At 39.3% G+C, this 65,191-nt stretch overlaps 1 protein-coding gene and 1 pseudogene across 1 annotated transcript; both read left to right on the forward strand.

Annotated features, from left to right (window-relative positions):
* The first annotated feature begins 21,029 nt into the window (after positions 1 to 21,029).
* Positions 21,030 to 35,240, forward strand: LOC106846833 (aldo-keto reductase family 1 member C15-like). Its single transcript, XM_014865857.3, has 9 exons — positions 21,030 to 21,947; positions 24,628 to 24,795; positions 25,689 to 25,805; positions 26,717 to 26,794; positions 27,598 to 27,720; positions 29,359 to 29,468; positions 30,986 to 31,151; positions 32,047 to 32,129; positions 33,985 to 35,240. Exons 1-9 carry the CDS (start codon positions 21,861 to 21,863, stop codon positions 34,025 to 34,027), a joined length of 975 nt encoding a protein of 324 aa, XP_014721343.1. The 5' UTR covers positions 21,030 to 21,860; the 3' UTR covers positions 34,028 to 35,240.
* A 210-nt stretch (positions 35,241 to 35,450) lies between these two features.
* Positions 35,451 to 53,759, forward strand: LOC106846840 (aldo-keto reductase family 1 member C23-like protein; annotated as a pseudogene).
* The last annotated feature ends 11,432 nt before the right edge of the window (positions 53,760 to 65,191 follow it).

Consider the following 65,191-nt stretch of genomic DNA (forward strand, 5'->3'; position numbering starts at 1 on the left):
AGCCTTCTAATATATTGGGTATATGGTAAAAGGAGTCAAAGTTGACTCCAGACATTTTGAGATAAGGACCTGGAAGGAAGGAGTTGCCATTTACTGAGATGGAGATGATGTGGAGGAGCCAATTTTTGTGGGAAGAAGATGAGTTTAATTTTAGACATGAATATTTCAGATGCCTGTTAAATATCCATGTGAAGATACTGTGTAGCCAATGGGGCATACAACTCTAGGGGGAGAGGAGAGGTTTAAAACAAAGATACATATTTGGGATTTGTCAGAATATGGTTGTCATTGTAAAGCTACCAAAGCAGATGATCAGAGATTAGATTACATGAGTGAGCATGGACAGAGAAGAGAAGAGCCATGAGGGATCCCATCATTAAGAAGTCATTAAAAAGTGGAGGAACCAGCAAAGGAGGCCGAGAAGGAGGGGTAGTGAGGTCTGAGGGAAAGTGAGAGATTGTTCTGTCTCTGAAAGACAATAAAGGAACCGTTTCAAGGAGAAGAGTCACATGCTGCTAATAGGACAAATAAGGTGAGGACTGAAATGGACCCGTGCATTTGGCAATTGGTCTTCACAAGGTCAAGACCAGTTTTGACAGAAGGCTGGAGACAAAAGCCTGAATGGAGTGGGTTCAAGAATGTTTGAGAAGAGTGCATTAGAGAGAGGACATAGACAGTTTTGGAAGAATTTTCTATAAAGAGGACAATAGAATTGGGCAGTTGCTGAGGAAGAAAATGCAGTCAAGGGAGGATTGTCTGTGATAGGTGAAATAACGGCACACCACTATGCTCTTAGAACATTCTAGTAAAGAGAGGAAAATCAAGGATGCAGGAGTGGGAAGAATTCCTGGAATCATGTCTGTATTAGTTTCCTGTTGCTGCTATAATAGTTTACCACAAACTTTGTGTCTTGAAACCACACCAATTTATTATACTTCTGGAGATCAGACGTTCAAACTCAGGTTCAATGGGCTAAAATCAAAGGGTCAGCAGGCTTGCATTCCTTGAACCTCTAGGGGAAAATCCATTTCCTTGCCTTTTCCAGCTTCTAGAGAACACTTTCATTCCTTGTCTTGTGGACTTTTCCTCGATCTCCAAAGTCAGTTGCACAGCATCTTTGCATCCCTTACATATGCTTCTGTTGTCACATCTCCTCTCTGACTGAAACCCACCTAAGTCCTCCTTATAAGGAGTTTGTGATTCTACTAGGCCTGCTTAGATAATCTAGGAAAATCCTGCCATCTCTTGGTCCTTAATCACCTCTACAAAGCCCTTTTTGCCATGCAAGGGGACATATACACAGGTTTCAGGGATTAGGGCAAGGACATCTTTGGGGCCATTATTCAGTCTGCTACACTAGCTCTGTGGTTAATTTGGGGCAACTAAGCCTCAGTTTCCTAATCTTTCTAGTATGCATAATTATATCACCAGGTGTTAAGTATTGAAGCTCTAAATGTTCATCAAATATCAAGTGGAAGGCCACATTAATAAAAACGTGTCCTTCCAAGGCTGATATCAGTTTGACCCTACCATCTTACTCTCTGCTTGTTTCACTATTTTCATGGTTTCAGTTTATAACTCATTCCAAGGATGTGTTGACATCATCCTTGTTCACGGAGACAGCTCAAGCTTCTCAGTGTTTTGACGTCCTCAGTTCCTGAGAGTTTCTACTTGTACCTACATTACATGGGGTAATGACTTCCACATTTACTTCTTAGAACTGCTTCATCTCTGATCTTAACTTTAACACACTCTACCCTGATCAATTATCTTATTCTGTGGTTTCTACTACACTTCAATCCACCAAGTTATTGATTGATCAAGAATTGTCATCAGTGAAACTATTTTTCTCTTTTTCATCCTTTCACTTACCATAGAAGTTTGTACATTCAAATTAAGTTAAGTAATAAGTAAAATTAAAGTTAAATCAGACTCCACTCATTCTCTACATTTCTCGTTTAAACAGATGGGTGCAGGATGAGGCCTCCTAGGTTTTCACCTTTTAATCTGTCCTTGTACCGATCATACAGGACAAATGTCTCTAAAACAAAGACAATTGCTCTGGTTTTATTTATGTGGACCCTTTATCTGAAGCAGAGACCCCTACCTACTGGAGATTCACATTCTTTCTAGTGTAGTAAAGCCTAGTTATCCCTATGTTTTAAAAGCTCACCAAGCAGTTCTAAGTGTGGCCAAGGTATGAAATGTCTAATATAATGTCCATCAAGTTCTGATTATGATTTCAGTGGTCAAGGTATTTGCCTTTCTGAACTAATTGTACTCTGCAGGGTTTGTTTAGGTCACTCATGTTAACACCATTGCCCTTGATATGTTAATGACTTGGGAAGAGGACTGTGACCCAATCCTAGGCAATGACACACGAGAAGAACTGTGCCAGAGAGCTTCTAAGAGAGTTTCCCTCACTTCTTAACACAGGTGGCCCCTCTCTTTTGACTGGATATTTCCTGTTGAGATGTGATGTCTGAAATTACTGTTTTGTCTTCACCCAGCCCAAGGATGATGTCAATACACACAAGGTGGAAGAGCCAAGACAATATCGGAGAACATATTGAACTCCACTGGCCAACTCAGAGTTGACCCTTTCTCTAGACTTCTTGATATGAGGGTAACACATTTGTGAAGCTTAAGCCAAAGGGGGGAATTGCAGGGAGGGAGGCTGAGCCAAGGAAGCAGTCTGCATCAAAAGCCACAAAATACCAACAGGTATTTCATAATCATACAATCCTTGGTGTGACCTGGGGAGCAAAGAGGGTGTTCCAGTTGCTGAGCTGGTTTTGCAAACTCAAAGGTCTCAGAAGAAATTCTAAACTCAGCAAGACAGAGATGGAAGCATTTCTAGGCAGTGGGGCTAAGAGGAGATATAAAGTGCAAGAACAGGGAGAGGTTTGAACAGAGGAGGCCAAGGAATTTGAGAAGGAGGCATTCTAGGACTCTAAATGTATGGAGGTTGGCACATGCTGGGAACTTCATTGTGATGAAGGGGAGCAGAATATGCCATCCCGAATTATGCCATGTTGGCTTATTGATTATTTTAATTAAAGTTACTTAAAAAGTAGGCAGTGCAAGAAGGACACTGACTCTCCTTTGTCCATCTGAAAGCAGGAAATACATCTTCCATGTGAAATTGCCCTCCATATACTAGGAGAGTAGAAGGCATCCTTATCTTCAGAGATAGGTAATTTGGGGCCAAGAAGCCTCTATGAACAAACCTTGTTATTTCCTCACTAATTTTCTACCCCAAGCCCAAACCCTTTTGTCTTGTCAATTCTTCTCAAATTTATTGTTTCGTGTCTAAAAGGTATAAAAGGTGCCTGCTTTGGTGACTTCTTTGAGTCTCATATCATTACATGCTCCTGTATGTATGAAATTAAATTTGGTTTTCTGCTGTTAATCTTTCATGTCAATTTAATTGTTAGATCAGCCAAAGAACCTAGAAGAGAAGAAGGGAAAAGTTACCCACTCCTATAGCGAGCAATTGTTCAATAAAATCTATAAACCCATGGAATTTATAAACAAATTTTAATCTGTGTCTTTAAAAATAATATTCTCAGTTAGAAATCTTAAATATTGGTATTATAGATAAAAGAACAAAATCACAATAAAATAATAAATCATGTCCAAAGTCATGGACACCAAGCAAAGGAAAACAGGTACCTTTTACATTGGAAGGGGAATGAATATTAAAGGGAAGTTTCATCATCACACATAGAGGTGGGTATCCACTCTCACAGGTGCAGCTTGAAAACAGACTTCAACATGCATTGCATGTTGTGGTAATGACAAATAGAAATGGCAAGCAATAGGATATATTGGAGTATATGAGGAAGCCATTTGGTGTAAACCTAATTCGGCCTGACTTTGTTTTTCCAAAAGGGCCTGACCGTGGCTGTTGAGCATGCATTGTATGTCTACTTTAGACATTCCCTATGGCAAGAACAAAGGCCCTTGAGATAAAGGTGCAACTTCCCTCCCCATCCCAACGTTGGTATCTCCTTAAGGATTAAGCAGCTTTCCTTAGGCTAGGAATTGATTGCTGAGCTCACCTGTGACCACCCAGCTCGAGACAATAGACTTGCTTCCTGCTGCTCCCCCCCAGATAGCAGACCCACTACCTGCTGTGTCCATCAAACGCTGTGCCGACAGGGCGATCTTGTGACTATTGTGGGAGGGACATTTCAATCATATATAAAGCATCCTCTTTGGGGGTATATAACCACTCTGTATACATCACTTCTTTGGCGCCCTTTCTTCCTTTGGGAAGAAAGGCCCTGGGCCATGGTCCTCAGATTTTAGCTCAGAATAAACTCTCCCAAATTTTCATTTATAGATTGGTTATGGATTATTTTCATCCACAGTAATAAGGCCTTAGCTCCTCCTGGGGCAGAGATCTTCACATTAAAATGAAGCAAAGGTAACCCTTCAGCACTTCTTGGCCAGTCTGTGCAGGTGTCGCTCTTGAGGTGGGTTTGGACTCGTTCAGGGTGGTTGGTGATTGCATCTCTTAACACAATTGAAGAAGTGCTTTGGAAACCTCCTTTGAGTTGCTCAGAGCAGTTAGTCTGTGACACTTGATTAAATGGCAATAACTCCTTAAGGACAGGGCCAAATTCTGGGAGGATGTCTTCCCCTATGTTCAGCCCCTCACCTGTGACCATGGGGGAGGTGGAAGTCCTCCCTCTACCTGTCTCCTTGGCAAAACTGAGAGCCTCTTGGGACAATGGCAGTGACACCATTATACAGAATGGAACTCATGGGTGAGTGGCAACATTCCACCTGCTTCTAGCACATCCCTGACCAGGGTGGGTCAGAGGGAACTGCTCAGTTGGCAGGGTTGAATCCTGTCCATTTGGCCCTTTCAAGATGCACTGAAGAGAGACATACCTGAGGTCAGAGTTTTTTCTTATTCATGAGTAGCTGCTAATGGTCTCGTGACATGGCCTGGAAAATGGAAAAAGCATAATTTTTTATTAGAAGGGAAACTGGCTTTGAGCAGTCCACATTTGGCAAGGGTTGATGCATTTTCTCCTCCCATTTGGGTTAGCCATATCTCAGCTGTCACACTGTGCGATTGGCACAAAGACAGACTACGAGGTGAAAGACCCTGGAGGCCTCCCCCAGCAGCAAATCTGTTTAAAGGAGAAATGTGGGACAAATCTACATTTGTTTTACAGAAATGTAAACAAATGTAAACAGAAACATAAACCAATCTGTTTAAAGGAGAATGAGTGGATTCTGATTTCACTCCATTTAATTTATTGCTTAACCTTATTTGAATATGTAAATTTCTATGAGAACTGAAAGGACAAAAAGAAGAAGAAATGAGTCAGTGATTACAATTTTTGATGAATCAATAACTGAGGTGTAGTAGAAACCACAGAATAAGAGAATTGATCAGAGCGGAATGTGTTAAGGTTGTGATTTCAGATATGAAGCAATTCTGAGAAATAAACATGCGGGTAATTACCTCGTATTGTGTATGTACAAGTAGCAACTCTCAGGAGTTGAAGATGTCAAAACACTGAGAAGCTGGAGTTGTCTGCATGAGCAAGGATGGTGTCTACATATCCTGGGAAGGAATTATAAACTTCATAAGCATATAAACATTATAAAGTCCGTGAGGGGAGTGTTCTGAGAACTGGATAAGATAGTAAGGTCAAGATGATGTCACCGTTAAAAGAACAGTAAGTGCTTCTCTCTTTCTAAGGAATTTAACGTCCTTGATGCAATGGGCTATTTTCTGACCATTCCCTGATCTAATCTTTGCTCCAGTCACATTGCATTCTGAATATTAGCTCCTGAATAAATAGAGGAAGGAAGCAGTGGTTGCTAATAGGTCCTAATCTTACCAATTCAGAACAGGGTTCCCTGAAACTGTGGTGTAGGAACGGGTGGGGGTGCTTTGCTTAGTTGGTGTAAACTGTGTGTCTCCAACCTTGGCACTGACAATGGGAATGGCAGAGCATCTTCCCACTACTCCCCCTCAAGCCACATCTGTTCTCTTTCAGAATTGTAGTTCAGGGAATTGAACTTATTTCTTCATTTTCATTAAAGCTGCAATCAGAAATTCTACTTATTATATTTTATTAGAAATTATTTCTAACACTACCTTATCTAACACTTGCAAATAGTTAACTGATGTTCATTATTTAGAGGGCAGTCCTAACATATCCTCTTGTCTATATTTAATGTTGCGAAACTATTCATTGATATTGCTGACTAAGATCAAATCAACTCTGCCCGGACTATAATTCCACAGAAAATAAAGAGAGTAAAAATTTTGATCTTTCTTTTTTTTCGGAAATTAATCAAAAGCACAACCACTGTCCCTTCCCAAAGCGTGGAATACTGACCATGACTCAGGTTTGTGAAGAGTCGAGAAAAATAGAAATAAATTTAATATTAATCCAGACACATTCATTATACACATTTCAATACTGTAATAAGTACAGTGTTCATCACATTAGGACCTCATGCCAACCAATGCTTCCTTCCTATGTTTATTCAGAAACTCATACTCAGAATGCAGTGTGACAGGAGCAGAGGTTAGAACAGGGTTATGGTTATACATTAGCCCTTTGTGTCAGGGGATGTTGAATTCCTTAAAAAGGAGAAACAGGTAACCCCAAACTGCTAGTAGTAGCACTATAATCCCCTTGAGTGTGTCTGTTATTAAAATTTAACAACGTTCTGACAGGACGCCTGATGTTGAAATGAGTGACTTCAGTGGGACATATGGCAGGGGAGTTGAATAATCAGAGGGCTGATTAGGGAAGAAAATTCAGCAGGCGAAATTCAGATAATATCCATAATCAGAGAGGGCACTAGGGAAGGTCAGGCTGTGGAATATCAGCTAGTGTCTTCTTGATCTCAGTTTCACCAATTTGTTGTCTCTATAATTGAGATAATGGGGCAAATCCTGAATATCCCCAATTTATAGTAGTTACTGAGTCCACCCAATTCTGGACAACCTCCTCAATGATGGTGAATGATCCTTGGAATTTCCAGCCTGGTGGCTCTCAGTAGTGTCATTACATGTTTCTGCAAGAGATCTACTGTGAGAAGAGAGGAGCTACACTTGGCTGTTGGGATAAATATAAAGAATCCACTGAATGTGTAAATCACTTTCATTTGTATTGCCATCCTAATATTCTAATTTTGATTGTAAAAGTATTTTGACTCCTTAGCTAACTTGTTCCTAAGTCTTTTATCTTTTTTCATGCCATTATAAATGGAATAGTTTTTTTAAATTTCCTTCTCAGATTGTTCACTGTTAGTGTATAAAAATGTAATGGATTTCTCCGTGTCGATTTTCTATCCTGCAACTTTGCTGAAATTCTTTATTAGTTCCAACAATTTGTTGTTTGACTTTTAGGGTTTTCTACATGTAAGATCATGTCATCTTGGAACAGAGATAATTTGGCTTTTTCCTTACCATTTTGGATGCATTTGATTTCTTTTTACTCATTGTCTTTTTACTGGAACTGGAACTTCCAATACTATGCTGACTTTGGCAAAAGCAGGCAAATTTTTCATTTTATTGATCTTAAGGGGAAATACTTTCAGTCTTTCACCATGGAGTATGATGTTAGTTGTGGGTTTTTCATATATTGTCTTCCTTGTGTTGAGGAAAATTCATTCTCTTTCTAGTTTGTTGAGTGTTTTCTATCATGAAAGGGTGTTGAGCTCTGTGAAGTGCTTTTTCCACCTCAATTGAGATGATCGTGTGGTTTTGTCTTCATCCTGTTAATGTAGTGTATTGCATTTACTAAATTTTGTATGTTGAACAGTCATTGCTTTCCAGGAACAAAATCCACCTTGTCATGGTATAAAATTTTTCTTATGCTGCTGAATTCAGTTTTCTAGTACTTTTTGAGAATTTTTAGTTCTCCAATCTTTCTGATCAAATATAACATTTTTATTTAGTTTATTTTTTTGTAATATTTTTGTCTGCCTTTATATCAGAGTAATGCTGACTTCCTAGAATGAGTTAGAAAGTGTTCTCAACTCTCCAGTGCTTTGCAAGAGTTAAAAATGATGGTTGTTAATTCTGCTTTAAAGGCTTGGTGGCATCCACTACTGAAGCAATCTGGTCCTGGGCTTTTCTTTGTTGGGAGCTTTTAAATTACTGATTTCATCTCCTTAGTAGTTATAGGCCTACTCAGGTTTTCTCTGCCTTTTTGATTCAGTGTTTGTAGGTTATGAGTTCTTAGGAATTTTCCATTTCATCAGGATTTCCCAATTTGTTGGAATACAATTGTTCATAGTACTCTCTTTTCTATTTTCTTAACGATCTTCTGTCTGGTTGTTTTATCCATTACTGAAAGTGGGGTATTTAAGTTTCCAACTAGTCTTGGAGTGGTATCCATTTCTCCCTTCAATTCTGTCAATGTTGCAGCTCTGATTTTTGGTACATATATGTTTATAATTGTTCTATATTCTTGGTGGACTGATCTTTTTATCAACATAACATTTTTTGTCTCTTGTCACAACTTTTTCTGAAAATTCTTTTTTATCTGTTGCTCGTATAGCCATGCCTGCTCTCTTTTGGTCACTAGATAGATGAAACATCTTTTTCCATCTTTCCCTTTAAAACTATTTGTGTCCTTAGGTCTAAAGTTAGTCTCTTAAAGGGTACATGTACTTTATCCTGTTTTTTGTTAATCCATTCTACCAATCTATACCTTTTGGTTGGAGGAGTTTATTTACATGTAAAGTAATTACTGATAGGGAAGGACTTAATTTTTTTCTAGATGACTAAGTTCCTTATATCCTCCATCACGTGTGTATGTGATTTTTGGTAATGACGTGTTGATTCCCTTCTAATTTTCAATTTTGTGTATTCCATCATTATTTTCTGTGTGTTTACCATGGGGATTACAGATAACATTGTAAAGTTATAACAACCTATATTGAATTGATACCAATGTAACTGTGATACCACACAAGAACTCTACTTCTATAGAGCTCCATTCCCCTCTCCCAACTAATGTTATTAATGTCACCAATTTCATCTTTATACATTGTGCACATATTAAGATAAATGTATAACTAATTTTATGCATTTATCTTTTAAATTTTGTAGAAATGAAAAAGTAGAATTACAAATCAAAATGACAAAAGTATATGATTTTATATTTGCCCATATATTTACTTTTCCCAGAGTTCTTTAAGTGGCTTTAAGCTACTGTCTAGAGTCCTTTCATCAGAGCCAAAATGATGCCCTTTACATTTCTTGCAGGACAGTTCTAATGGTGATGAACTCTTTCAGTTTTTTTCTTGTATAATATTGTCTTCATTACTCCCTCATTTTTGAAGGAAATTTTTGCCTAATATAGAATTCTTGGTTGAGAGGTTCTTTTTTCTTTTAGGACTTTAAATATATCATTACACTGCCTTATGTCCTGTAAAGTTTCTGATGAGAAACTTGTTGATAATCTTATCCAGGATCCCTTTACCTAGTGAGTCATGTTTCCTTTCCTGCTTTCAACATAGTTCCTTGAATTTGTTTTTCAACAATTTGAACATAATGTATGTGGGTGTGGATATCTTTGAGTTTATCCTACCTGTAATTCTTTAACTTGTTCTTTTTGGATTTGTTGGTTATTCATGTCTTACATTCAGCTTGGAGAGTTTGCGTTCATTATTTCTTCAAATAATCTCTCTGTTCCATTTTTCTTTTCACATTTCTTCATCTTTTTTTTCCTTCTGTTCCTTAGGCTCCACAATTTCTATATCTTCTTGATATTATCATATTATTCATATTTGATTTATCTGGTTTCCTGTACTTCTTTGTCCAAGTTTCGCTTTGTCAATTTCAGCATATATAAGACAGTTGTTTTAAAAATCTTTGTCTACTAAGTCCAATACCTGTGCTTGTTCAGGAACAGTTTCTGTCAATTTTCTTTTTTACTGGCTCATGGTTTTGTTTTGTTTTTATATTTTTTTGTGTGTGCTTAATTAGGTGTTAGAAAAAACAACCACCTTTCCCACTCTTTGCATATTTGTTCTGTATCCTGACAATGCTTCACTTAACAGCTTGGCGTGCTCCTAGTCTTGGGATCAGCCCAACGTGACAGCTGAAGGTCTATTCAGTTCTTTTCTGAGCCTGGATCATGCCTGGCCTGTGTGTGTCTTTTTCAATTCCCCTGAATGGATAGCTGAATAGATGGCTCCCACAAATTTGCATCCCAGCTTCTTCTCAGGGCTTTATATGGTATATTCTATGTCTCCACTCTTAATCTCCTGCCCTTAGCATCTGTGCATCTGTAGTCCCCCTGCAGCTGTAATGAGCCATTCCAGCTGCTTTTCAGTTCAAGCTTAGAGTTAGGTGAAACAGACAGCACTTTCAGGCAGCCACCAAATAGCTTAGAACATTGCAAACCAGATTCTGATCACTCTGGTTTGAGGGAGGTAACTGGGAACTGGGCTGATGCCTCTTACAGACCAAGCCTGCACTGTGCCAGGCAGGGGGATGGGCATGGGTGAGTAAAAACATGATGAAATTTCCTACCACTTTGAATCTGGCATTTTCCTAACTGATGTTCACTTTCTTTTTTTTTAAAGATTTTATTTTTTCCTTTTTCTCCCCAAAGCCCCCCGGTACATAGTTGTGTATTCTTCGTTGTGGGTTCCTCTAGTTTGTGGCATGTGGGACGCTGCCTCAGCGTGGTCTGACGAGCAGTGCCATGTCCGCGCCCAGGATTCGAACCGACGAAACACTGGGCCGCCTGCAGCGGAGCGCGCGAACTTAACCACTCGGCCACGGGGCCAGCCCCTGATGTTCACTTTCTTGCTGTAGATCTTTGATTGTTTTCCAGAGCTGCTACAAGGTTATTTCAGCCAGTTTCTACTTGTTTCCTTATGTTTCCATGGGAGAACTCAGAGCTTCCTAGTCCATGATTTTGTTGACATCACTCTGTGTGTTGTTTTAAATGGCTTCATAATATTGCATTGTATCAATCCACCCTAATTTCCCCACCTCTTCATAAGTTTATTGTAATTTAAGTTGTTTCCAGTTGTTTCTTTCATGAATACTGTTGAGCAAGACAATAAATTTTATAAAATAATTCATCAGTTTTTTTGGTGGTTACATCAGGAGAGTTTTCTTAAAGTTATATAATTGGTTGAAAGATATAAACACTCTAAGATTCTGTTTGCATACTGCAAATGATACCCAAAAACTGTTAATAATTAACTCCAATAATGACTTTGCCAAAATGTCTTTATTGAACAGGCTTTTCAGGATTGCGCTATCATTCCCTTTTATAATGGTATATTCTTTTTATAAAGCAAAGGAAAAAGAAACAAAAATAATTTTGCCAATGGGAAAGATAAAAAGGGAAATTTTCTTTCAATCTGAAGCTTTAATTCTTCATTGAGGGCCAACTTTTTGAAAAACGTTCATTAACATTCCTCTAAATTGTGTGTGTATATATTTATGTATGTTTATGTGTGTGTGTGTGTGTGTGCTGTAAAATAGTTTCTTGTTTCAAATGATGTACGATCGTGAATGTGCTTCATAATGGCAAAAACCAAAAAAGAGATTGGTATCTGGAGGTCTCTAGTCTAACATGCGGTCAATAATTGTTCAGTAAATCTGTTGTAATGATTTACTAAGGAATTTGGATCCTGAATTAAATATTTACTTGTGCAAGAAATTAATCATTTCTTTATTACTATATAATAGCTCATTTACAGTCCTCTTTGTTAAAACCTAACCAACAAGTTAACTGGTTCTAATTGTCTTCTCACTCCTTGTGTTACTGCTTTAACCTTGCTCCTCCTACAGCGTTCTAGGGCAAGGTGTCAATTCTTCATCCTTGTTATTACTTTTGAATGACGTAAAGAGGTAGAATTGGACCTTGAACAGAAGTGGGAGCAACATGGACAAGTCACTAGGCTGAAAACCAAAAGTTTGCCTTCAAATTTTGTCTTTAGACTGGTTGTACGACAATTGACTAGTGCTTAAGATTTGTCCCACTTTCCCATTTATAAAACAGAAGGAAATATTCAAAGAGATGTTTTGGAGACAGATGACAGGACTTGTTTACTTTGTGGTGCAAGCTTGGATGAAGAGGATGGGAGAGTCAAGGATGCCACTGAAGCCTCGGCTTTGGTAAAAATCTTCATGCCTGTACACCTATGGAAAGAGCATAACCAGCAGAGGACAGTTAGACCAATTATCTATCTCCTAATAACATCATTGAATAAAGGAAGCTTCTGAAATACTTAAGAAGAAATGGAATATTATTCAGCCTTAAAAGAGAAGGAAATCCTGCCATTTGCAACCACACGGATGAGTCTTGAGGACATTGTGCTAAGTCAAATATACCAGACACAGAAAGACACATACTGCATGATCTCACTTATATTTGGAATCTAAAAAGGTCAAACTCATAGAAGCAGAGAGTAGAGGAGTGGCAACCAGGGGCTGTGGGAGGGGGCAGTGGGACAAAAGGGAAGATGTTGGTCAAAGAGTACAAACTGTCAGTTATAAGATGAATAAGTTCTAGAGAACTAATGTACAACATGATAACTACAGTTAATAGTAATGTATTTTATTCTTGAGATGAAAAGGAGGATTGGCTATCGGAAGCAAAGTTGCAGACTGGCACTGTGAAGAGAGAAGACGTATTCTATACTTCAAGGGTGCTGTGTCTAAGGTGTGTGTGTGTGTGTGCACATGTGTGAATGTGATTGTGTGGAGATGACAATTATATCCTGAGACCAGTAGTTGTTTGGTGAGTTATGCTTATTTGTACAAATTTCTTCACACATATTCATGTATTAAATCTAGTCTCAGAAAAAGATGATGGTTTTCTCATCATTACATTGCACAAATTTTATGATTTTAAAGTCAAGTCACTTCACTTTTCTGAGCCTCAGACCACATCAGTGTGATTTACCTTGGACTACTGAATCAGACAGAAGTGTGATTGGATTATAGCCTTCTTTATCATTCCAGTGACCTACTAAAATTTCTTAACATTCTGCATCTCAATTCTCACCTCCATCAGTAAGAGAGAGCAATATACGAGGCGCTCTGTGTGTGAAACAAGATGTTGCTAAAGTGTCTTGAATTGTGTCTAGCACATATCACTATGTTCAAAGTACTTTTTCCCTACGATTATCTAAACCAAAATGATACTAATTTTTCACCAGAGGGATGCACGTTTGATAGAATTAGGCAATGTTTGTGAACTCCTTTACTGTAAATTCCATCAAATAGAATTCAGATAATGGGCATGGATATTATTTGAAACAGGTTTTATCTTTTGGATCAATTACTTCCATTGTTAGTAGATGTATTGATGATATATCCAAATAGATAATAGAGTTTCTATGGATGAGTCAGATCAAAAGGGGATGCACAAAGGAAAAAAGCATTTTTTCTTTTGGTCTTCAGTTTCCAACCAGTAGAAAAATGTCTAATTCTTAGGTGAAACAAGAAAAATAAAATGGATTGACATATTAATGCAAGACAACTTCCATTCTTTAATCTGTGCAGCTTTGGGCCACTTTCCTTTGACTAGAGTTGCTCCAACTAGCCTTAGTAAAGCCTCTGAAAAATCTTCAACTGGACTATGTTGATCTGTGTATTATTCATTATCCAAAGGCTTTGAAGGTTGGCAATTTGCATGGTCACAGCTATTCTACTTCTTGTGTCAGAATGTCTATCTACTTGCATGGATGGTTGCGTTAAGATTGTCCTTAGAAGGTGTGGAGATCATTACACTAGAGAAGAACCCCCAAAATAATTCCTGATTAGCTTTTTATGTACTTTTTTTTAATCTTTATTTTCCTTTGCATGTATCCAAGAGAGAAGAGTTCAACAATCTGAAATCCTCTGCTCCCAGAGCTTGAGAAAATAAAAATAGGCATGTTCAACACACACTCCTGAATATCACTCCTGATCTCTTGTGGATTTCATAAACACAGAGTTTCTTGCAGCTCTAGTGAGCAATGAAACTTCCTTACATTTGAGCTTAATGTGTTGATCTCCTCTCTGGCCTCTTAAGTTGAAGGCAGATATAATGATGCTCCACCTAGGTGGGTCTAAAGCTAGCAGCCTTCACAGGGACTTGTGAGACCTTATCTTCACTCTTGGCTATCTTCACAATCGAATTTTGTAGACTTCACTTAGCCATTAGCATTTGTGTTAGATAGAATTCTTGATTTTAAGTTGTAGAAAGCTACTCAAGCTATCCTATGCAAAAGAACTTATTAGACTATGTAAATGGGAAGTCCAGATAATAGATAGATTAAAGGATTTGGAATAGTTTTCAGAAATATCTCTTTTTCCTTTAACTTTGCATTACTCTTGGCTTGCTTTAGTTTTGTCACATTTTTCCATTGGTGGCAAATATGGCCTTGGGAGAATTCAAGGCTCATGGTCATTAAAACTTGAGAGTGTCTCTAGATCTTCTAGCATACATATTAATCCTTAAGAGAAACTCTGTTGACCCTGTTTGGTTCACGTGCCTGCCCTCAGATCAACAGATGTTCGATGTGATAAGGAACTCTGATTGTCTAGGCTGGGTCAAGATTATAATAGTCATTCTGGGTATAAGGCCGTGTAACTTACTGTCATTGCCAGTGAAAGGGAGGTCTTTTGCAAGAGGAATTTATAAGGGGAAGAGAGGGGTAACATAAGACACTATGAGTCCCCTTTCAACATCGGAAAATGGTATTTATTAAAACATGTAAAGAGTGTAAGAGATTTGAGGAAATTTTTCTCCTACAGACATTCCTTACAACTCCATATGCAAGTCAGTTTGCAAATATTAGTATCTAGAATGTTATACCACCTACCTCACGGAGGTTTAGTATCCTGGCCCTAGATGTACCTGGCAGCCTGGCTAAGTGTGGAGAAATCATTTTGTGACACCACTAAAATGATGACTTGTATTCCAGCAAGGGGATTAACTTTTTCCAGAAAGTGAACATGAAAAAGTAGTATTTCACACAGTTGATCTCTGTGCCACGTGGGAGGTGAGTGGTTGAAGGAGAGAGCACAGAGGAGGAAGACAGAAAAAGGGGATTCTGGTTCATTTCTTCCACTTATGAGAATGGGCTCTGCATCTTCCAATTTAGCAATTCCTAAACTTTGAAAAAATGAGCATGCTGTAGTGGTGTGGAGGAAATCATTACCAAAATGTTTATAGAGAGGAACAGAGGTGAAGTATTTGAGTCAACGAGGATAGGCATCTCTTTCTTCAATGTGTAAGACTCTCTCCAGTTTTTCTAAGGAGAAGAGAGTAGTTCTTATTTTTGCTGTCACTACGTTGTTTCCCTGTTTAATTTACTATTTTTTCTCTTCTTGATAATCATGCTAATTGACTCCATCATCATATCTTTTTTTTTCAGGAAAAGTTTTGCTCTGTGCTCGCACCTCTTGCTAATCTTCTTTTTTTTTTTTTCTTCCCCAAAGTCCCAGTGAAGAGTTGTATATCATAGTTGTAAATCCTTGTAGTTCTTCAATGTAAGCTGCCACCCCAGCACGGCTACTGACACACGAGTGGTGTGGTTCTCCAATCTCAGGAACCAAACCCTGCTGCTGAAGCTGTGAGAGTGCAGAACATAAACCACTAGGTCATCAGGGCTGGCTCCATTTTCGGTTCTTAACAGTTTTCCTTTTGATAGATTTTTCTTGCATTTATTCTGGATCTATAGCCAATTACACAAATGATTCTCCACCACCTCGTCCACCCCAGGCCGTGGAGATGACAGCTGGAGAGGATCCTGAAAAAGTCAAGGCTCAAGTACATACTTCAAAACTCTTAGAATTGTTCATATGGGCACGAACTCAAATTAAAAAAAAAATGGAAGAGAGTTTGGCATGTAAGAGAGACTCATTAACTATTTACTGAGCTGAATTCTGGTTAGGATATGTTATGTAGCCCCACCTGTGCTAATCCCAACTTTTGGCTAAGGTGACTTGAATCCTGTGAGTGCTGAAGAATTTTAGCCATTCTCCAAGAGTAAGTTATAACATATTGTAGCTACCCTCCGCAGTTCACACTCTAACACTTACATAATCCAGTGTTCTGGCCCCGTCTGCATGGAGTAAAAAATGAAGGGGCCCAGAATGAGCCTCTCAGAAATATGCCACTTTGGCATGTGAATTACTTTGAGCTGAGGTCAATCAAGGCCCCAAACTCAGAAAGAGCTTTTTACTTCCCACTTTAACTACTTAAATAATTTAGATAGAGGGCCTGGTCCAGGAACGGAACTATCAGCACAGATAAATACAGAGCTGTGGGCTAGCTGTGGGAAGCTGGAGGGGAGCCTGACAGAGCCTCTTTGTTCCAAGTCTTCTCTGTGTGGATTGTCTTTGCATGCATGACACACATTTGTTTACCTACCATTTGCTTTTATCTTCCTGTGAATTGTCTTTTTTCCCTTTGTAGCTCCAGATCGCTAAACCCTATTCCTTATCTCAGAGTGGCATATAAGCCTCAATTGTCTGACTGTCAGAGAGCCTCTCATGTCTTTATGGGAACCCTTATGTACATAACTAAAATTTGTTTTTCTCCTGTTAATCTGCCTTATGTTAATTTAATTAATAAATCAGCCAAATGAACCTAGAATGGTAGAGGAAAATGTTTCTCTCCTACAGAAAGGAGGCCATATTTCATCAATACCCAGTTTAGGATGATAGGTCAGGGTCAGCTTGGTTGATTGATGCTAAATCACCAGCTCTCGGAGCTCTTCCTTACCCTTTTCCGGAAGCCATGACCAGGAGGGCTGATCTCTGCAGGCTGGGGCCTGGCTTCCCTGTCTCCTGGTTTCCAGCTGGGTTCGGGTATTAGGAGGCACTGATGAGAGACTAGAAATGGAGGGAGATGTTGGGGTGATATCCCTCCTTTCTGAGGGAGGCAACAGCAGCTTCCATCCTTCCAGTAGTTCTATTCCCACCTATTGGGAAAGTGGGAGATTGTTATGTCTTGGAAGGCAAATGAAGAATCTGTTTCATGGAGAAGAGTCAAATGCTACTAATAACATAAGCACAAGCAAGATGAAGACTGAAACTGACCATTGGTTTGGAATCTAATACTCAGAATGCAATGTGACCGGATCAAAGTTACAACAGGGGAATGGTGGCACAATAGCCCCTTGCATCAGGATGTAAAATTCCTTAGAAAGAGAGAAGAATGTAATTGTCCTGTTAAGGCTGGTATCAGGCTGTAGATAAACCGTAGACACTGTAGAGTTAAACTGTAGAGTTTAACAGTACAATCTTACCCACTTCTCAGTACAGTACCTTCACGGTCTTAGTTTATAATTCTTTCTCAGCATATGTTGACATCATCCTTGTTCACGCAGACAACTCAAGCTTCTCAGTGATTTGACATTGTCAGTTACCGAGAGTTTCTACTTGGACCTACATGACACGAGCTAGCTACTTCCACCTTTAACTCTTAGAACTGCTTCATCTCTGAAATCTTATGTTTAACACATTGTGCCCTGATCAGTTCTCTCACTCTGTGGTTTCTACTACACCTCAATCTATCAAGTTATTGATTCATCAAGAATTGTATTTGCTGAGTCTATTTTTCCCCCTTTTCATCCTTTTGGTTCCCATAGACGTTTACACGTTCAAATTAGGTTATGTATTAAATTAAACTGAAGTAAAACCAGACTCTACTCATCCTCTACATTTCTCTTTTAAACAGATTGGTGCAGGGTGAGGCCTTCTTTCACCTCCTAGTCTGTCCATGTACCAATAATACAGGACACATATTTCTAAAACCGAGACAACTGCTCTGCTTTTATTTATGTGGACCCTTTTATCTGAAGCTGAGGCTCCCTACCCACTGGAGATTTCCATTCCTTTCACTGTAGCAAAGCCTAGGTATCACTATGTTTTAAACACTCATCAAGGAGTTCTAAGTGTGTCCAAAGTTACAGACATCTAATCTAAACACAATCAGATTCTGACTACCATTTCAGTGGTCAAGGTGTTTGCCTTCCCAACACCCATTGTGCTCCAAATAGTTTGTTTAGATGGCTCATGTTAACTCCACTGCCTTTGACATGTAATTGCCTTGGGAAGAGGACTGTGATCCAATCCTAGTCAGTGACACATGAGAGGAGCTGCACTGGGGGGCTTCCAAGAGAATTTCCCTCACTTCTTAACATAGCCAGCCCCTCTCCTTTGACTGGATATGTCCTGTTGAAATGTGATGTCTGAAATTGCTATGCTGTTATCACCCAGCCAAAGGATGATACCAGGACACAGAGGAAGGAAGAACCAAGAGAATATTGGAGAACATCTGGACCTCCTGTGACTGACCCAGAGCTGGCCCTTCCTCTTGACTTCTTGTTATGGGGGTAACACATTTCTATGGGGTTTAAACCAACTTGTGATAGGCTTTCTTGACCTGGTTGTAGGCTAACTGAAACAGTCATTGAAGCTATCAATTTTCTCCTTACCACTCCCTGCACTGTGGGCCCAGCCAGGAGTTTCACAATCTTGAAAACTGCAGAGTCATCCTCTGAGAACAGGAGCCCCAGTGGATTCTAAGGCTTTGATGATAGTATGGGGTGATTTTATTAAAATAAAAAAAGATGCGGTAGAGGCAGGGATCCCGCAAAGAGGCTCAGATTCCCTTTATTCATCTTGAAGCCACCTTCAGGGCTTGTTTTGTTCTTCAGACAAAACCCACCCCATGACTCAATAGTGAGTCAAGCAGATTGTACTTCACATTCCATGGGTTAGGAATTTCATCACCCAGCATAATTCAAACTTTATAGATATTCCTTAAACTTCTCTGTTTATTCCCCGAAATTTCTCCCAAGGCAAAAACAATGCCTCATATCCTCTCTCCACCCTGTCTTCCTTCTATCCCTGCTCCCTTACAGCCTCTTCCACCCCTGCCTTTTCCAAAGCTATGTTCTCTGACCTTTGGCCTGGACAGCCCCTCAGCCCCACATGCCATACACATAAGCCTCTCTCAAGTTCAAGTGTACTCTACTTTTGTTCCCACAGAACACCACATGACCCAGTTCTCCTGCCAGAGAATCATTAAATGAAACAGACCACTTCCTAGGGATGAGCACTGCCGGCAACATAATTTTATTTTTTTAAACCATGTCCAGATATCTTTTCCTGAGAAAATGTATGGTATTCTCTATACAGTGACAATTCTTCTGTAGGGAACGGGTGAGGAGAAAATAAAGCAATTATTTACTGGTGGCACGTGAGCATTACTTATTTATAACTCGAGGATGCCAACCTCTCCCTCTTCTCCAGGACTGGGAAATCCTGAGGTCTCTGGACATAGAGTTTTCTTGTTCAACTTGATTGTACAAATGAGGGAAAGTTTGAATCCTTGCCAACTTCATTAAGCCGGGCTGGTCAAATGCAAGCCCCAGTGGACAAGCAACTTTCTCCAGTGAACCTTGGGAGCCTGGAAGATTCTGTCTGGTCATTGTATTAATAAGGGAATGTCCAGCCTGGGCCCTCTGTGATACACAGTGTATCCTACCAGTCAGAGCCTGGCCTAGGATCCCCAAAGGAGCAGCATGCTGTGGATGCAAAATGGCCATAAACATTCTGTAGATAAGAGAGATAAAGTGAGTTTTTCTTGAGCCAAGCTGAGCATTATAACCTGAGAAGATAGCTTCCACAAAGGAAGAAAGTGTTCTGGAGAGCATGGTGTCCAGTACACTTTCATATCTTTTTAGAACACAGAACATACATTAAACATGCCAAGGATACATATTCAAAGTTTCATACAGGTATTTAGTTAAAAATCAGCAGGTCAACATGACCCTGATGTGTGGGAAAAGGAACTTATCTTCAGGAATACTGGTGGGTATGTGAAGGGAGGTATGGATTCCTACCTTAAAAGAGTGAGTTCTTTTACTTTGCGATAATGTTTAATGCACTCTTTCCTTAATGGTTAGAGCAAATGTACAATATATGTTTGATAAGCCATAAGTCAGGCTTCTTTACTTCAAGCCAGAAAGGTTTGAGCCAGAATAGATACCACATATATCTCCATATGTGAAAATCTTTTGGCACCACCAGGACTCAGGTCCCTTCTGTCCTTCCCTCCAAGTGTCCGTGTCCAGTGAAGGCAGAAGTTGCTAAGTGTCCCAGGCTTTTCCTGCTGCTTCCAGTCTCCATGAGACACCTATCCATACCAAAACCCACACAGCTTCACATAGTCCTTGTCGTCCCTACTCATTCTTTGTCTGCACAAGTGGGACAGCACATTATAGAAGGGGTGACATTAGTGCCTGATAGCCACAGGCATATTGATTGTAAAGTAATCTTCCAGATTGGAGATGAACTAGAGTAGCTGCTGACCACAGTCCTGGCTTGCTGGAGGAGTCCTCTGTGGTGTTGAACTTGGTTCTCCTGGTATCTCTGTAAACCTGCATCTCTTCTGGTCCACGCCCTCCCGGAGGACACATCAAAAACAGCTCCTGTTAGCTACAGGTAGCCAGGGTGAACTCCCTGGTTGTTGTCTCCTAAATCCCTAGGTGGGCCCAGAAATATGAACTTTCATCAAAGGTTTAGAGATGAATGTGGTTATTTTGGGTATTCTAATATTTGGGAAATCTTTTTTATTTTTTTGGTGAAGAAGAATGGCTCTGAGCTAACATCTGTTGCCAATCTTCCATTTTGCTTGAGGAAGATTGTTGCTGAGCTAACATCTGTGCCAGTAGTTTTCCATTTTGTATGTGGGATGCTACCAAGGCATGGCTTGATGAGTGGTGTGTAGGTCTGTGTCCAGGATCTGAACCCGTGAAGCCTGGTATGCCAAAGTGGAGGGCACAAAAGTAACCACTACATGATGGGGCCAGCCTCTGGGAAGTCTTTTTCAAAGACTTTGAGTAGTTTGTGGTTTTTGTTTAGAACCATCCAAGAATGCCTACCAGAAATATTTCATAAAGCATTCCTGGCTTCTCATCTTTAAGGAATTGTACTGGTGCAATGGGCTGTTGTGTGACCAGTCCCTGTTCTAACGCTTGCCCCCGTCACACTGCATTCTAACAATTAGATTCTGAATAAGCATAGGAAGGAAGCACTGAAAGGAGTAATAAAGGACAGGAGCAGAACACATGCTGTTAGAATAAGTAACAGTTGATATGGCTGGTGGGAACAAGGGGGAATAGAGGAGGCTATGCCAGGAGGAGGCAGTAGCTGAAACTAAGGCACAACTGCAGAAATTCATCCTTGATCTCAGACCAGTTTTTTCTTGTAAAAAAGATTCAAAGAAGCAAGATACAGAAATCAGAAGGGGAAATGAGTTCTTGAAACAGGGAAAAAGATAATGGAATCAGGGATGGCAGCTCTTAAGGCATTTTGTTCCATGTGTGCTTGGGACCATGTGTTGGTCTTTGTTCAAGACATTCTGAAGAAGTCTTTTTGATGGGATTGTTAACAAAATGGAGGATGAAGTATTTAACTAAAGTACTATGATGGAATTAGTGTTTAGAAATGACAAGTCTACCGATTATTTTGCATCTTGTAAAGTAAGTCTGATGTAATTATCAAGCAGAAATTGACACGGTTAAATTTGTTTTTTAACTTAGGAGTCATGGATGAGCAAGGCTGAAGAGAAAATTCAAACTCCCATAACATGCATGACATTTCTGCACGTTATTTCTGTAAGATATGCCTGCAGAGACCTGAAAGAAGTATAGGGCAGTCAGTGGCCTGATTCTAGTTTCCTTTTGAGATCATTGGCCTCTGCAATCCCAGCCCCGCCTATCTTATTGTGCTTAGTAGAAATAAAGAATGCTGGAGCCTTGTCTTCTACTCAGCTCCCAGTAAGGGAAAGGAAAGAAAGACAGAACCAAGTCAGCCAGGACTGTGGACGGTGATGGCCCTCAACCATAGTCGCTCTGTGAAACTGAATGATGGGCACTTTATGCCTGTGCTTGGATTTGGCACTTTTGCTTCAGATGAAGTAAGTGGAGCCCAGGGGACTAGAGGGTTGAAGCAACCCTGGAAACAACCTGGAAGGGTGGTCAGTAGACTTGCAACCCCATGCCTGGTACACTGTGGGTGATTTGGACTGACTCTTTGAGCCTCCGTTTCACCATCTCTAACTTTGCACTAAGTAGGATGACAAGCAGTTGACTCTGGGGATTCAGAGGCTGGGAATTTTGAGGGTGGATTATCATTATTATTGATGTGGTGACTTAGCATATGTTGAATGTTTACTATGTATTTTGAGTACTTTCCACGCACTGTCTTGAATTCCTCAACTACTGTCCTAGGTAAATTATTATTATTCTTGTTTCTTACACATGTGAAATCTAAGCTCAGGCAGCTCTTCTTGCATTCACTGCTGCCTCAGTCAGAGTCATTCAGCTCTTTATTACAGCTCCCTCACGGGCAGTGGGCACAGAAGGAAAGTACAAGTAACATGACTACTTTGTAGCAGCTTTGCTTTCGGTTCTTCGGGGCTGGAAATATTTGCCAATGGTTTCCTTATTTCATTTCAGAAGGCATTCTTATTCCAAGTGTTAGGTATTAGAAAGGAAGACTTAAGAGGCACAAACTAACAATGGAGACAGAATTGTGCTTTTCACCAAATGTATTCTTTATACATCCACATGGTGAAGCTGCAATGCACTCTAAGTGTTACTGTCTGGTCACGGTGAGGTAGGGGACGCTTTGGGGTTGCTTGGGAGGGTTGCCCCCATAAATAATGGAGATTGATATGCTCCATCTTTCTATGAAATATGACATGAAATATCAATAGCTAATAGCTGTCAGACAGGGACAATTTGTTTGCAATGACATAATTATCATTGTATCCACTAGTATAGCTTAAGCATAGCATATGTCTTACCTATGTTATATCCAAATTCTATTACTGTTTTAAAGACAGATATGGACCACAGAGAAAAGAACATATAGACAATGTTACATGGGATCCTAGATTGGTAAATCCAACTCTCTGTAGCCCCTCCATAGTAATACTGTCAGAAGGACTGTGAAAAGAGATGGCAAACACATTCATAGAATGTTACCAGCTTCACTAAAGATGAATTGCTTGCTTCCATCCCCAGTAACATGGAGAGTTTAATATTGTCAACTCGCCACCCAGGGGCTGGCTTGTCTCCTAGAGGAACTGTACTTTACCAAGACTTAGTGTCAGTCTTTGTTGCTGCTGACAGGTCACTCATCTCAAAATAGTGGTAGCTCAAACAGCCTTGGTAAGAAGTAGCTTGTGCAGTTGGCCCATGCATAGTCTTAATCCCTTTAACCATGGCCATTTCATTCATGGGCCCAGGGTGTAAGTACTGGAGTGGTCATGTATACAGGCTAAGTAGCATCCATTGGACAAGATCCCCTCTTTACCTAATTATTGGTGGTCTCTTCTAAAGACTCTGGTGGTCATAGAATTCCCCCAGACAGAGTCATAGGTGTTCGCAGTTGGAAGCCTGTATCACAGTACACAGATATGTTGAGTCCCAGGCAGATATAGGTAGAGTGATGACTGTGTCTGTTACAGGATAATACATTTCTCACTTAATCCTCTCCACAATCCCCTCAAAGTCAACTATTATTCTCCCTTTAATCCAATTGGTACACTTTATTTTTTTTTAATTCTTTTTAGTTTTATTGAGGTAAAACTGACAAATAAAATTCTAAGGTGATTAAAGTGTATGGCAAGATGATTTGGTACATGTAGACATGGTGAAAAGATTCCCTTCATCAAGTTTAACACTTCCATCACTTCATATTTTTTTTTTCTTGGTGAGGCTATTTAATTTCTATTCTCTTAGTAAACTTCAATTATACCATATAGTGTTATTAACTATGATTACCATGTTATAGATTAGTCCTAAAATCTGATTTTTATAATGTCTGAAAGTTTTTATCTCTTTACCACCCTCTCCTCTTTCCCCCCAACCTTCAGCCCCTGGCCTTTCTCCTCTCTGTTTCTTAGAACTGGAATTTTTTTTTCAGATTCCACCACGTGGTATTTATCTTTCTCTGTCTGGCTTATTTCACTTAGTATAATAGCCTCCAGCTTGATACAGGTTGTTGCTAATGACAAGCTTTCCTTCTTGTACAAAGCTGAATAATATTCCATTGTGTGTCAGGCACACAGATGGCCTGTAATAAAGGCTTGTTGCATAAGTGTTAAATGAGAGCATTGGGGAATGAAGGATAAAAAAATCATAAATGACTTTAAGAGCTCATTTTGGTGGAAACTGGATGGAAGAGGTGCCAGTATTATGGACTCTTTTCCAGTTCTACACTAAAAATAGATATTGACATATGTATCTTTAGAATCTATATCTATATCTCTCTCCATCTATATATGTCGAAGTTTCATCCCAGAATCAGAAGATTTCCTATGAGTTACTTCCTTACAACTAATTCTTTATTGACTGAGACTTGACTTTTTGTGTTCTATGGTGAAGCCCATTTCCTGAATTCATTTCAACTTAGAGGTCACATTGGAGTTTGGTCTTTGCCCCCGGAAGACAGGTTTGTTACTAAGGCTTGCATCATCAAACAGGGGAACAGGAGACATGGAGAAACAGCTGGTGAAACTCTATCAAGGAAATAGATTGCTTCTCTCTAAGTCAGGTGGATTACCAACCCTCCTGATTCATATTTCATAGGTTCCTAAGAGCAAAGCTTGGGAGGCCACCAAAGTGGCTATTGATGTGGGTTTCCGTCACATCGATGCGGCATTCTTCTATCAAAATGAAGAGGAGGTCGGCAAGGCCCTCCGAGAGAAGATGGAGAATGGCACTGTGAAGAGAGAGGACATATTCTACACGACCAAGGTGCTGTGGGTGGAGTGACTAGAGGCTGCTGTCAAGATCAGATATTTTATTTTTTTTAAAAACCCCACAACTTGATGTTTATCGGAATAATTTATTTACCTTCTAAGATTGCAGAGACTCCTTGCAGAAAAGCATAAAATGGAAAAAAGCTTGCTTTGCCCTGAAATGTGTTAAAGGTGGGGCTCAGTTGTTCAGCCTCTCTGAATATCAGTCAGCATGCATATCTGGAACATCAATGATGATACTTTTCTTCTAGAGCTGGTGTATGAATTGACTGAGCCACTATGGAGTGAGTGTACACCTTTTATCTTTCAGCAGATCCTCTCAGCACATATCCAAGTCATGCTGACGTATTATTCAGAAAAGGGAATCAGACTAGGAAATACTTTTTTCAAGTCAGCATTGAGTTTGCTGAAATGTGTACAGTTTTCTTAGGTGGAAAATCCTGTTTCCAATGTCAAGAGAGCTGAAGTCTCTACAGAATGATCCTATGTATGTCAACATCAGTGATAAAATTGTTCTTAGAGCGCAGGCCTCTCAGCAGAACTGTTTCCTGGCATTTATTATAAAGGACTGTAAATTCCACTTCCCTTTGCCTGGCATTTCTTGGCTCCCCTTCCAGAGATGTCTTTTCTAATCCTTGAAACACACAGGTCACTTTTCCTGGGCCATCCAAGTATTATTCACAGTTTTCTTACAGCCACTCAGGCAAATCCCAGGTCCCAGTAAGGAGCTCATTTATACTAGGTCACATAATTTTAGCCCCAGAATTTCTTATTTTTAGACCACTACAGTGGTTTGTGTGCACTTCTCAGTCTGAACTACGAGGTTTACTTTGGGTCCCCAAATGTGGGAAATCATAAGACATTTAGTATTTCTTTTGGTCACTGCAGCTTTGGAGTACTTTCCTTCGACCAGAATTCGTTCAGCCAGCCCTGGAAAAATCACTGACGAAACTTGGACTGGACTATGTAGATCTCTTCATCATTCATTGGCCAGTTGCTATGAAGGTCAGCTTTTGCTTTCCTTGTCACACCCAAGAGTATTTCATCATTGCCTTTGTACCTCCGTTCTCTTATTCCGGCTGGGTTTTCTCGGTTTTTACTGAGAGAGGTAGGTTTGAGTTTGGCTGATAGAATTGCTAAATGATTTATGTCTCTCCTTAATAGCTGTGCCACTTCCCCACCAAGATTTTTTTATCCTCATCCCGTAGGCTTCAGAAAGATTGAAGTTCAGTATTCTCACTGCATCCACCTCAAAGAGTTGAGGACGTCACCTTACTTGTCTAAGTGATTTGCTATGTCTGTAGTCAGTTAGTGATTAGGGTCCTCAAGAAAGTTGAGTTACAATAGACTGCAGAGATGCAGTGGGAAACTCCCACCTCTTTAAGGGAAAGTCTCTCCAATTTGGACCTCTCAGCCCTAACGAAGAGTGAGGTACTCTGTGATGGTCCATGTTGTATAGTTAGGTTCGTTTGGGCTTCACTGATTCAACCTCACATCGTAGTGGATGTTCACTGCGCAGACCTGTGATCCTCACTATCTCTGAGTCGGGTAATCATAAAGCGGAGCTAAAACGCATTGCTCGGTAGTAAAGATAAGTCGAGTCATCCAGACCAGCCTGTCCTAGGGAAGTAAAATCTATTACAGCCCTAGGAGAATTCATTCTTAGGTGAAGTTCAGTGGTGGATGTGGATAGGAGGGCAATGTCATTGGGAAAGAGGTGCTTCACTGTTGTGTCTCAACTGCTGATAATCTTCCTTTCCCGCATCTCTTCTCTTACGCAGCATACACACACACACACACGCAAACACTCGGGTTAGCCTCTTGAAGGTTTTGGGACCCAGCTCCTTGGGCACCTGGAAGTTAATTTTTTTAAAAAAAATACCTCTTCTTCATCCTTTTCCCTGTCTGTATTCCAGCCTGGGGATGACCTTCTGCCAAAGGATGCCAGTGGGAAAATTATCTTCGACACAGTGGACCTTCGGGACACATGGGAGGTAAGTACTGCCACTGACACCTAAGAGGCACTGGGTGACAAGATAGAAATCACTGGTTGGGAGTCAGAAGAAATGGGTTCTGGCCCCATCAGTTGTCTAACCTTGACCACATCACTGTACTTCTCTGTACCATGATTTTCTCATCTGTTAAGGAAGGGAACTGAATGAGATGACCTGTAAGGATTGTTCTTCATCTGAATTTCTATGTTTATAAGTAGGGGTTCTTTGCCCCACTGATTAGGTTGACCATGGGAGTGCTGTAAGGGGATTGTCAGAGGAAACTCAAGAGGAGTTAGAGCGCCTTCCAAAGATGGCTAAACAGGCCCACCAGGGATGGAAGGCTATGTCTGACTTAGCAGAAGGGTGGACTGAGGGAGAGTGAAGCCTGCCCTTATGTAGCCTTTCCCACCATGTTTTTCACCACTCTAGGAAAGAGGAAGCAGCCAAACCCTCTACTAGGAAAACCTGAGAGTTTCTCTTTGCTCTTGACTCTGACACCATTTGCTAAAGAACAGTTAGATGCCTAACAGGAAAATAGGCACATGGAAGAGGGCAGGGAGGGGAACTGAGAAACATCTTCATGTCTATTTATCATCCTGGGTGTGCATGTAATAGAAGCAAGGAGACAAAGTAGACATGCATAGCAATAAAGTATATTAGGAGGTAATGTATTCAAGCAATAAAATGGGTTCAGTCAAGTTGTGATAAATATGATGACAGATTTCCTGTTTTTAAAATGTTCACTAGAAAATGAAAGGGCCAAACTACATGAAAAGTTTACCACACCTTTTCCTCCTCTGCAGGCCCTGGAGAAGTGTAAAGATGCGGGTTTAACCAAGTCCATTGGGGTGTCCAATTTCAATCACAAACAGCTGGAGATGATCCTGAACAAACCAGGGCTCAAATACAAGCCCGTCTGCAACCAGGCAAGCCCAGAGTCCACCAGAGTTTCCTTGCTTTCCACCCTTCACATGTTCCTCCTTAGCTAACAATCCTCAAGTTCCCAGCTTGATGTCAATTGGTGTAATGATAGTTCCTTTTACTGCCATAGGAAACGCCAAAGAAGGAATAGGTTGAATGGCATGGGAAGAGTATTGTTTCAGTTCTTCAGAGGTGGGTTTGAGGTTCCTATGAGATGTCCAAGTGGAGATGCTGAGTTGGAAGATGGTGATACTGGTCTGGAGCTCAGGAAGGTGTTTAAGACTAGAGGTACAGATTTTCAAACCATTTCCTTATGAATGGTAATTAAACTCACAAGAGTCGATTCCCTCTCCTGGAAAATTTCATAGACGGAACATGAAGAGGGCAGGAAAGTCAGCATTGAAGGACAAGGCAAAGAGGCAATGGTTAGGAGATTGGGGAGGAGTGATCAGACAGGGAGAGAGAAAATGAAGAGAGTGTGGTGTCAGGAGAGCCACCGAAGAGGGACAAAATGGATTGCGTGAGCCATAGGGTGGATCCTGTCATGGAGCAGACAATCCAAGAGGAATGGAAACAGTTATTGCATTTAACGACATGGAGTTTGTGGGACCCTTGCAGGAGCAGTTACACAGAGGTGAGAAAATAAGCGAGAGAAAAACCAAAACAGTAGAAAGTGAGGAAATGAGTAATTATAATTGAAGGATGTAATTTCTAAACATAACACCCAATGCTGTCAATTTTTAAACACTATGACATTGTACATGTCTAACAAAATGTCAAACAAAAAAAGCATTTTTGCAAATGAGTTTGAAAATTATGCAAGAGACCATTCAAATATTTCTACTCTATGTCTTCGTTATTTCATTTCTAGGAATCTATTTGTAGAAAATAATTCAAGATATGTTCAAATATGTCCCTCTCTTTTTCCCTCCTCTTCCTTCTCCTCATCTTCCTTCTTCTTTTTCTCTTTCTCTGTAATTTCTTTGTGAAAAAAACTAAGACTTTTTTCCTTTAACTTTTTCCACACTATTGGTATTACTGATTGATCCCAGTGATTCAGTTTGATGTGAAACTTTTGTACCAATGTAAATTGGAGGTTACATCTAAAGACTTGATCATATATGTATGTCATTGTGAATTCATGAATTTTAACAAATATGATATTTTCCTATCCAGTGTTGTTCCTTTTCTTATTGATGATCCAGTTGTCAGAATTTTATTGCCTCTTCACGTGAGCTCCTGGTTCCTTTGACATGCCTCATCATCTTTCCAGTCTTCTTCACTTTCTAGAGTGTATAATTTTCTAGGGTCAGTTTGTAGCTTTTTGCCCAGACCAGCTATCAGCCATTTTTCTAAGTAATCTTGGTTTCTCACAGTAGGAAAAGGCATTTAGAGGCCACAACCTGGTTCTGTGGGTCTTTAGTCATTTTAAACATTAGTAAAAATATAAAGAGAATTGTTTAATTATTTCTGAAAACCAACATCATTTGCAGGTATTTCAGAAAGTGCATGGGCAAAAGTACCAATCTGAACCCTATAGTATATGTATTAACCTGATGTTAGATATTCCTTCAAAGGACTTTTCAAATGTACGTGTTATTGCATCATGGATTCTGATACCTTTGGTTCTTGGCAACTTACAGGTGGAATGTCACCCTTACCTCAACCAGAGCAAACTGCTGGAGTTCTGCAAGTCCAAGGACATTGTTGTAGTTGCCTACAGTGCCCTGGGGTCCCATAGAGACCCAAACTGGTAATGAGAATGTTAGGGTTAACGTATGTCAGCAACTTCATTGATGAAGAAATCCTTTTTTTCAAGTTTAGTTTTAACATTTTATCATGGAAAGTTTCAAGCAAAAAAGTGGACACAATACTGTGATGAATGGATAAAGAAGAAGTGCTATGTATACACAATGGAATAGTACTCAGCCATGAAAATGATGAAATCTTGCCATTTGCAACAACATGGATCTGCCTTGAGGGTATTATGCTAAGCAAAATAAGTCAGAGAAGAAGAAAATCAAATACTGTATGATCTCATTCATAAGTAAAGATAAGAACAACAACAACAAACAAACATGTAGATACAGAGATTAGATTGGTGGTTACCAGAGGGGAAAGGGGGAAGGGGAAGGGAGGAGGGCAAAAGTGATGACAGGGCACATGTGTATGGCGATGGATGGTAATTAGTCTTTGGTTGTTGCACATGATGTGGTCTACACAGAAACAAAAATATAATGATGTATATCTGACATTTATATAATACGATAAAGCAATGCTACCTAAAGAAAAAATAATAGTGTGAATTCCCAGGTACCATCTGTGAACTTCAGCCATCACCAACATTCTTTCATTCTGTTTCCACTACGTGTCCACCTACTCCAAACCCCACTCTGAATAAGATTTTTTTTAAAGTCACTTAATGGTAAAATTTACACAGCTTGTCTTGCAGGAATTTATCAGTCTAATTTTGACAAGTGGATATACTGTATAACACAACTCGTATCATGAAACAGAACTTTTCTATCTCCCAACAAAGTTCTTTTGTGTTCCTCTCCAGACAATTCTTCCTCATCCCAAGGTGACCATCTCTATGATATCCTTTTTCTTTTTAAATTTTTCTTTTTTTTGAGGAAGATTAGCCCTGAGCTAACTGCTGCCAATCCTCCTCTTTTTGCAGAGGAAGACTGGCCCTGAGCTAACATCCGTGCCCATCTTCCTCCACTTTATATGTGGGATGCCTACCAAAGCATGGTGTGCCAAGTAGTGCCATGTCCGCACCCAGGATCTGAACTGGGGAACCCCGGCCGCTGAAGCAGAGCATGCACATTTAACCGCTGCACCACTGGGCCGGCCCCTGATTTCTTTTTTCATCTTAGATTAGTTTGCTATGTTATAGTGCTTCACATACAAAAGAAGTCATAGACTATTTACTCTCATGTCCACCTTCTTTGACTCAGCATAACAACTGTGACATTTATCCACATTGTTGCAAATATCTAGTTCAGTCCTTTTTACTGCTGAGTAATATTCCTTTGCATGGACATAAATATCACAGGTTGTTTCTCCATTCACCCATTAATGGACATATTAGTTGTTTCCAGTTTGGCACAATTGTAAATGAATCTCTGCAAATATTCATGAAACGCTTTTAAAATCATACCATAATGTACCTATTTCTCTCAATTATCTGAGGAACTTGGGGAAAATGTTACTCTAGATTTTCAGTCCTACACTATTCAAATATGAGTTCATGATTTTTGTTTTCAGGGTGGAAAAGGACAGTCCATATCTCTTGGAGGATCCAATCTTGAATGCTGTTGCCAAGAAACACAAGCGAAGTCCAGGCCAGATTGCCCTGCGCTACCAGGTGCAGCGGGGGGTGGTGGTCCTGGCCAAGAGCTTCAATGAGAAGAGAATCAAAGAGAACTTCCAGGTACAGGCTGGACAGTCTCTCCAGAGTGAGGACTGGATGCTGTATTGGGTGCCATCTCTCTTGTCTTTCAGTACCCAGCCGTGTTCATTCATTCCCATGCGTCTCTCCCCTGCATGCTCTGGGGGCAGCTTGGAAGAAAGGGAAGAGAGAGCACTGGCCTCAGAGTCCTAATCTTTAAGTCCTCGAGGCCTGGCTTTGCTGCTTCCATATTGTTTGACACAGAGCACATTTCATCAGTGTTTTTTTTTAATCTGTTTTTTTTTCATCAGTTGTAAGAGTCCTATGCAGAGGAACTTTTAAAAACCTGCTTCCTCTTCTTCCCCTTGTCTACCTGATGAACCCCTATTTGCATGTCAATGTCAAACCAAATAGTATTAGCTGCTTTGTTTCTCCATTGGGACACCCCAGCACAGTTGTTGAACACCATGGCACTTGGCATGGCTCTGTTAGTGAGTTTTTCCTTATTAAACGAGAATTGTTTGTTTATATGTCACGGTCTTTTCTAGAATTTGACAACCTCTAGATTCTGGGGAAGGAATAATCTTACTAAAGTTGGGTCAACTAAGCAGGTATTCTCTCCAGATTGTCCAACTCTGGCATTGTTTGTAAAAGGGGGATATTTTTCTTTTCTGTTGCAAGCAATTCACTTGGAAAGATTTGGGACTGATGAGTTGTGAGCCTTACTCTTGTGAAGTGGTTAGAGGAGAGGGAGTGGGCAGGGAGAGGTGGAAAGCCCAGCAGAAGAGTTCTCCGGCCAGTAAACCTGGAAGCTGATGACAGGGAAGGCTTCCCTGGATATCCTCCTTTCTCCATCAAGTGGGAAAGTCCTCAAGATCTCAGGTAGAAGACAGCTGCCTTGGGGGAGAGTTTAACGTGATCCTCTTCTTGACTTTAGATTTTTGACTTTGAATTGACTCCAGAAGACATGAAAGCAATTGATGGCCTCAACAGAAATTTCCGATATGCTAAGTTACTCTTGTAAGTAAACTGTAGATTGTTTTTCACAGACTGTTTCTGTAGCATGCAGGTTAGTAGAGGAACTAAGCTTCTCTCGATCAGGAAGACAGACCTGATTTCCAGAGTAGGAGTAAAACAGGAGCTTACTGTAGACCTCAGACCAGATCTGACTCCTGGGTGGCTCAGTCTCTGATCCAAGAGAAATACAAGTGGGGCCCAGGACAGAGCACAAGTAAAATTGCCAAAATTTCCATCATGGGGAATTTACTCCCTTTTTGCCCCTAATCTCTGTGTCTGGCGAGCTTCCACACAGGGCTGACTTACCCATTCAACATGGAATGCACAGTGCCTTTGCTCCAGTATAATTTTAGGGGACCCATAAAATATTTCATCTTTAGTTACTTTTATAATCAGGAGAAAAAAGTGATTATATTAATAATGCCTTCATAATAATGAAGCCAGCCTGGATGCTATTCATTTTTATCCTAACACAATAGTAAAATGCAATATTAATATTTTTTACAGAGGAGGAGGCTCAGGAAGTCAGATGTGCTTAGGTGCTGTGAAAGTAATGCTGTGGCCCTGCTTCTGCTTTCTCTTCTTAGTGTCCACTGGCATTTCGCCTTAATGGACATTCCTGTCCCCAAACACCATACATTTCTTCCAAATTTATCTCTTCGTTGGCCTTTTTTCCCTATCACAACTCTCATTTCCTCAGCTGTGTTATCTCACCAAACTGAATTATAAATGGGTCATGAACTTAATTGACACTAATATTGGTGACTGATGTGTCTCCAGTGGCCCACACCAAGATAAGATCCTCTGGATTTCTCTGTTTCTTAAGTCAAGGCTTTCTTCACAGTGGCCTTTGTCCTTCAGGAGACTCTCCCCTGGGACCCTCCGTCTCCTTTGACTTTAACTTGTTCACAAACATAGCATTCCAGTTGTTCAGTTCCTGCAGGAGCATCTCAGGAGGAAGAGAAAGAAGACTAATTGAACCAAGAAGTTTGGAAGAGAGTTTAGAGATAAGGGGAATAGTATTTTAGTTATAGAATAAAGATTTACTTCTAAAGAAAGATCTCAAAATTCTCCTTCTGTTAAAACTAAATCGTGATTCTGAGAAAGTACCTTTTCTATTTCCAAAGACTTTTAATTATAAGTCTATCATCTCCTTCATTAGGCTGTGAACACATACTTCCACTCATCCGTCTGGCCCTATGTCAACAGATCAAGTCCTGCCCCATAGAATTGCTCAAAATGAAGTCTTCAATGATATTGAGTTGAAAAGGAGAAGTTTAAAAAGGAAAATAATAACATGGAAACAAATCGAAATCAACAGTAATAACAATGATTGAATAACAAATATTCTCATAAATTATAAATTAAGAAAACAGTAGTCCCATTTTGTAGGTGTGGTTATGTAGATGTGTATGTTGTCTCCTCAATAGAAGTTCCTTGTTGGAGGGACCCTGGATTTCTGAGGGTGATCGGTATATACTTGTGGAAAGAATGTGTGAAAAACAACAGCAAAATCCTTATCGTCATCACTCTCATTGGCTAGGGACGAGAGTGACACCTGCGGCTGAAATGACCACAACATTTTAGCTGTAGTTCTTACTTATAAATAAATATAAATCGTAATTTAAATCAAATTACCTGTCACTTCGGCATTTCTCTATGTGGGGATGTGGGAATTGGGCACGCAGGTGGAATGTGCACACGGACAGGGAGCCTGCATGGATGTGTGTCTGGGTAGAAGGAGGGATGTGTTCGTGAATTTAGTTTTGATCCCATCCTGACTGCATCCTTGGAGAAACTCTCTCTTTGACAGTGTAAAGACAGATTTAATGCATTAATATCCCTCCTTCTCTTTCAGTGCTGTTGATCATCCTTATTATCCATTTTCTGAAGAATATTGACCACGAGCTGTGCACCATGAGCTCTAAGAATTTCCTGTCTAAGTGTGTGGAGAGGATTTCTGTACTTGGTGGAGGTGATTCAAACCAATGTCTGTAGTTTCAGGGTGCTCGCTTTCCTTTATTCTCATTTTCATTTCTTTTGTAATTTATGAAATAATAAAGACTTAAAAATAAGTATGTTTGCTTTTCTTGATTATTAAAATAACACATACAAATTACAGAAAACTTGAAAAATAAAAGGGAAAGTAGGGAGAGTAAAAGTAACATAATTAATCCATTTAAAAATTCTTGAACTTTTGGTGCATTTTCTTTCATGATTTTCCTATAGAAATGTGGGGTGTGTGTTTATTTACAATTTGAAATGATCTTCAATACACAGATTGTGTACTTTTTTTACTTAACATATAAATATTTTCCAAAGCTATCAAATATTATTAAAAATTTCAGTATCATATTTCTCTTGTTGTAAAGCATTGCATCTTATTAATTTATTTAATTCGTTAATCATCTGCCTATGTTTTGGCATTTTGACTCATTCTTGTATATTTTTTCATTGATTCATTTATTCATTCAGCAGAAACCTTATTGAACATCCTTATGTGCCAGACATTGTCTTATCAATCAATAAAATAGACAAGAATTAAATTGAGATGAGAAGTGTCTTGAGTTTACAGGCTAGTGGGGGGGGGAAGAAGATCATGAATGAAATAAATACTTAACTGTTAGAAATGGGTAGGTGTCTGTTGGGAGATAATTCTGCAGATCTCATACTTCTGTACCCCTAATAAGCAGAGGAACTCTCTACCCTGCATTCTACTCTACTTTTTCAAGATGTTTGTGCAGCAAACAGCCTTGGAATGTAGAGTTAGTGGCTCCCTCCAAAGAAATGGAAGTTGTGCCTGCTGTGAAGCAATAGAAAGAAAATGTCTCCCTCTAGAGGAAGGGCAGGGGCAAGCATGCTCAGGGCCTGCTAGAGTGCATCCGAGTTCCCTAGATTCAGGTTTTCCTCCTGTAAGCCAACCTGCAAGATCAGGTCTCATGTGGGCGCCTTCAGTTCACCCTGTGGAAATGTGGGCTCAAGGACCTAAAGCAGGACTCCTTAACGTGGGAAACATTTTCACAACATCTGTTTACCAAACCCCCACATTGTAAATCGTAAATTTATACAATGTTATGTGCCAACTATATTTCAATAAAGCTGGGAAAAAATGTTATCACTTTGGCTACAGCAAATTGTTGTGAGTAATAAATAATGGTCCTTCTTCTCTGACCCACAAGGTTCATGACTTCTACCAGCATCCATGAAACTGTGGTAAGTTAATTTATTAGATTGCAAGTCAGGTTAAAATCTTAAATCCTTAGTGATGCTTCATAGAGATATGGAGAAAAAGTAAGCAGGGAGGAAAAGAGATGGTGATGGACAATGGGAGTGCTGGGTGCTATTTTAAATAAGATGGTCGAAAAGAACTTCAATGAAAAGGTGACTTGAGCAAAAATTGGGATGAGACAAGAGAGTGAGTTATGTGGATGTGTCAGAGAGAATTCCTGGACATGGAACAGAAAATACTAAGGCCAAGAAGAATCAAGGTTCCTATAATACGTAAGTGACAACACATAGGCTAATGAAGGTGATGTTTAGTGAGCAAGGAAGATAGTAGTAGAGGATAAGTTCCAGATCTGCAATAGGGGACTTTGTCATGTTGGCTTTTGAAAGGCCTTTAACTTTTCTTCTGAGCAAAATGGAGAATGATTGCAGAGTAACTACATGAGCTGACTAGCTTAAATGGATCACTCTGGATGTTGCATTGAGAAAATACAAGGCAAAAGACCTCTCTGTTAGGGCTTTCTGCAAAAATTCAAGTGAGAGATTGTGTTGGATAGATGATGGTATGAGCATTCAAGGTGGTCAGATGTTGTTAAAATATGGATATATTATAAAAATCGAGTCAAGGAGGCTTTCCAACATATTGGATATGTTGTAAAAGGAAAATAAGGAGTCAAAGTTGACTCCAGACATTTTAAGATAAGGAAGTGGAAGGAAGAAGTTGCCATTTGATGAGATGGAGACAGTGTATTAGGAGCAAACCTTTGTGGGAAGATGATGAGTTTAATTTTAGATATGTGTGTTTGAGATGCCTGTTAGGTATCCAGGTGAAGATGCTGTGTCGATAGTGGGGTATGCAAGTTTAGAGGAGAGGAGAAGTCTAGAACAAAGATATATATTTGGGATTTGTGAGAATATAGTTCTCATTATAAAGCTACAAAGGAGGATGATCAGAGATTAGATTAGATGAGTAAGTGTGGACAGAGAAGAGAAGAGCCATGAGGGATCCCCTCATTGAGGATTTGTTTTAAAAAAGTGGAGGAACCACCAGAGGAGTCTGAGAAGGAGGGGCTAGTGAGGTACGAGGAACAGTGGGAGATTGTTCTGTCCTGGAATGCAAATGAAGAAACTGTTTCAGGGGAAGAGTCAAATGAATAAGTCAAAACTTGTTCCATAGAACAAGTAAGGTGAGGACTGAAATGGACTCTGTAATTTGGCAATTGACCTTAACAAAGTCAAGAGCTGTTTTGTTAGAAGGGTGGAGACAAAAGCCTGAATACCGTGGGTTCAAGAAAGTGTGGGAAGAGAGCAATCAGGGACAGAACATAGACAATTTTCAAAGAATTTGATATAAAGAGGACCAGAGAATTAGGCAGTTGCTGAGGAAGAAAATGAAGCCAAGTGAGGATTGTCTGTGATGGGAGAAATAACAGCACAACCCTCTGCTCTAAGATGCCCTAGTAAGGAGACAGAAATCGATGATGCAGAAGAGGGAGGGGAGACTTGATGGAATCATCTATGTATTAGTTTCCTGTTGCTACTATAACAGATTATCACAAACATTGTTGCCTGAAACCGTGCAAATTTATCTTATACTTCTGGAGGTCAGAAGGTCAAAATCAGCATCAATGGGCTAAAATAAAAGTGTCTGTGGGCCTGCATTCCTTGAACCTCTAGGGCAAAATCCATTTCCTCACCTTTTCCAACTTCTAGAGGACAACTTCATTCCTTGTCTCATGGACTATTCCACCATTTCCAAAGCCAGCTGCACAGCGTCTTAGAATCTCTTATCTACGCTTCTATCATCACATCTCTTCTTTGACTGACACCCTCTGAGGTTCTACTTAAAAGGACTTTGTGAATACATCAGGTTTCCTGAGATAATCTAGGAAATCCTCCCATCTCTACATCCTTAATCACATCTACAAAGTCCTTTTTGCCATGCAAGGGGACATATTCACAGGTTTCATAGATTAGGGCATGGACATCATGGGGACCATTATTCAGTCTGCTATACTAGTTCTGTGGTTAATTTGGGGCAACTAAGCTTCAGTTTCCTCTTCTTTCTAGTAGGAATAATTATATCACCAGGTGCTAAGTAGTAAAACTGTAGATTTTCATCTCAGATATCAAGAAGGAGGCCACATGAATGAAAAACTGTCCTTTTAAGGCTGATATCACTCTGACTTTACCATCTTACCCACTTCTCGGTACACTCCCTTCTTGGTTTTAGTTTATAATTCCGTCCCAGGATATGTTGACATCATCCTTGTTCATGCAGACAACTCAAGCTTCTCAGAGTTTCAACGTCCTCAACTCCTAAGAGTTTTTACTTGTACCTACACTATGTGAGGTAACTACTCCCACGTTTACTTCTTAGAACTGCTTCATCTCTGATCTTAACTCTAACACATTCCACCCTGATCAGTTCTCTTATTCTGTGGTTTCTACTACATTTCAATTGATCAAGTTAGTGACTCATCAAGAATTGTAATCATGAGTCTTTCTCCTTCTTTTTCTCCTTTCAACTCTCGTAGAAGTTTGCATATTCAAATCAGCTTAAGTAAGAAATTTCAGTTAAATCAAACTCCATTCATTCTCTACACTTCTCCTTTAAACTGATTGGTGCTGGGTGAAGCCTCCTGGCTTTTTCACCTCTTAGTCTGTCCTCGTACCAATCACAAAAGGTAAATGTCTCTAAAACCAAGATAATTGTTCTACTTTTACTTATATGGACCCTTTATCTGAAGTTGAGACTCATACTCACTGGAGATTCTCGTTGGTTTAACTCTAGTAAAGCCTATGTTTTAAAAACTCACCAAGAGTTTCTAAATGTGGCCAAGATCTGAATTGTCTAATCTAAAGACCACCACATTCTCACTATGATTTCAGTGCTCAAGGTGTCTGCCTTCCAAACACCCACTGTACTCCAAATGGTTTGTTTAGGTCACTCTTGTTAACTCCATTGCCCTTGACATATGATCGTCTTGGGAAGAGGACTGTGACCCTATCCTGTTCAGTGACACATGAAAGGAACAGTGCTGCAGGCTTCTAAGACAGTTTCCCTCACTTCCTAACACAGGTGGCCCCTCTCCTTTGACTGGATATGTGCTGTTGTTATGTGATGTCTGAAATTGCTGCCCTGTATTCACCCAGCACAAGTATGATGCCAGCACACAGAAGAAGGGAGAGCCAAGAGAATACTGGAGAAGATCTGGACCTCCTGTGGCCAATGCCAAGTTGGTTCTTCTTCTGGACTTCTTGTTATGGGGCTAACACATTTCTATGGGGCTTAAACCAACTTGAGAGAGGTTTTCTTGATCTCGTTGTGTCCTAACTGAAACAGTCATTGAAGTTATCAATTTTCTCTCCACCACTCCCTGCACTATGGGCCTGGCCACGTGTTTCACTGGTGAGTCATCCTCTGAGAACAGGAGCCTCAGTTGACTCTAAGCGTTTGAGGATAGAATTGGGTGATTTTATTAAAATTAAAAATGATGCAATAGAGGCAGTGATCCCCAAAAGAGCCTCACCTTTTTCCTTCACTCTTCTTGAGGCCACATTCAATGCACATTTTATTCTTCAGGCAGAACCCACTCCATGACACTATAGTGAATGAAGTGGATTGTAGTTCAGATTCCATGGGTTACGAATTTTATCAAACACCATAATTCAAACTCCATGAATATCTGCTTAATCTTCTCTGTTTTTTTCCCTAAAATTCCTCCTAGGACAACAATAGTGCCTCATGTCCTCTTTCTACCCTGGATCCCTTCCATCCCTGCTACCCTTCAGCCTCTACCATCTCCTCACTTTCCAAAACAATGTAATCTGCACTTTGGCCTGCACAGCCCCTCGGGCCCCTTGCCATACCCTGAAGACTCTGTAAAGTTCAGGTGTACTCTGGTTTTATTCCCATGGGACAGCCCTTGATCCCACTCTTTCTGGAGAGAAGTCATTAGACAAAACATGTCAATTCCTAGGGATGAGAACTGCTGGCAACATAATTTTCTTTATTTTTTTAAACCATGTCCATATATCCTCTGGTGAGTAAATATTTACTGTTCTCTGTGCATTGATAGTTCTCTTGTAGAGAATGAGCGAGGAGAAAATCAAGCAGTTATTCACTGGTGAACACAAGCATTGCTTATTTATAGCTCAGGGATGCCCTCTTCTTCTCCCGCTCTTACAGGACTGGAAAATCCTGAGGTAGATAACCACCTTTGATTATTACCTTTAGTCACGCACTGCCCCTCATCTATTGTTCCCACGACGACAAGAGTTAGACCACCTCGTGTGATTTTTTCCTATATAAGTGTACCCTGTCCCCGAAATAAATTGGACTTGCTTGCAACTGCGTCGAGACTCACGTCTAGCACTTACACTTTTGCCGACGCTGTCTCTCCCGCGGGAACCTGGACTCTGCCAAGGCTGGACCCCGGCAATTTGTGGTAGAAGGTCCTGGAGATGAGGTGAATGACAAATTACGGGAGAGAGTTGCTGTTCTGCTGTGGGGTAGCCTGCTGTGTGCTAGGATATAAATACTCTACCTGTAGTTTCCTTTGGACTTCTCCTGTTGCTTGGGGATTTATCCCAAACGGAAAATATAATATCATTTGAGAGAATAAGGCACAGCATTCCAGGGCAAGAATTCTTGGTGCTTGTTATTACTTTCATGTGAAGCAAATAGATAGAGTCTGACCTTGGAAAGGAGAGGGAGCAAATTGGACAAGTCACTGGAATGGAGCCCTACAAATCGTGTCTTTAGACTATTCACTTGTATGACAAGGGGCTAGCACTTAAACTTTGTGTCTGACTTTCTCATCTCTAAAACAGTAGGAAATATTCAAGGAGATGTATGGAGACAGATAACAGGACTTGTCTACATTATAATACAAGGTTGGATGAAGGAGAGGGAAGGGTCAAGAATACCAGTGAATCTCAAGCTTCAATAAACTTTTGAATACCCTTCCAGCTAAGGGAAGAGCATGACCAGCAGTGGACAGTTAGACAAATTATCGAGTCCCTAGCAATATCATTTAAAAAAGAAAGTTTCAAAAATTATTTAGAAAGAAACGGAATATTATTCAGGCTTAAAAAAGAAGGCAATCCTGCTACTTGCAGCCACAGGGATGAAGCTGGAGGACATTGTGCTAAGTAAATTAAACCAGACACAGAAAGACAAGGATTGCCTTATCCTAATAATATATGGAATCTAAAAATGAGAGTAGATAAAAATCTACTTGTAGGAGTAGAGAGTAGAGGATTGATGACTAGGGGCAGGGGGAGGGGGTCCCTGAAAAAAATGAGGAAATGTTGGTCAAAGGGTACAAACTGTCAGTTATATGATGAGCAACATCTGGAGCACTAATATACAGCATGGTGACTATAGTTAAAAAAATGTATTATATTTTTGAGAATTGCTAAGAGGAGAGGTCTTAAGTGTTCGCACCACAGACACACAAACGTTAATTATCTGATGTGATGGCTATTTTAATTGGCTTAATTGTGGTAATAATTTCACAATATATACATATATGAAACATTATTTTGTACACCTTAAATATGTACTTCTTTCATTTGTACACAATTTTTATTCAATTTTATTTCATTTGTACACAGTGTGCCTATGCAATTACACGGTTAGAGGACTCTTCGAAGCTTTCACCCTGTATCTTGAGATTTCATTCAATGTACCTTTTCCTTTTGTTGATTTTGCTTAGCAACCTCTCACAGTATAAATCCTATCCACAACTACAACTATATGCTGAGTCCTGTGAGTTATATTAGCAAATTACTGAGCATGGAGATGGCAGTGGGGACCTCCAATGCTTGTGATCAATTAGTGATTGCCCAGGATTAAAGAGGTACCTGTGATGCCCAATTTTTATTACTTATCAGGAAAGACTCAGGCAAACTGCCCTAGGTTCATGACCACATATGCAGAACTAACCTAAGACAGGAGGAAAAGTTGATTTTTGGAAAGGTCAAAGTTGCCTTAGCTATCTCTCAATCTTGTGGATATCTAACTACTACTTGCTCGCTCAATAGGTTCCTAAAAGCAAAGCTGTGGAGGTCACCAAATTAGCTATAGATGCTGGGTTCCGCCACATTGATAGTGCTTATGTGTACAATAATGAAAAAGAGGTCGGACAGGCCATCCGAAGCAAAACTGAAGATGGCACTGTGAAGAGAGAAGACATATTCTACACTTCAAAGGTGCTGTGTATGTGGTGTGTGTGTGTGCACAAGTGTGAACGTAATTGTGTGGAGGTGACAAATGTAAGGTAGGAACAGTAGTTATGTGGTGAATTGTGCTTATTGGTACAACTTTCTTCACATATATTTACGTATTAAATCAAGTATCAAAAAAAGATGACGGTGGCCGGCCCGTGGCCAAGTGGTTAAGTTCGCCCGCTCTGCTTTGGCTGCCCAGGGTTTCGCCGGTTTGGATCCTGGGTGTGGACATGGCACCGCTCATCAGGCCACGGTGAGGCGGCGTCCTACGTGCCACAACTACAGGGACCCACAGCTAAAATATACAACTATATACTGGGGGGATCTGGGGAGTAAAAAAGCAGGAAAAAAAAAGATGAAGGCGTTATCATCATTTCTTTGTTCAAATTTTATAAAATTAAAGTAACGTCAGTTTACTTTTGTGATCCTCAGATCATAGCAGTGTGACTTATCATGGACTATTGATCAGACAGAACTTTTTTTTTCCAAACTCTTTGTTTCATTTTTCTTCTTTGTTTTTTTTTTTTTAAAGAATTGCACCTGAGTTAACAACTGTTGCCAATCTTTTTTTCTTTCTTCTTCCCAAAGCCCCCCAATACATAGTTGTATATTCTACTTGTGAGTACATCTGGTTGTGCTATGGGGGATGCTGCCTCAGCATGACATGATGAGCAGTGCCATGTCTGTGCCTGGGATCTGAACTTTCGAACCCCTGGCCGCAGAAGCAGAGCACCAGAACTTAACCACTCCACCACAGGGCCAGCCCCCAGGCAGAACTTTGAGCAGATGATATCTTTCTTTATCATCTGGGTGACTTACCACAATTTCTTAGCATTCTACATCTCAATTCTCACCTCGATCCTTAAGAAAGAAAAATACGTGAGGCACTTTGTGTATTAAATAAGATATAGCTAAAGTGAGTTGAATTGTGTGTCCTGCACATACTGGTATGTTCAACGCACTTTTTCCCTACAATTATCTAAAAAAAAAAAGGATACTAAATCTTCCCCATATGATTGAAAGTTCCATAGAATTAGTCTATATTTGTGAAATGCTTTGTAAACTGTATCAAATAGAATTCAGATAAAGAGCCTTGTTATTGTTTGATAATAGATTTTATCTGTTGAGTCATTTCCTTCCTCTGTTAGTAGATGTACCGATGATAAATTCAAACAAATGATAGAGTTTCTATGGGTAAGTCAGATCAAAAGGGAACACAAGAAGGAAAAAAGTATTTTTCCTTTGTGGTCATCAGTTTCCAACCAGTTGAAAAATGTCTAATTATTAGGTGAAACAAGAAAAACAAAACTGACTAAAGTGTTAATGCAACACAACTTTAATTGTTTATCCTTTGCAGCTTTGGGTCACTTTTCTTCGACCAGAGTTGGTCCAATCAGCCTTGGAAAAGTCTCTGAAAAGACTTCAACTGGACTACGTTGATCTCTATCTCATTCACTTTCCAACAGCTGTGAAGGTTGGCAATTTGTGTGGTCACACCTATTTTGCTTCTTGTGTCAGAATGTCAATCAACTTGTTTGAATGGTTGGGTTAAAATTTTCCTGAGAAGGATGTAGGGATTATTACACTAGAAAAGAATCTCAAAATAGTAATTTCTAATTATATTTTACTGACTTTATTTGAATCCTTAATTTCCTTTCCATGCCTCCAATACAAAAGACTTCATCAATCTCAAATTCTCTGCCTCAAAAAATTTAGAAAATAAGAATAATGTATTCAATGCACAGTCCTGCTTATGACTCCTGAATCTCTTGTGATGTTGTACAGACAGTTTTATGCAGCTGTGGTGAGCAATGAACTGCCTTACACCTGTGCATAATGAGTTGCTCTCCTCTCGCACCATTTCAGCTTGAAAGCTGATCTGGTGGTGCTCTCTCTGGGTGGGTCTAATACCAGCAGGCTTCATAGGGACTTATGAGCCCTTGCCTGCAGTGTTGAGTACCTTCACAACGGAATTCTGTGGATTGTACTTATCCATTAAGGACTGTGCTATGTAGAATTCTTGATTTTAAGCTACTCAAGCTATCCTATGCAAAAGAGTTTATTGGATTATGTAATTAGGAAGTCCAAGTTGGATAACTTTAAGGACTTGGAATAGTCTTCAGGAAAGTCTCCTTTTCTTTGCATTACTTTTGGTTTGCTTCATTTTTGTCACAACATTTTCTGTTGGTGGCAAATATGGCCCTAGTGCTCTTCAAGGCTTATGGTCATTAACACTTGAGAGTATCTCTGGATATTTTGGCATTCAGATTAATCTTGAAGAGAACCTCAATTGACCCCTTGTTTGGTTCATGTGCCTGCCATTGGTCCATTGAATGTTTGGAGGGATAAGGAACTCTGATTGTCTAGACTGGTTCAAGATTACAATCGTTATTATGGAAATAAAACAATATCACTTACTGTCATTCCCAGTGTAAGGGAAGCCTTTTTCACGAGGAAAATATAAGGGGCAGAGAAATGTAACATAAGTCACTGTGAGTCCCAGGTAAGACCTAAAAAAATGGTTTTTATTAAAATATATGACTGTATAAGAGATTAGTGGGAGCCTGTCTCCTAAAGACATTCCTTAAAGCTCCATATGCAAATCAGATTGCAAATATTACTGTCTAGAATGCTGTACCACCTACCTTATGGAGCCTTAGTGTCCTAGCCTTAGATGAACCTTGCAGACAGGCTAAGTGTGGAGAAATTGTTTTGTGACATCACTGAAATGACTGCTTCTATTCCAGCCAGGGGAGGAGTTTCTTCCGAAAGATGAACATGGAAAAGTAATATTTGACACAGTGGATCTCTGGGCCACATGGGAGGTGAGTGCTTGGAAGAGAGGCCACAGAGAAGGAAGCCACGAGAGGGGCAATCTGGCTCATTTCTTCCACTGTTTAGAATGGGCTATGCACCTTCCGAATCAGCAATTCATGGACTTTAAAAGACCTGGTATGCTGTATTGACGTGGAGGAATTCATTACTGCAATGTTTATAGAGAGAAAGAGTGGAGAAGAACTTGCGGCAATGAGGCTAGGCATCTGTTTCCTTCGATGTGTAATACTCTCTCATATTTTCTAAGGAGAAGACAATAATTATTCTTGGCATCACTAACTTCTCCTGTTTAATTTACTACGTTTTTCTTCACGGTTATCATGCTGGTTGGCTTCATGTCATTTGTGACAGTTTTTCTTTTCATCAGATTTCTCTTACATTTATTCTTGATCTATAGCCAATTGAACAAATGATTCTTCACCACCCTTTCCTCCCCAGGCCATGGAGAAATGTAAGGATGCAGGATTGGCCAAGTCCATCGGTGTGCCCAACGTTAACCGCCGCAGCTGGAGATGATTCTGAACAAGCCAAGACTCAAGTACAAGCCTGTCTGCAACCAAGTGAGCACCCTTGGCTTCCTCTCCTTTCTATGCTTAACTTCCTTCTTCTTGCAGTACTTTCGGATGTCTATTTGCCCTCCCCTCCTATTCATCCTACCTTTATGGAATAGAAGTTCCTAGAAAGCATAACTTCTGTCTAGAAGGGTGTGAACATAACCCATAATTGTACCTGTGCTTTATAATATCTTAATGAAAAAAGTGGTGATATTTTATTTCTTAATTATGTGTAAGAATTTAGGGAAGGTTAGAGGAGGGGACAGAGGGCTAAAATAGCTACCAGGACCTTCAAAGGAAGGTGACATTGCCCTGAGCTGTAAAGGATGGTCACAGATGGGATGGGTGACAGTGATTTGTAGGGAATTGTCTGCAAAAAGGAAGGCCATGAAAACGTGGAAGGCACAATAAACAAGGAAAGAGTGAACGTGAGATGAGTTAGACGTTAGGGGTTTGGATGCCTGAATCCTTTGTCTTGGGATGTCTGCTTTCAGAGGTCTTTGAGTAGGAAGCATAAATATGATACAAAGTAACTGGAGACTCTGAAAGTCATCTAGGCTAGCTTGATGAAGTAAATGGTTTCTGTTGATACTCATGGTGGATGAAATCCACATTTAGGAGCATTTAGCAGGAGCATAGAGCAGACCTTGTGATTTGCTCAATCTTATTTTACTTCTCCTCACCGATTTCTACCCTTACATTAACTGTTTAGACACATTATGCTGAGTCTCTCTTGGTGCTTTTATTTTTTCTAATTTTATTTTCATTTTTTCTTCCTAAGAACTCTTCACGCAAGATCTAGCCTGTTGACAATTTTTTTAGTGTAGCCTACAATGTAATATTGTTAACTATGGGGACAATGTTATAAAGCAGACCTCTAGAACTAATCCATCTTGCACAATAGGAACTTCATGCCACAATTAGGAACTCCTGATTTCTCCCTCCTCCTAGTTCCTGGCAATCAGCGTTCCGCTCACTGATTCGATGAGTTTGAATATTTTGGATTCCTCATATAACTGGTATCATGCTGTCCTTGTCTCTATGTGAATGTCTTACTTCATCGACCATCATGTCCTCAATGCGTGACTTTGAGTCAAGGAGTAATAGTCTTTGATTGGAAAATGTGGCTTATGAAAGGCAAAAATTTGTCATATAGTGATATAGTACTATTGATTTTAAATTATACATGTTAAAAAAATTCATGCTACGCTAGCATTAGTTTGCTCCCAACTTTTATTATGAAAATTTTGAGACATTCAGAGATGTTGAGTATGATAGAGAACATCCATATTTTCATTCCTATATCTGAAATTTTTCGCATTTTGCCACATTGCCAAATGTATCTATATATATGTGGATCTATCTACATGCATACATGTAATATTTTTCTGACTCTCTATAAAGTAAGCTGTAGAAATGACTATTCACCCCCACAGACCTCGGAAAGCTTATGGTCTACTATCCTTTCCATATTCAAACTTTTCTATGGTTTTTCCAATGTGTTTTATAGATCTTCTTCTCCAATCATAGGCTGATTGTGGGTCACATATTATTTTGATTCATGTTTCTTAAGCACTCTTAGCCTAGAGGGTCACTCAACACTTTTTTTTTTTACCGTGACCTCCAGATAGGTTTATGTCAAATATTCTGGATTTACTGGTGATTCTCTTGTGATGCTTATTAACTTGTTTCTCTATTCATAGATTCTGTAAGTCAGAAGTTAGATCTGAATGCCTTATCACATTAAGGATTAACATTATTGGCAACAAAATGTTCTTTGCATTCTGTGTCCTTCAAATCACACTGAAGTAGGAAGCTTGTCATAACAATTTGTCCCGCTATGAGATATGCCAATTTTATTTTCTTGATCAAGCTAGTGATAGCCAGGTCTCTTCTTTGTAAATGTGTATTATCCCCTTTCAAATTATATAGCAATCTGTTTGGTGATAATTGTCATCAGGGCAAGGCACACTGCCCATAAATTTTCATGTAATTTTTGAGTAGCTATCAGTGATTTCACCCTGGATTAATTATTTAATTGGGATATATACATCATTTTCAATTTTAAACACTATCTTTAGTTTTCTTTCCTGACCTTTTATTGTAAAATGAACATTTCTTCAGCAAGTCAGGTTTAAAATACAATTATTCTTATAAGGCTGGGTAAAAGCTTAATTCCTTCCCTTTAATAACCAATGTTCTCAGAATGCAGGTACTGTAATAATCACCATCATTGGGATGAATTATTTTGGTTCACTCTCTCTCTCTCACCACTATGGTCTCATGTATTTTTATTTACTCTTTGTTTTATGGTTGCTTTTAGTCATTATTCCTTTTGATGTTCTAATCTACTGAACGTCACCAGTGGGATCCCCATCAAACTGATTCTTTTGTCCTTTAGACATTCCTTCATGGCCCTTTGACTTATTTCTTGCTTTCCGGCACAATTTGATGTCCAAAGCTCAAACAGTATTTCTCCCGTCCCAGATGAGAAATTAGCCATGTCTTCTTGTAGTGTACAATGGGACTGAGTATCCAACATCTGGTCTAGACTTATTTGTTCTCAGGAACATCGTTTTCATTTTTTTATTCCTTCAAGGAAGAGAGATATAATATTTATTTTGTAAAAATCATTACTCGATGTTGCTTTTTCCAGTTTAAATTTAATTAAATTGTATTTCATTTATCTTTTTATCTTTTTAACCTTTCTCTTTCATATTAATATTGCCATTTCATATAATCTGACACTTCTCTCTTGCCATTCTACAGGTGGAATGTCATCCTTATCTCAACCAGAGCAAACTGTTGAATTTCTGCAAGTCAAAAGATATTGTCCTAGTTGCCTATAGTGCTTTGGGAAGCCAGCGCACAGAAGGATGGTAATGAAGACAACAAAGAATTTACCTACAACACCAATTCTTTTTCCTTTTGAAGCCCAAGCACATAGATGTATATACTAGTTGTAAGGCGTTCTAGTTCTTATATGTGGGATACTACAACAGCATGGCATGATGAGTGCTGTGTAGATCAGCGCCCAGGATCTGAACAGGCAAACCCCAGGCTGCTGAAGCAGAGTATGTGAACTTACCCACTGGGCCTTGGAGCCTTCCCTTAAAACACCACTTTTGATGATTTTATTTTTTGGGGAAGATTAGCCCTGAGCTAACATCCACCGCTAATCGTCTTCTTTTTACTAAACAAGCTTGTTCCTTAGCTAACATCTATGCCCATCTTCCTCTATTTTATATGTGGGACACCTGCCACAGCATGGCTTGATAAACAGGATCTAGGTTTGTGCCCAGGATCTGAACTGGCAAACCCAGGCCACCAAAGCAGAACACGTAAACTTAACCACTACGCCAACCAAAGGGGACCTCTTGATGAAATGTTTTTAATCATACCATGCTCAGTTTCTGGGATTAACTCTCAACCAGCTTGGAGAAAGAGAGAGGGAAGGAAAAGATCCTTCTCCTTTATAATCCTATCACCCAGCCAATGCTTTTACAATATAATTGTCCCATTATAGATTTATCAATAACAAATGTTGGCATTAAAATCTATATGTAATCCAAAAATTGAAAAAAAGACATAAGCTTAAGTCATGATTTAGATATTTATTAACTAATTACCATATTTCCAGTGACACATTCATGAAGCCTTACTTACTTTATGTCTCAAATCAGGATAATAATATATAACTCCCAGGTTCATCATGTGAGAAAAAAACCACAATCTGAATCATTTTTGTAAACTTCTATAGGAATATTGCACACTGTAAGTAATGAGAAAATGAATAGTTCTCATTTTGTCATGACTCAATTTTTATCAATATCTTAGAAAAGTTAAAATAAAAACTATAGCATTCTTTTTATTTCCCTTTCTCCTTTCATACTCTCATTCATACTTTGTGGGATATGAGCAGAGAAGGAAAACAGCCACTGACAAGTAGAGAAAAAATCCATGAGTTTGGAAACCTTGGTGTGAACACAAGCATGCATCAAAATGACTAGAGGGCTTCGTAAGCACAGACTGGTAGGTGCCACACCTGAGTTTCTGAATCAGGTGGTCTTGGATGAAGCCATGGAATTTGCCAGCCCAGCAAGATCCCAGATGATACTCATGCTGCTCGTCCAGGGACCACCTTGGTCTATTTGGGGAGGCTTCTAAAAAACTGAACACTCAGTCTCAGGTCCTCAGCATTTCTACATTTCCTTCCAGGGTAGACAAGAGCTTCCCAGTTCTGTTGGAGGATCCAGTTCTTTGTGCCATGGCAAAAAAGTATGAGCGAACTCCAGCACTGATTGCCCTTCGCTACCAGCTACAGCGTGGGGTGGTGGTCCTGGCAAGAGTTACAATGAGAAGCGGATCAAAGAGAACATTCAGGTGATGAGTGAGGCTGTGGGCATGAGCCTCTTAAGTAAGATCCTTCACATTTGTACTTTGTAAGGCTCTCAAGACCTCTTTGGGTCCAGATGAGGTACCTCTTATTTCCCACGCATATGTGCCTTATGGGTATCCCCACCAGTTTCTCCTATTTTGGCAACAGGAGTAATGACTGGATGGAATTAAGGTTGGACACAGAGATTTTAGCTCCCTCATTAAATCTGCAATGTATTCCAGAGCCCTGTGCAAGTAAATCTCCTTTTCTTCATTTTAAAATGAGAGACTTAGTTTATGTGATTTTCTTAGTCCGTTTTGGCTGCTATAACAAAGTATTACAGACTGAGTGTCTTATGAAGAACAGAAATTTATTTCTCACATTTCTAGAGTCTGGAAGTCTGAGAGCAGGATACCAGCATCGTTGGATGACGGCACTTTTCTGGGTTGCAGAATTAACGTTGTACCTTAACTTGGTAGGAGGGACAAGGGAGCTCTTTCAGGTCTCTTTCATGAGGGCATGAATCTCATTCAAGAGGGCTCCACTGTCATGACCTAATCATCACTCAGTGACCCCTCTTTCTAAAACCATCACAGTGGGGGTTAGGTTTCCAGCAGATGATTTTGGGGGCACACAGTTAGACTGTAGCAGTGATCTTCAGTCTCCAAGTCATTGTGGTTTTAGTTTGCATTTCCTTGAATACTAATACAGTTTCACTTTCACATATTTATTCTCCTTGACTTTCCCTTTTGGTAATTGCCTGGCCATTTATTTCTCAGTGTTTTTAAGTTTTCTGTATTTTTCTTATGTGTAGGTGACCATTATTTTACCACTAGCTATAGTCGCATAACTAATGGAAGCTAATTTAGAAATTTCTTACCAAAGTCATGTATTCAGCTCATGGTTCCTTCTCAAAGCAGTTCTCTTCTTGGCTGGGCTGTCTCATATATTTGCAGTTAAATGCAGAGCAACCTGGCAGTTCTGCTTTAGGAGGATGATTTTGTTGTTTTCAGTGCTGTTTATTCTTTTCCATATAGTTTTTTATGTATTTTGGCTAGACTATAGCCAACTAGCCTGTTCTTTACCTTATCCTAGTGGCATGATCTCAGACCAGTGAGTGGATACTTGCAGTGTCTTTTAATGTCTGGGCTCAGAACAAACTCACCACTGCTTCTGGCAAATTTTCTTTTATAATGCCAGTTAGAATCTAGGCCAGATTCAAAGGGTAGAGGATCTTGCAAAAGCGTTTTTGTTTTTTCACTCAAATTTGTGTTCAATATACCTGGACTTGATTTTTTAATATGATGTTAAAATGGATCCAAGTATACTGATGTTTAAATGAAAATCCAAAGGTCCATATGTTACCACAGATTTTCAATGTCATCTGTGTCATATATAATGTCCCTACATGCATTTCTGTCCTCTCTCTTCTATTCAACTACTTACTTTTCTGAACTGGCTAACTATAGTGGAAAATAAATCTTACTTTTCATAATGGTAAAATTTTTTCTTTATTCTTTTTCTTCTTTAAGAGTATCTTGGTTATTCTTGACTAGGTGTTCCCTTATGTAAAATATAGTATCACTTATGAACTTTCACAAAAAGTAAGAATGGAAGTTTTGTTTCATATTGCATTGAAACTGTAGATCAATTTGGAGAAGATTGTCTTCTTTCCAATATTAACATTTCCAATCCATGATCATGATATGAATTTTTTATTACTTAGGTACTTTTTATGTCTTTTTAATAAATTTGGTAACTTTCTCCACAAACACATTTTCATAATGCTTTTGTTAGATTTATTCACAGACAACTAGTAAGTTTGACATCCTTTTGCTTACTTTTTCACGTTTTATTTTGAAGATTTTCAAATGTACAGAAAAGTTGAAAGAATAATGCAATAAATGCCTTACTTAGATTCATTAATTATGAAATTGATGACATTTTGCCTGCTACCTATGTATCTATCTATCTATCTATCTACATATCTATCAATTTATTCATCTACTCCACCTATCACTATCTTGGAATATTTCTATGCATTTATTTGGTTTGACATGTTAGCCATTACTGACATTCTTTCTGATGCTTAAAGTGTCCCACATTTTGTCAGTGATATCTTCTTCAAGACAGTTACTGTGCCCTTTTAACATGACGTCTTTAGTATTTGGACAATCATTGGTTTATATTATCTTAAAATTTTTTTGACATTCTAACTGCTCACTGATAGGATATAGAAATCCATCTAGATTCAACCAAATTACTAAATTATACTATGTAATTTTCAAATGTATCTCTAGATTCTTCTGGATATTCTAAGGACATGACCCTATCTCTTTGAATAATGTCAGCTTTATTCTTCCAGCTCTTTTAAAGATCTCCTTTGTTTCTGTAGTCTTGTGGTTGCAACATAGTATATCTAGGAATGGATTTCTATTGAATTTTTATCTGATTTTTATTGAAACTTGAGTATTTTGCTTGATTTCTTTAAAAACTTTTGGAAACTTATAAGACATTTTGAGTATTGCCTTTATAACATTCAGTCTGATTTGCTGGGATTTTCCAGATTGGCAATTATGCTACCTAAAAGCCATAAAAATCTTTCTAGTTCTGTGATAGGTTTTTGAATTCCAGTTGACTTCAGAGGACATGAAAGTCCTAGATGGCCTAAACCGAAATCTTCGATATCTTCCTTTACGCGTGTAAGTGATTTTGTAAATATGTTTGCCTCAATTTATTTCCTGTATGATGATTGTTAAAATTTGCCTCAATACCAAGAAGATAGAGGCCAGTTTGAGTCAGAGATGAGACAGGAGATTTGTGGAATTTCAGGCCTGTCTCACTCCAGAGCTTTGTTTACTGACACAACAACAGGGTGAGTGGACCCGGGTCAGCTTGGACTTACACACATGCATCCTGCACCCATCATTCCATGGAACTTTCCAAGAAGCTTGATATCCTTACTGAATCTAGGTCTTCCATGTATGGCTCCCATTTCTACAATAATCTAGTAGACATACACTGTGGATATCAGCAGTATAGCGTAAATCAAAATTTCTCAAACTGTGTTTATCATCTTCTTCTCCCAATTTCCCAATTCTTTATCAGATTAAAAGTTTCTCCATCAAGCTTGTGGTCAACCCCAGACATGCCCATCACCCCCATATGGAATTTCCATGAGATCCTGCCAAATTTATGTCCTTCATAAGTTTCCAAATCTCTCCCTTCGTTTTCATTGCATGTTTGTCAAGGACCCAAATACTGCATTTCCCTCCAGAAAGGCTGTCCACAGGAATTCTTGGTTTAGATTTTCTGAAATATGGTGATCTCAATGCAGAGGAAAAAGTCTCAAGAAGAGAGATTTAAACCAAAGGAAGAGTTTGGAGGCAAAAGCACCATTGCTGGACAAAATTTGCAGCTTTCAAAAGATCTTGACTATTGTTTCGTGCTCTAAGGTTATGGAATTTTGAGAAAAGACCTTCCTTTTAAATGATGGAAAGGGAAGAATGCATTTTCTTTTTGTCTGTGAGAATTTTAATTCATAAGAATAATAAATGTGATATTGTATGTTAAAGAAGCAGCATAATGGAAAGCTGTGAGTACTCTAAAGTTGCTAGATGTATTATTATTCTTGATAATATATTTACTGGTATAGAGACAAATGAAGAATAAGATGGGGAATGCAGAGAGAAAGACAGAGTGGTATTCAATCAGTCATTCTTCCAATAAATTAGCTATTTAATAATAAGCAATCATTTTTCTCTCTCTTTCTATTTGGGGTCATAATTGAATTGAGATCTCCTTACTGTAGAGTAAGGTCCTTGGAGATGGGACCCAATGTTTACATGATGTTCTTTCCATGTCTGAATCTCACTCAATATGTTGCAGGTTGTGGGCAGCTATTAAATAATTAATAAATTCAAAAGCTGGAAGTGAAATTGCATTCAGTAACATGTATCACCCTAAGTATTTATTAGTGCCAAGCATGTGGCTGGACTTGTCCTGTTAAAAATAAGCCAGAATCAGTTTCTTCTTCCACCAAGGATTTGAAATAAGAATGGACAAGCTATCTTGTTGCTGAATTCATGAAGGTAGCTAGGGAGGGGAACAAATTTGAATATTTGACACTGCGTGTTCTGTGTGTTAAGTTCTGAACAGGGAATATGATTTGAATAATTTAATTATCATTTAAAAAATTGTTATGAAGTCTTGTTTGTGAAAGAAATAAAGGCATCCTTCAAAACCAGACAGGAGATAAAATGTTTATATTCATTCTAATGACAGCGCTGTAGAAATCACGTCTCTATCACCTAACAACAGTGTCATTGAACCCATATATACATTTTGCTTTATTGTTTTAGTGCTGCTGACCATCCTGAGTACCCATTTTCTGATGAATATTAACATAGAGGCCTTTGTCCTGACTTGTACCAGAAGCCATGCATGTGGATATTAAGGCAGGAAGTATCTCATATGTTGGTGACCACACACATCAGCATGGGTTCCATCCATCTGTTTGGCAGCTCATACTCAGCTAGACTTAAGTCTAAATTTCATGAAGGAAAGACACTCAATTTTTGTCACTTTCTGTGAAAATTGAAGATGTTTTCCCTAAAGACTCTTACCTATTCCAGTCTCTGTTTTGTATACCTTCTTTCCTTTTGACTCATGAAAGCCAAAAATCTGATTTGCCTAGAATTTAGGGTGGGTGGAGATGGGATATGATAACGGCAAATTTATAAAGATTTCTGGAGCAGGATAGGTAGAGTTTCATCCTCTAAGGGAGTAGTATTTAGCAGGTGTTTATCAGTCAGTGTTCCTTTATCCTTTCAAGGATGTAGAGGACACACTGGATATGACTACGAGGTGAGGAACATATTAAAAAGATGACCAGCAATGCACATACTCCCTTCCATGAGAGATCCAGGAAATCCAAGAATGTGGAACCCCTGTGGCAGGGCTGGTGCAGGAGGTGGAAGGGGAACCAACATGGAAGGATGATTAGGACTCAGACATAGAGATAGTTTATGAGGAGAGAGTTGAGCACGCATCTTTTTCAGAAACTTTGGAAAATATCTCTGTGCTACTTATCTCATTTTTCTATCACTTTATGTTTTGTGTTTTTACTGAATAGAGATCTCCCTGCTGTACAGTAAGCTACTTGGAGATAGGATCCAGTTTTTATGCGACATTTTTTTCATTTCTGAATCTAACTGGACATGTTGTGTATAGTGGGCAGTTAGTAAATAATTAATAAATTTTAAGAATGGAAGTGAAATTGCATTTAGTAACTCGTATCACTTAAAGTATTTAATAGTGCCAAACAAGTGGCTGGACATGTCCTGTTCAAAACAAGCCCGAATCAGTCTTTTCTTCTACTGAGGATTTGAAATAAAAATGGAAAGGTTATCTTGTTTTCTTCACAGAAGTAGATAGGGAGAGAAACATTTTCAAATATTTGACTTTGCACGTTTTGTGTATTAAGTTCTGGGCAGGGAACACCATTTGAACAATTTAATTATTACTATTATTAAAATTATTGTAATGTCATGCTTGTGAAAGAAAGACAGATGAAGGAAAGGCGCTCCATTTTTATCACTTGCTGTAAAAATTAAAGACTTTTTCCCTAAAGACTCTTACCTACTCTATTCTCTGTTTTATGTATTTTCTTTTCTTCTGACTCATTAGAACCAAAACCTGATGTGCCTAGTGGAGTGAGGGGAAAGATGGGGTATGATAATAGAAATTTTATATAGATATTTCTAGAGCAAGATGGGTAGAGTGTTCTGCCGCTAGGGAGCAGTAGTTAGCAGATATTTGTCAGTCAGTGTTCCTTTAGCCCTTCAAGGAGCAAGAGGACACACTGCACATGCCTGCAAGGTGAGGAGCATACTGAAAAGATGCCCATCAATGCGAACGATCCCTTCCATCAGAGACCAGGAAATCCCAGAATGGGGATCTTTGTGTCAAGGCTGGCCCAGGAGGCGTGAGGGGGACCAACCTGGAAGGATGATTAGGATTCAGACATACAGAAGGTTTAAGAGGAGGCAGTTGAGCATGTCTCTGCTTGAGAAACTTTGGAAAATGTCTCTTTACTACTTCTCTCTTGAACATAAAAAGAAACTTTCCATGGGATTTTACCAAAGGGCTAGAACTGAGAGTCAGGACTAGAGTGACTCATGTGCCCAGATAGTAATGAGCTCTCTGGGGTGTAGTTGGGCAGGAATTCAAAGAAACGACTGACTGATCAAATTACCCTGAACATTAACTCCATGTTTTTCAAATTTTATCAGATTCAAAAAAGTATTAATTTGATACACTTGATCATTTTAAACATTTCAGAGACAAAGGAAGGCACACTTACAAATACAGAACTCAAAATATTCTTAAGCCACTAAATGTTTCCTGTAAGGACAATATTAATATGACAAACACATTTAGTAATTCCAATTCTCATAAATTTTCAAAAAGCATTGGACAATGCATGCATGGGTAGTAACTCAAAGAAACAACTGACTGATCAAATTACCCTGAACATTAACTCCATGTTTATCAAATTTTATCCAGTTTAAAAACATATTAATTTGATATACAACTACAACCCAGAAAGCTCATTACTATTACCTTCTTTGGGTTCAAGTGCAGTGATTGCATAACACTCTTAGAACAAAGGTGCCCATCAACATTACCGCCCTGTCTAGCCTATATGGCTCCCTAGCGAAGTGCCCTCCCTCTGTACACTCTAAAAAATTACAGGAGACTTTTATTTGCTCCAAAACATACCGGCAGGAGGCCTCCACAAATACCCCCCTCTCTCTAGCACTAGAGAATACTCATCCCAACATGAAGCCTCCTCTGGCACTTTCTGTTTCTCTTACATCAGAGAATATTTTCCATTCATGAGTCCTCTACTATCACCCAAATCCAGTCTTACATGATAAATTATTCATTGCTGCATGCGGACTCCCCCAGTACCCTCTCTCTTTTATACTAGAGAATACCCACCCCTGCATGAGGCCTTCCCCATAACCCACACTCCCTTTTACATTCTAGAACACCCATCCCAGTACCAGACCTTGACTAACACCCACTTTCTGTCACTTACACTAGCGATTCATAACCCCGACATTAGGCCTCCAAAAATAAGTACTGTCTCTGGTACTGCAGACAGTATCTATCACAACACTAGGCTTCCACTGACATCCACCCTCTCAATTACACTAGAGGATACACACACCAGCAGGAGGTCCCACTAATAACCACTCTTTCTAGCATAGGAGAGTACCCATGCCATCGCATGGACACCACTGACAGTCCCTCTACGTCTTACACTAGGGCATATGCATTCCAATACAAGACCTCCAATGACACCCTCTCTCTCCTACCACACAGAACAATAAGCCCTGCTCTTTCGTGCCACACTGTGCTGCTCACGCTCTGACCTTATCCCTCCCATTGCTGTTCCTCCCTGCTGCCACAATAATACCACCAACATACATGTCCATCTTGCTCAGATCACAACCAGGCCTTTAAACAAGTGCATCTGTTGGGCTTGCCCTTATCACTGTCTTTACACATTCATCTATGCAGCCAGTGTCTAGATCAGTAATGACATATATGCGGATATCAACACCACACTCAATGCCTATCTGTCCTCTATCATGCATTCCTCTCACCCCATCCAGGCTTCCACTAATTGCTTACAGCAATCCTCCCTATGGGTGAAGTACAAAATCCCTCTGGATGACAGCACCAAGTACACACAGTCTGTGTGTGTGATACCCCATCTACTGTGCTCCTTCCTCAACTCTTGACTCATATATCACCTACCTCACTTCATGCCACACTCTCTTACAGATCATTCCAGAGATGGGATATCAGATATACTGTGGAAATGATACCTCCACCGCACCCTGTTCATATCCAATCTATTTTCTGATCTCCTTTCCCATAGATAAGCTATCAATCACTTGCTTCCCCATCACTGTAGGATGTGCTTTTCTCATTGAGGGCAGTCTTACCCAGTCTGCATCCTTCTGCCAACACCACTTGTGTGCCCTTTCTATCCCAGGTATACTCCATGGTGTAGAAGCATTGCCCATTCCAAAGAGGACTGACAGAGCAGGCGAACTTTTAGAGGCCAAATGGCAATGTCTCCCACGCTTTAATCTCTCAAATGACACAGACACCACAAGCCCTTGGCCTGTTAAATCAGGTAACATCGCTCTCACAGAATCTATACATGCAGGAATTATCTTTCACTCTGAACACATTTATTCAAAATAGGACAACTGGAAGGATGGGAGCAGGAGTTTCTGAAAGATAGGGAACCAGAATGTTGAAAGGGAAGGTAGGGTGATGTTCGAGGCACTTTTGACAAACGTCACAAGATACCAAACACTAAGTCTTACCTTGTCAGAGAATCACTTAATAAAACCTTTGACAGTGGTCAGAGTGTGTCTAATGCATTGTTATATCTGGAGAGGAATGGTATTTACAATTGATTATGCTTAGTTTCATGCTAAGTAGATTAAAATTACTCCACCAATTACAACATAGAAATGAATTTTCATTGAATAGCTAAAAATTGGTTAAAGTTTTGAAGAATTGTATCTCTGAGGGCCAGCCCACATGGCTTAGTAGTTAAAGTTGGTAGGCTCCACATCGGCAGTCCTGGTTCAGTTCTTGTGCATGGATCTACACCACTCATCAGTGGCCATGCTGTGGCAGTGACTTACAGCAAAAAGAGGAAGATTGGCCGCAGATGATGATAGTTCAGGGCCAATCTTCCTCACACACACACAAAAATTGAGTTGGAGTTAAAAATTTTAAAAAGTGTCACAGATGACATGGACCTACTTGTAAATCCCAAAGAATCCACAAGAAAATGACTAGGCTAATAAATGAATTCAGCAGAGTTGCAGGGTGCAAGATGAACACAGACAGATCACTTGTGTTTCTACACATCAACACTGAACAATCCAAAAGGAAATTTTTTAACAGAGTTTCTGTTGCCTACAACAAAAATATTTGGGGTATAGGTAATGGTGATGATTCTAAAGCATTGGGAATATGTTTAATGGCACTGGATTATACACTTAAAGATGGTGAAAGAGGTAAATATTATATTATGTATATTAAAAAATAAAATATACATTTTAAATTTAAGATATACATATAAATTTTAGTTAAAAATTGAAATAATAATCTATAAAAAGATAATTAGAGACATTATAATAACATCTAGTAATTATATAGCGCAGAGATCCACTAACTATGGCTGGTGGGCACAACTCATTGCCTGTTTTTGTAGAGCCCATGAGCTAAAAAGTTTACACATTTTTTAATGGCAGAAAAATCAGTGGCAGAAAAATTTTTAGAAATGAATGTATTCCAAGACATATGGAAATTATGTGAATTTTAAATTTCAGCATTCATAAAGAAAGTTTTTCGAAAGAAAGAAAAATTAGCCCAAAGTGCTGAATTTGGATGTTTGATTTATTTCTAATAGGACCCCAGTATGGTTGCCTCTCCAAGAATGATTCCAGGGGGCCGGCTCCGCGGCCGAGTGGTTAAGTTCGCGCGCTCCGCTGCGGCGGCCCAGGGTTCGGATCCTGGGCGCGGACATGGCACTGCTTGTCAGGCCACGTTGGGGCGGCGTCCCACATCCTACAACTAGAAGGACCTGCAACTAAGATATACAACTGTGTACGGGGGGGTTTGGGAAGATAAAGCAGAAAAAAAAAAAGAATGATTCCAGTCTAAGCCACTATCATCAAACTGACTTCTCTTTTTATGATAAAAGTTTACTTTCTACACACTTTTAAAAATGTCCATGCCTTTTTCCTTTCTCATAGATTTTAGTACTTTTGCAACCTGGTGTCTCCTGAATTGACACAGCTTTTAGAGTTTTCACTTACAAGTCTTACATAACACAACGTATTTAATTAGCTCTCTTTCACACTGTTGAACTCGTCTTGGACTTAGGAACGTGACTGATCGCAGGGGTGCTTAACTTTCCTTTGCTGTGGCTACAGATAGGATCAATAGTCCCTCTTGTACTTGGCACACTTTCAGAACCGCTTGGCTTGCTCTCCATTTCCTGCTTACAAAACCAGAGAAGTACATAGCTCTATTTTAGAACCTGACATTAATATAGAAGGAGAAAAATTACTCATATAAGTTTACATTACCAAAGTTTACCTTAACTTACCAAAATCAGTGAGAAATTAAGCATATTTTATTTTTGTTCATCTTTCTTTTATATTTCAACTGTTTTTTTCCGAAATTGACTTAGTTTTCTCTTTTTAAGTATAATTACAAACTCATAGCTTTTCATAGACTCAACTTTTTTCAAATGAGAATGCTAATATTATTTTCATTTTCAAATTGTCACGACTAGTCTAGCAGGATTCCCTCAGTCAACATCTTTGTTTTCTCAGAGATGTTACTGGCAGCCATTGTAACAAGCCTTGATTTCTGGCAACAACAGAATACTCAGTCACTTCCTGAATTTATCTGATGCAATATAAAAATAGCTACTCTCCAAGAGGCAGATTTCTTTTAAAGGGAAATAGAGTTAGAGACTGTTGACACAAATAATCCATGACCAATCTATAAACCAAAATTGGAGTGAGTTTATTATGAACTACCTCCAAGGATCATATAGCCCAGGAGAATCTTTTCATATAGGAAGGGAACACTCCAAAGAAGTGGGGTGTACAGAGTGGTTATATACCATCAAAGAGCAAGCGTCATATATGATAATATTCCTTTTACAATAGTCATGAGATTGCTTTTCAGACATAGCAGGTTGGTGGTCAGAAGATTGGTGGTCACAAAGTGAGCATGGCAGGTCAGCAATTAATCCTTAGTTTAGGGAGAGATGCTTTTCCTTAAAGAAATGCCAGTGTGGGGGAAATTACATCCTTATCTTTAATGGCATTGTTCTTGTCATTGGGACTTGGTAAATATTGAAAGCAGATATATAATGCATTGTCAGGTGGCATGTCAGGCTCTTTTGGAAAAACAAGGTCAGGTAAAATTAGTTTTAACCCAAATGGCTTCCTCATATACTCCCATATATCGTGCTGCTTCTCATTTATTTATCAAACTCTGATCGTTAGTGTCCCATATGAAATTGGTTCCGAGTAACTACGCTACTGATACACTTTTCTTCCTTTAGGAGAAAGAGAGCTGGAAACATTGTTTTAAATGAATGATTTCACATAATTTTCCCATTTTAATTTATTATATTTCTTACAGTGTGAGATATCATCAACCACTAATATTTCCTACTATGCCAATAGTTATATTCTTAAGGAAGTTTTTTTTAAGGAAATAAAACTAAAATAGAGGAATCAGCAGGCAAATAGAAACTCAGGATTGAAGAACATTGAGAATATGTGCTGAGGGGAAATTACAGAGAAGATTTTCATAATCACACAATCCCTGGTCTGACCTGGGGAACCAAGGGGATGCGCCAGTAGCTGAGCTGGTTTTGCAAGCTGAAAGATCTCAGAAGAATTTCTGAACTCTGGAAGACAGAGATGGAAACAGTTCTAGACAGCGGCGCCGAGATCGGAAGTCAAAGTGCAAGAACAGGGAGTGGTCTGATCAGAGGAGGTCAAGCAGGTTGAGAAGGAGGCATTCGAGGCCGGTACATGCTGGGAGGTTCATCGTGACAAAGAGGAGCGGAATACGCCACCCTAAAATATACCATGCTGTCTTATTAATTATTTTGAGTTAAAGTTAATTAAAAAACATCTGGAGCAAGAAGGACACTCTGGCATTTCCTTTGTCCCTCTGAAAGCAGGAAATAAATCTCCCATGTGAAATTACCCTCCCTATACTAGGAGGGTGAAGGCATCCTTATCCCCAGAGATAGAGAATTCAGGGCCGAGAAGGCTGCATAAACAAACCTTGTTACTTCCTCACTAATTTGCTACCCCAAGCCCAAACCCTTTGCCCCGTCAATTTTTCACAAATGTATTGTTTAGAGTCTAAAACGTATAAAAGCTGCCTGCTTCGGTCACTTTTTTGAGTCTCATATCATTATAGGCTCCTGTATGTATGAAATTAAATTTGTTTTCTGGCTGTTAATCTGTCTTATGCCAAATTAATTGCTAGACTAGCCAAAGAACCTAGAAGAGATGAAGGGAAGAGTTATCCACACCTATCACGGCAAATTGCCAAGTAAAATCTGCAAATCCATGGAATTTAAAAATAAATTTTAGTCTGTTTCTTCAAAAATAATGCATTTTCCTTTAGAAATCTTAAAAATTGGTTATTATAGATAAAATAACAAAATCACAATAAAATAATAAATCATTTCCAAAGTCACAGACACCAAGCAAGGGAAAACATGTCTAATTTATTTTGGAAAGGGAATGAAAATTAAAGGGAAGTTTCATCATCACGTGTTGAGGTGGGTATTCACCCTCGCAGGTGCAGCTTGAGGACATACTTCCACGTTCATCGCCTGTTGTGGTAATAAGGCCTAAGCTCCTCCTAGGGCAGATATCTTCACATTAAAATGAAACAAAGGTAATCCATGGGCAGTTCTTGTCCAGTCTGTGCAAGCGTCACTCTTGTGGTGGGGTTTGGACTCGTTCAGGGCGGTTGGTGATTGCATCTCTTAACGTAATTGAAGAAGTGCTTTGGAAAATTCCTTTGAGTTGCTTGGAACAATTGGTCAGTGCCACTTGGTTAAATAGCAATAGCTGCTTAACGACAGGGTTAAACTCTGGGAGGATGACTTCCCCTATGCACAGCCCCTCACCTGTGACCATGGGAGAGGTGGTGGTGACCCCTCTACATGGCCCCTTGGAAAAGTTGGGAGCCCCTTGGGACAATGGCAGTGATATTATTATACAGATTGGAGCCCACAGGCGAGTGGCAGCATCCCACCTGCATCTAGCACATCCCTAATCGGGATGGGACAGAGAGCTCTGCTCAGTTGGCAGGGTTGAATCCTGTCCATTTGGCACTTTCAAGATGCACTGAAGAGAGATATATCTGAGGTCAGCGCTTTTTCTTATTCATGAGCAGCTGCTGATGGTCTCATGACATGGCCTGGAAAATGGAAAAAACATAATTTTTTATTAAAAGGGAAACCAGATTTGAGCAGTCCACATTTGGCAAGGGTTGGTACATTTTCTCCTCCCATTTGGGTAAGCCATATTTCAGCTCTCACCCAGTATGATTGGTACAAAGACAGACTAAGAGGTGAAAGAGCCAGGAGGCCTCCCCCAGAGGCAAATATGTTTGAAGGAGAACTGTAGAGACGATAAGTGGAGCCTGATTTCACTTCAATTTAATTTATTACTTAACCCGATTTGAATATATAAATTTCGATGGCAATTGAAAGGACAAAAAGGAGAAAAAAAGACTCCAATAACTTGATGGACTGAGGTGTAGTGGAAACCACAGAATAAGAGAATTGATCAGAGCGGAATGTGTTAAAATTGAGATTTCAGATATGAAGCAGTTTCAAGAAGTCAACATGGGAGCAGTTACCACATGTGTAGGTAAAAGTAGCAACTCTCAGGAGTTGAATATGTCAAAACAATGAGAAGCTGGAGTTGTCTGCATGAACAAGGATAATGCATGCATATTCTTGGAAGGAATTATAAACTTTACAAGCACATAAACATTATAAAGACGAGGAGCAGAGTGTACCGAGAAGTGGGTAAGATAGTGAGGTCAAGATGGTGTCATGCTTAATGAAACTGTCTAACGCTTCCCTATTCTAAGGAATTTAACATCCCTGATGCAATGGGCTATTGTGTGACCGTTCCCTGTTCTAGGCTTCACCCCAGTCACATTGCATTCAGAGTATTAGCTTCTGAATAAATATAGGAAGGAAGCATTGGTTGCTGATACGTCCTAATCATACCAATTCAGAACAGGGTACCCCAGCATTGAGGTGTAGGGGGGGTAGGTGATGGTGGTTTGCTTATTTGGCATAGGCTGTGTGTCTCTGACCTTGGCACTGACAATGAGACTGGCAGAAACGCTTCCCACTACTTCCTCTAAAGTCACATCTGTTCCCTTTCAGAGGTTGTAGTTCAGGAATCTGAACTTATTTCTTCATCTTCATTAAAGCTGTAATCAGAAATCTACCTCTTCTATTCTATCAGAAATTATACCTATCATACCTATATCAATACCATACCATTTTAAATCTTGCACATAGTTAAATGATATTCCTTATTTCTAAGGCAGTCCTAAATATCTGCCACCATATTTGCCTTTCAAACTATTTGTGTCCTTAGATTCAAGGTTATTCTCTTATAGGGAACATATACTTTGCCCTATTTTGTTTTTTTTTTAATGCATTCTGTCAATCTATACCTTTTGGCAGGGGGACTTTAATTATATGTAAAGTAATTAGTGATAGGGAAAGACTTACACGTTTTTTTCCTAGAGGACTTGAGTTCCTTATATCTTCCAACATAATCTTCTTTTGTGTTTAGATGAGTTTTGGGAGTAGCATGTTTTGATCCCTTCTCATTTTCAATTGTGTGTATTCTATTGTTTTTTTTCTTTGTGTTTACCATGGGGATTACAGATAACATTGTAAAGTTAAAAAAAACTGCATTGAATTGATACCAGTATAACTGCAATTCCATAGAATAACTCTTCTCCTATGCAGCTCTGTTCTCCTCTCCCAATTTATGTTATTGATGTCACTCATTTCATCTTCTATTGATAAATATGTATTTATTGCCATTTTGTTACTTTTATTTTTTTCTGGGTGTTTTAATGATTCTTCTCTGTTCCTATCTTTTTCTCTTGCTCTCTTTCCTTCTGGTTTGATGGCTATCTTTAGTAATATGTTTGATTTCTTTTGTCTTACTTTTTTGCTTACTTATTATAGGTTTCTGATTTGTGATTACCATGAGGATCCTATTTAATATTCTACGGATATAACAGTCTATATTGAGTTGATAGACTCTTTAGCTTGACCTCTTTCTAAAAGCTCTACTTTTTCACTCCCCTCCTTCCACATTTTATGTTTTTCAAATCATATATAGTCTCTTGTTTAGTGTGTGTCTATCCATTACCCTCTTATCATTGAAACAGGTGATTTTAATGTATTTGTCTTTTAACCTTCGTATTATCTTCACAGTAGTTAATCTGCTACCTTTACTATATTTTTACATTTGCAAGTGATTTTATTGCCTGGTTTTCTTGTTGTTGTTTTGTTTTTTGATAATATATATTTTTAAATCTCTATTTGTGGTCATTGCTTTCCCACTTAAATAAGTCCCTTCAGCATTTCTTGTAGAACTGGTTTCTTGGTGATAAACTCCTTTAATTTTTGCTTGTCTGGGAGTCTCTTTATCTCTCCTTCCAATCTGAATGACAACCTTGAGGGACAGAGTATTCTTGGCTGTAGGTTTTTTCCTTTTAGCACTTTACATATGTTGTGCCATTCTCTTCTTGCCTGTAGGGTCTCAGCTGAGAAGCCTGCTGATAGCCTGATGGGCATCCCTTTATATGTCACTTGTGGCCTTTCTCTTGCTGCTTTTAGGATTCTCTCTTTAACTTTAATTTTGGACATTTTAATTATAATATGTCTTCGTGTGGGCCTCTTTGGACTTATCCTGTTTTGAGCTCTCTGGGCTTCCTGAACTTGGATGTCTGTTTCCTTCCTCAGATTAGGAAAATTTTCATCTGTCATTTCTTCAGATAAATTTTCTGCCCCTTTGTCTCTCTCTTCTCCTTCTGGGACACCTATAATCCGAATGTTAGCATGCTTGATATTGTCCCAGAGTTCCCTTAGGCTGTTCTTATTCTGTCTAATTCTTTTTTCTTTTTTCTGTTCTGTT

The sequence above is a fragment of the Equus asinus genome, chromosome 29, assembly GCF_041296235.1.
Source record: "Equus asinus isolate D_3611 breed Donkey chromosome 29, EquAss-T2T_v2, whole genome shotgun sequence".
NCBI classification, from domain to species: domain Eukaryota; kingdom Metazoa; phylum Chordata; class Mammalia; order Perissodactyla; family Equidae; genus Equus; species Equus asinus.

Bases quoted from the DNA above. Each gene is read 5' to 3' on its own strand.
- LOC106846833 (XM_014865857.3), top strand. From the start codon at position 21,861: ATGGCCCTCAACCATAGTCGCTCTGTGAAACTGAATGATGGGCACTTT. The intron at 26,795-27,597 runs GTAAGTACTGCC...CCTCCTCTGCAG, and splicing joins ACCTTCGGGACACATGGGAG to GCCCTGGAGAAGTGTAAAGA. The intron at 27,721-29,358 runs GCAAGCCCAGAG...GGCAACTTACAG, and splicing joins ACAAGCCCGTCTGCAACCAG to GTGGAATGTCACCCTTACCT.